General features: G+C 43.2%; 1 protein-coding gene across 1 annotated transcript; it reads right to left on the reverse strand.

The window, feature by feature from the left end:
- Positions 1-2,055: 2,055 nt before the first annotated feature.
- LOC142208777 (uncharacterized) lies at positions 2,056-45,489 on the reverse strand. Its single transcript, XM_075277478.1, has 15 exons — positions 45,372-45,489; positions 42,605-42,746; positions 35,153-35,260; positions 28,210-28,329; positions 24,612-24,684; positions 23,287-23,347; positions 21,923-22,011; positions 19,576-19,716; positions 18,043-18,090; positions 17,067-17,219; positions 16,383-16,447; positions 13,231-13,291; positions 5,229-5,292; positions 3,684-3,760; positions 2,056-2,290 (listed from the first exon to the last, which is right to left on the reverse strand). The coding sequence occupies exons 1-10, from the start codon at positions 45,463-45,465 to the stop codon at positions 17,097-17,099; spliced, it is 999 nt and encodes a 332-aa protein (XP_075133579.1). The 5' UTR covers positions 45,466-45,489; the 3' UTR covers positions 2,056-2,290; positions 3,684-3,760; positions 5,229-5,292; positions 13,231-13,291; positions 16,383-16,447; positions 17,067-17,096.
- Positions 45,490-72,089: the final 26,600 nt, after the last annotated feature.

Raw genomic sequence — 72,089 nt, forward strand, 5'->3', positions numbered from 1 at the left:
CTCTGTCCTTACATGATGGAGCTCTGTCCTTACATGATGGAGCTATGTCCTTACATGATGGAGCTATGTATATACATGATGGAGCTATATCCTTACATGATGGAGCTATGTATATACATGATGGAGCTATGTCCTTACATGATGGAGCTATGGCCTTACATGATGGAGCTATGTATATACATGATGGAGCTATGTCCTTACATGATAGAGCTACGTCCTTACATGATGGAGCTATGTCCTTACATGATGGAGCTATGTCCTTACATGATGGAGCTATATCCTTACATGATGGAGCTATATCCTTACATGATGGAGCTATGTCCTTACATGATAGAGCTATATCCTTACATGATGGAGCTATGTCCTTACATGATGGAGCTATGTATATACATGATGGAGCTATATCCTTACATGATGGAGCTATGTCCTTACATGATGGAGCTATGTCCTTACATGATGGAGCTATGTCCTTACATGATGGAGCTATATCCTTACAGCGTGGAGCTATATCCTTACATGATGGAAATATATCCTTACATGATGGAGCTAAATCCTTACATGATGGAGCTATGTATATACATGATGGAGCTATGTATATACATGATGGAGCTATGTCCTTACATGATGGAGCTATGGCCTTACATGATGGAGCTGCGTCCTTACATGAAGGAGCTATGTATATACATGATGGAGCTATGTCCTTACATGATGGAGCTATATCCTTACATGATGGAGCTATGTCCTTACATGATGTCCTTACATGATGGAGCTATGTCCTTACATGATGGAGCTATGTCCTTACATGATGGAGCTATATCCTTACATGATGGAGCTATGTCCTTACATGATGGAGCTATGTCCTTACATGATGGAGCTATGTCCTTACATGATGGAGCTATATCCTTACAGCGTGGAGCTATATCCTTACATGTTGGAGCTATGTATATACATGATGGAGCTATATCCTTACATGATGGAGCTATGTCCTTACATGATGGAACTCTGTCCTTACATGATGGAGCTCTGTCCTTACATGTTGGAGTTATGTCTTTACATGATTGAGCTATGTATATACATGATGGAGCTATGTCCTTACATGATAGCGCTATGTCCTTACATGATGGAACTACGTCCTTACATGATGGAGCTACGTCCTTACATGATGGAGTTATGTCTTTACATGATGGAGCTATATACTTACATGATGGCGCTATGTCCTTACATGATGGAGCTATATCCTTACATGATGGAGCTATGTCCTTACATGATGGAGCTATGTATATACATGATGGCGCTATGTCCTTACATGATGGCGCTATGTCCTTACATGATGGAGCTATGTCCTTACATGATGGAGCTATGTCCTTACATGATGGCGCTATGTCCTTACATGATGGAGCTATATCCTTACAGCGTGGAGCTATATCCTTACATGATGGAAATATATCCTTACATGATGGAGCTATGTATATACGTGATGGAGCTATATCCTTACATGATGGAGCTATGTCCTTACATGATGGAGCTATGTATATACATGATGGAGCTATGTCCTTACATGATGGCGCTATGTCCTTACATGATGGCGCTATGTCCTTACATGATGGAGCTATGTCCTTACATGATGGAGCTATGTCCTTACATGATGGAGCTATATCCTTACATGATGGAGCTATGTATATACATGATGGAGCTATGTCCTTACATGATGGAGCTATATCCTTACATGATGGAGCTATGTCCTTACATGATGGAGCTATGTATATACATGATGGAGCTATATCCTTACATGATGGAGCTATGTCCTTACATGATGGAGCTATGTATATACATGATGGAGCTATGTCCTTACATGATGGAGCTATATATATACACATGATGGAGTTATATCTTCATTTAACCTTAATAAACTATTCGGTAATTGGCGTCCTACCAGAAGTATTTTGGCTTTTTTACCAGAGCTCTTCTCAGATATTTTTGGCTTTGTTTCTGAGGTCTATTGTAATCCCCCTTTTATAAGAGAACAGAACAGGCATTGGACACCATGGCTTGCTTTGCAGTGATTTATTGTAGATTTTGCAGATTGTGGAGGAGGAGCGTGTACAAGCCTTATGGTGATTAGTTACTCAGAAATTTCTGTGCGAGCAAGAAAGAGGAAAGATAATTTTGAAGATTGCGGAAGAGACATTTGTCAGGTGAGCTGGGTCGTCCTTGTCTACTAGTCCTGGTAGTTTAGTAGACCTTAAGCAATGGATGAAGGAGGGTTAAACCGACAATGGCAGTCGCCGTTCTATAAGAAAAGGAAAAAATAAAGTTACAAGATAACCTCGTGGTTACAGGTAAAACATGTGCAGATCCTTCATATGATCTCCTATTATCTTCTCTGCGTATACAGTTTTCATTGAAGTGAAACTATTGTCTATACTGACAGGTTATAAGATTGCTGATCAGTCTAAATGTATCAAAGTCCAAACGGTAAAAATAATGTGAATGTAAAATGTAAGAGGAAGATGTACATGTATTGGTGATACAACAGATGGAAAGCATTGTAGTAATAACTCATTTTACAACTGTCTGATCCTGAGGGCTCTGAGCCTACACTTGTTGCTGATGATCATACATTAGAGGCCGGAAACCTTATACTAATGCTTTCCACACACGTCAGGTAAGTCGGCCATGCTGATCTGTGTGTGTGGATGAGTTCACCAACAGCAGATATCGGGAGAAAGAGGGATCAGTTATGTTGAAATTCACCATGGCCAAAGGACATTTCCCCAGCAGTGGTTTATTCCCATCCCCCACTAAATTGGCACAACATGCATGTCTATGGTGGACTCAGAGAGAATAGCTGTCAGATATGTGACTGACAAGTATCTGGTATACAGCCCGCTGAAAGTGGTTTTCCAGGCCTTTTCTTTATTGAGGACATTGGGATAGGCCATGATTTGAAGATCCAGGGGGGTCTGACACCCGGGTTCCCCATGGATCAGCTGATTGAGTGTCACTTCCACTTCACAGCCCATCTGACATCACATGACCTGGTCACAGCTCAGTCCCATGTCAGTGAACAGGTGGAGCTGAGATACCAAGTACAACTGTTATACCAATGTACAGAACTGTGATTGGTAAGTACTGAAGAGACTGCAGTGTTCACGTGAACCCCAAACAGCTGATTGGCCAGGGCCTGGGGGACAGATCTCTGCTGATCGCTAGTTGATGAACTATCCTAAGGACAAGTAATCAGGTAATAGTTCCCAGAAAACCCCTCTAAAGGAGAAATCCAGCTACGTTTTTAGTATAAAATAACCAACATTTACATTGGGTTCACAAATTAGAAATATGTAATAATAAAATTGCAGAAGTTCCTTGTGAAATATTTGCAGGACAATGGTGAAGGTTTGGTTTCTGGTGCTGCACCGCTCTATTACTAGATGTGATTTTGCTCATTCCCATGTATTATGGAACTGCTGAGGATACAATTGTGTAATCTTATTATTTAGTGTCATCCAGAGAGATTTTATTACTTTATTTATAAGCAGGGATTTGACTGTGCATATTGTGCATATAGTTGAGAAGCAGCCTTGTACTGATCCGCTATTCTGTGGATACCTCATCAATATATGACATGAACCTAGGGCAAGAAAACTCCTTTAAGTTACTGCTGTAAATGTTTATTATCTTACCTGATTAGGGAAACAGTGTACATTCTGGGAATGGTCTCCTACTGGTGTATTCATTGGACAGATATGGGGCATGTTACCTGCAGAAAATAACATTTAATATATAAGTCACAGCAGTGTTCTTAGTCGTTCATTAGAATTGTAAAACATAGAATAAGACATAATATTATCCCAGGCTAGGTGGTGTGATCCTGTATCCTAAGGCCATGTCCAGATATGGAAGATTTGTAAAACCACAGATGGCTAAAAGAAAAAGACGGACCATTCTTCACAGCCATTTTGTGTTTGTTGGCTTCACAGACACTTTATAGACCTGAGTCTGAGGGATCCACGAAAAACAGACAGAAATAGGATCTATTATATTGTTTGGTGGTCCGTCAAACAAGAACGGCCTTGAGAATGTTCGCTTGTAATCAATGTGGTTGAAAAAACAGCCGTGACTTGGTGGTTTTTAACATTAGTGTGAATAAGGCCTGAGTGTTGAAGTATCCTGGTAAGGCAATGAAGCAGGGCCAAGTACACAAGATTACACGATATGGCGAGAGAAAGGGGTTTGAGTCTAGGTGTCTGTTTTTCATACAGGATTGAATAATAGAAAGCAATATAGCTGACAATGTCTGCAGCTTCCTCTCCCCATATACAGAATGAAGAACCTCGCCATGGCCTAAACTGATGCGCTAAAATGTGAAATATTGGAATAAAGAGTAACTTAGGCCAGGTTCATATATGCACCAGAGACTCTGCCACAGAAACTGCAGAAAATCGGAGGAGAGAAAAACCCTGACTATAGTCTATGGGGTCCATGGGTGTCCGAGGGTAACTACTGTTTTAGTATTCGCCAAACCCGTACTTCAGGGTAGATTCACGGAGCGTTTGCCCCACGTGTTACATCTGATACACATAATATATGTCCTTATCTCTGATCTCTACCCTCACAGTTGATATGTAATGGTGTTTAGTGTGTCTCGGTTTATCTATATGATTTTATCTTATCTAAAATAACAATTAAGTTTTATATTATTTTTGCAGTATCTCACCCCTCTATCCTATTTCCTTACACTTTATGTTCATGGATCGGGGCCTGATATGCCTACAGATTGCCAACAGTGCTCTGAATGTCGTCTAACTTTGCTGAATAATGTCACCCCTTTAGCCGTTAATGATATTTTTGCCCTTGTCTCACATGTCTGTAAACAAATTTAGCAAATCAAAAGCTATTATTGGTGTGAGAGACATTTTGGGCTTGACAGACTCCCTTTATTGGTGGTATTTCTATAACCTGGCCATGTACAAATGTACAGAAACACAGAGGCGCAGCACTTGCTGGGGTCACAGCACCCCAACCCCCACCGATCAATACTATCACGTCAGGAGTTTATAGACACAATAGGAATCCATGTAATATTGTAACCGACTGTAGAGCAGAGAAATCCAGTTCTCATTGTCATCACTTGTAGTAAATACTTTATGTACTGACTGGTCACAAATAGGTAAAAATGCTTCAATCTGTTCCATTATTCTACCTGTTTGTAAGACAATTATACTCACAGTTCAGGAATGCCATATAGTCAGAGATATGTGCGTGGACACATAGTGACAAAAATTTTTCAACCTAGAAATGAATACAGTAGTAGTGAGTAGGAAAGTCTGGAGCGAGATGTCATCAGTTTACTCTATTGTTATATACTACTATGTAACTATAGTAATGGCTTCATGTTTTTTTACTTAGTTTTTAAGTGAAACTGTATACCTTATCCAAAAGCCGGCCATACACAGATGAATGACCGCTGTCTGACTGATAGATGCCGCTAAATGGTTGTTCGTCACTGCCAGACTCCGACTTTTTTTAAACTCATTTTATTGAAGAAGGCATAACAAGTGAAACAATACAATCAGGAGAATACACATACAGAGCAAAAATAAGGGAACAAGAAAAAGGTACCAAACAAATAAACAGAGATCCGCCAAAGCGCAATCCCAACCCATGCCCGACCATATCACACAAAAGAGGCAAGATAGGAGCAAAAACACCTTGGCGTCAGTGTTCCCACAGAGACCCAACACAATGGGGGTACAGCACCACTCAACAAATCTCCCACTCAGGACTCAAAGGCGCCCAGAGCTGAGCGCATCAAAGGGGCGGAGTACTGAGTAAGAGGAGAATCACACTCCCCAAACTTTGATGAATTTCTGGGGGCAGCCCCTACCTTTGTATATGATCTGAGTATAACTATGTCAAAAAAGACAGAAGCATCTCAATATATATAAAAATATAACAATTTTTATTAAATAGTACTCAAATGCTAAACATTAAATACAAATACAAAAAACGGGATAGTTGCTTCAAAGATACACCGGATGGTAGTGGTAATAAATGACATAAGTCCAGGGTCAGTATGCTGTATGTGTTGTGGGGAAATCACATAGGTCTGCAATGCTGTTTGTAATACAAAGAGTGTGTACCAAAGCAGGTCTCACACAAAGCAATAGTAATCAGCAAGGAGACATAATAAAGAAAACACCCTATAGAGATTTACACAACAGACCCTGGGACCATAATAATAATGTAGATACCTACCACCCATGTACACGCCCCGATGCGCGTTTCGTCAAGCAGCTTCGTCAGGGGGATTCTAAAATATCCTGGAACGTCTCATCCGTCAGCTCAGGAATATTGGTGCGGCAACATGTCAGGGCCGGGGCCTCAGGTGTGGACACTTTTGCATGGATGAGATGATCATAGAGGAGCCAAAATGAGGCCCCCTGGACCCTGAGAGTGCAGCACACCAATCAGCGGATATTCAGAGATAGCACTCAGCTCGGTGGGGAATAAAGAGAAGAGGGCATGACGTATCTGGAGGAACCAAAAGAATTGGTGGCGGGGGATCTCACGGGATGCTTTTAGAGAATCAAATGTGACAAAGATTCCCTGCACGTATAAGTCCGACAGGGAGGACACATCATAGCGGGACCAAGATCGAGCATCAGGCAACTCATACAGGTCAAGCAGACTAGGATTATCCCATAGGGGGGTCTCCGCAGGGGTGTCAGAAAAGGAAGATACCGCCTGGGCTTGTTGCCAGACCTGTGCTGCCAGAGTGTGGAGGGGTAAAAACTTGCCTCTAAACAATTGAGGGCGGGCTAACACCAGCCATAGGATACGTAAGTCCAGATGGTGAGCCAGATGCACCTCAGGACCCCGGAGAGACTCCAAAGAGAGCCAAGGCTTAATAAATCGAAGCTGGCCGGCTAAATAGTAAAGGAACAAGTCAGGGAGGGAGGCACCCCAAGCTGTTTCGGTCTCTGGAGGGCAGACAATCTTAGTTTGGGTCTGGAGTGGCCCCACACAAAGGAAGTCATCAGAGAATCCAGCTGTTTAAAAAACCGGAGAGGCACGGGCACGGTTGAGTGACTCAAGACATAAACATTTGGGCAAGACAATCATCTTGATCAAATTGATCCGACCTGCTACAGTCAGGGGCAGTGCAGTCCAGGTATCAAACTTAGCTCTAAAGTACGAAAGGAGTGGGAATATATTCAGGTCCAGGAACCTCTCATGGTCGCTAGAGAGCATTATACCCAGATACTTGCAGGAAGATACTACCGGCAAGCTACATAACACTCCTCCCCCCACCGCTGCTGAAGCACGGCCAATATGCATATAAGAAGACCTGGCCCAATTAGTTCGTAAACCGGAGTAATCGCCAAATTCATCTATGAGCGCCATGGAGCGGGGCAAGGATACATAAGGGTTAGACATAAAGAGGAGGAGATCGTCAGCATAAAGTGCGACTCTCTCCTCCCGAGGGCCAATGAGTATTCCCCGGTAAACAGGGTCTCGTCTAAGGAGAATGGCTAGAGGTTCTACAGCTAAAGCAAACAGCAGCGGTGAGAGTGGATAGCCCTGCCGTGTGCCCCTACCTAAGGAGAAGTATGGAGACAGCGAACCATTGATAGATAACGCTGCTCTAGGGGAATGATACAGAAGGGACACAAAAGTCGTGAAGCCATCCCCAAACCTATATTTACGTAAGGACTGCAAAAGAAAAGGCCATTCGACCGAGTCAAAGGCTTTGGTCGCATCAAGGGAAGCTACTGCCCAATCCTCAGAAGAGACAGATCTAATCTGGGTCACCACCTGGACTCATCGCAGATTGTCAGAAGTAGATTTACCTGGCATAAAACCTTCCTGGTCCGGACGGACCAAATCTAGGATTACCGAGTTAAGTCGGTTAGCTAACGTTTTGGCCAGTAGTTTATAGTCAACATTCAACAAACTTATAGGTCTATACGAACCACAGTCCAGCAGGTCCTTGTCAGGTTTAAGAATTAATATAATAGTAGCATCATAGAAGGACGCCGGAAGACCATGGTCCGCAAAGGCGGATTTATAACACTCCAGCAGCACGGGGAGAAGCATATCCTTATATTTGGCATACACCTCCACCGGAATTCCATCTGGACCTGGAGATTTCCCCGTTGCCATACCTGACAGCGCCTCCGTCAACTCATCCAAAGTAAAGGGGGAGTCCAAAAAAGCGTGCTGCTCAACAGACAAGGTGGGAAAAGAAATGGAATCGAGATAGGCAGACATACCCTGATCGCTAACCCTGAGTTTGGAACAATACAGCTCACTGTAATACTAGTGAAAACTATCACGGATATCTTGGCTATGGGATACAGTGTCGCCCATGGCCGAGTTCACACGAAGGATAGCAGGGGAGGCCGTATTCTGGTGCACCAGGTGGGCTAATAAACTACTTGATTGCCCAGTTCATAAAATCTCTGCTTATTAAAAAACAGGGACCTACGAGCTTTATCATGTAGAGAGTGAAGATACGGTCTACCCGCATGCAGCCATTGGGACCTGGTCTCGTCAGTCGGGTTGGCAACATAGGCCGCCTCTAGGTTGGTACATTGGGTAGCCAGAGTAGTCTCCAGGTGTGAAGATTCCCTTTTAATAAAAGAAATGGAAGACTTAATACAGCCTCTAAGGTAAGCCTTAGTAGTCTCCCACAGAAGGGATGGGGGAGTGGCCGGGGAGTTAATCTCCAGAAACACTTGTAGTTGGTCGGTAATCCTATCATTAGGTAAGAACAATTTGAGCCAGAATGGGTGTATGCGACTGCTTCGGTGTGTCCTAACAGTATCACCATGATTCAGCATAACTAACAAAGGAGAATGGTCCGAGACCGCCCTGGGCAAGTAGATTGTCGAGTGTAAGATAGAACATGCTTTCACATTCACAAAGGCATAATCTATACGGGACAGAGCGTGTCTATGGGCGGAATGACAGGAGAAGACTTTAGAGTCGGGAGACAGTATCCCCCACAGGTCCTGCCAACCCAGCTCCTGGGCCAACCGGCCAATGGGAGTGGGGCGAGAGGAGGGCGGAGGATCCGAACCAGCATGAAACCGGTCCAGAGCATTATTCATTACTTTATTAAAGTCTCCTAGGCAAAGCACTACCGCGCCAGGAAATTTAGACACAAATTGGGCCGCCGTTTGAAGCACAGAAAGGTCAGACGCAGGGGGCAAATAGACACCTAGAATCACATACAAAGTCGAGTCAATCCATGCCTGAACATACACATACCGGCCCTCAGGATCTTTCTAACCATACCCAGCTCCCACTTAAGGCTACGATGCACCAAAATAGACACTCCCCTAGAAAAAATAGTATGCATGGAGTGAGCAGCCCATTGAACCAAAGATTTCTGTAGCCATTTAGCGTTGTCAGACACTAAATGGGTCTCCTGGAGACACACAATATGAGGATTAATTCGTCTAAGCTGGGAGAAAATAGTGGAACGTTTGCGCAGACTACCCATACCCCTTACATTCCAGGACAGGACATTAAGTGACGCCATGACAGTCTATAATGCAATAAGTACAGGCGGAGACATCAGGGCATAGGGACAAGATAGCGCGCAGGCGGATCAGACACCAGATAAAAATAGAAACATAACGTAACAATACACCCTTAAGAGGTGCAGAAAATTGTGCAAACAGTCTCAGAATACTGGACATACCAGTATTGTGGCTACAACAACAGGGTAGAAACGCACCCAATACTGATGGAGTCCTGGGCACTCTCTCAAGAAAAATAGACCAATGAAGCTAAATGCAAACACGAAGCAGAGCCAAAAGTACAAAACCATAACAATTTAAGCACATAAGGCACCTGGGCCGATCAAAACAGCGAAACGTCCACCTGGTAAATAAAATCCAAAGAGTACATAACACACACGGTAATAAGTTTGTTTCAAAATAACTCCAATAACACACAAGGCCATGTGCACGGTCCGGCAGGACCTCTCACCACCAGAAAACAGGGTCAGTGCCGCGGAGATCCAGGCAGGAAGGATATCCAGTCCTCAGCATCCTTAGGAGAAGTAAAAAACATGGAACAGTCACCGTGAATGACATGAAGCCTGGCTGGGTACACCATGGAATATTGTATATCCTTCTCACGTAGCCGCCTCTTAACTGTCATAAAAGATGACCGGGTTTTCTGTAGGGCGGCTGAAAAATCTGGGAAGATCGCCACTGTGGCTCCATTGAACTTGATGTCACCAGCCTGGCGTGCAGCCCGCAGATTAGTATCTCGGTCAGTACTGTTAATCAAGCGAGCCAGCAGAGGGCGCGGAGGTGCCCCTGTAGGAGGAGGTTTGGCAGGGACTGTGTGGGCCCTCTCGACAGCAAATAATGGTGAGAAATGCGCATCCGGGAGGGTATCTCGTAGCAACTTTTCAATAAAAGAGTGGGGGTCAGCGCCCTCCATACGAAGGTTGTTGCGGCGTAGTCAGTCTTTTCTCCAAATCGTCTGCCCTCTGTTTCCAGAGGCTGGCCGCCCGCTCCAGTTCCTGAATTTTAGCAGGGAGAGGCTGAATGGAATCCTTGGCCCGGGAAACACGGTCCTCCACCTGACTGACCCTACCCCGTAAAGTTTGAAAGTCTTGGCGAAGGAGACCAAGATCAATTTTAACCTCCTCAATTTTGCCAGTCAGAGAAGTAGTGCTGGCCTGGATCGCCTCCAGAAGCTGAGCAGTCACTTGTGCCAGGGTGGGTTCAACGTCCGCCATGGAGGGGCCAGGAGGGGAGGCCGCTGGTGAAGCAGGGGCTGGGGGGGTGACGGATCTAGCAAACCCCCGTAAGCATTCAGAAGCAGAGGTAGACTGCGGGCGATTCATCTGGGATGGCTTGCTGCCGCCCTTCTTGCGTGTTGCGGAGGTAGGTATGTTGGCAGACACACAGGACCAATCCATGAGGGACGAGTCCTGCCAAGCTCAGTAATATAAACAAATAGCACAGGATGAAGCTCGTAGCAGGTGTGTGTGTGTGTGTATATATCTATATATATATATACAACGCAAAATGGCCAGACAGTCAATATGGAAAGAAACTGAGGTCCGCTGTATATCGCCCGGAGCCAGGAGGAGCAGCACGGGTACAGGTCAAGCCCACAGGGAGAGAGGGGTCACTAGGCAGGGGGGAGAGTGGATGGGACAGCACTGTAAAGCAGGTAGGAACACAGAAAATCAGCAGGCAGCACAGACGGGCACAGGCAACAGGTTCCAACAAGATGACTAGAGGAGCTGATGGAGGATCTCAAAGCAGGCAGGCCGAGGATACCGGGAGACACTGGGCACGCTGCTATAGGGGGACAGCAGGTCTTGGAGAGGCAGGAGGAGCGGAATAAATGGCCCCCAGCCGGGGCTACTCACATTGCGACCCGAGGACCACTGGAGCGTCAGGTCTTGTCCCAGAAGAGCTGGAGCCGCAGAACCAGGGAATCGGAAGTTTCGGGAAGCGGCTATGAGGCCTCACCGCGCCACCACACTGGAAATGAAGACAATGGCCGACGGCCTGGCGAGGAAGGAGTAGGCCGCAGTCTCCACAGGCGTACCCATGGTGAAATCGGCGCTCTGGAGGTCCCCAGGTGGACGGAGCAGTGCAGAGGGTAAGGGTAGGAGGTCCAGGATACCGTAGGTGCAGGATAAAATCAGGATTAGTAGTCGGCTCAGGACAGAGCTCTAAGTATATGCGGCCATCCAGCTCCGTGCGTGAGCCATGCCCTCCCGCTAGACCCCTACTTTAGCCAAAAATAAATCAGTCATGTTGGAAAGTTTCGGTTTTGTTTTGATGAAAATTCCAGTGCTTGACATGACCGCCTGCATTGTTGTTAGTGTTTATGGTGGGATCATTCATACAAACAATTCCATCACCAATCGGACATCATGACAATGGGAGCAATGACCGTACTCACCTTTAGGTAACTATAAAGGTTTGGCTTTTTTTTTTTTTTTTCAATGCAGGCAGTGTTACTACAGGTTTATATGGGACACTAAACCCCCAGTCCATAAGGACCTGCGGGTGGGTTAGTGTCCCATATCAATGTGACAGGTGTCCTTTAAATACAAGTAATTCTAAGGATCCATAAAGAAATACTGCTGCTTACAGTATAGAATAAGTAATAATATATAATAAATTTTATTTATATAGCGCCAACATATTCCGCAGCGCTGTACAATTTGTAGGGTTCAAATACAGACAGAAAGATGCTTTACAAAGAAAGTCATTTCACACAATGGGACTGAGGGCCCTGCTCGCAAGAGCTTACAATCTATGAGGTAGAAGGGGTGACACAAGAGGTAGCAGGGGCGGCATTGCTTATGCAGAGGTCAGACACTTTTGTAATAGAGGTGACTGTCATTACACAAACATAAAACTGTATGAGCCGACAACAGTCGTGTCCTTTAACATGTGGATGGTGCTTGGACCTATAAAGTTAGCCTGAAATGGCATCATATCATGTGGAGAAATGTGGGAGCGGGGACAGAGGAGGGTTAAATTTTGGGGATTCTAATTATAGTACAGAAGGGTTGAAATTGTGGTAGGCCTGTCTAAAAAGATCTGTCTTTAGTTTGCGTTTGAAACTGTAAGTAGAATAATATTACACTCTGGCTCGGGAGAAAGGCACATGATGTAAGTATTAGCACAGGTAATCCTCTTAGTAGTGACTGTATTTGTGAGTTATCTCCTCTTTTCTGGTCCTCAGCTGTGTCACGTGACCAACAATCAGACTCTCCCCCTGACACAGCTTCTCATGTGGGGACATTTAGTCCGTTTCTCCATTCAATCCTATGAGACTTGGCTGTCTCCATCACTCCCATTGAAAAGAACGGAGCGGTGTGCACAAGGCCCGACCACCGCACCACTGAAAGAAGTCACCATTCTGATTAGTGAGGGTCTGAGTGGTCGGACCCCCACAGATCTGCAAGTTATTCCCTATCTGATAGATAAGGGATAACTTACCTTTATAGTGTATCTTTAGTGTCAGACAGGAAAAGAATAAAGGAGAAGCCTGATAAGAGCAGAAGGAGGGATTTCTCTCAGGGATATTACACAGTGTCTTAGAATCGTCTTTGCAGAGTTTATTGATACAATGGAGTCTATGTAACCAGGTTGGAGTTGAGTTATTGGTATCTGCAACTAAAACTTTACTGTAAACAATAAACCATAGGGCATTAGTGGCCTGTATACTTACTTCAGGACATCCACACCTTCCATCAATATCTTGAATTGTTACAGCTACTTCAGCTTCGACTCTAGAATGAAGGACAAACATTGAATTCTCCTTAGTAATATAGCATATACTGTGTGCGGTTTTCTTAGACAGCTTCAGTAGTTTCTTAGACAGCTTAGTTTCCGCTTTCCATACTGACTGCCAGTTATCGCTTTATATTAATGTTATTGTAGTTTCATCAATAAAATTCAAGTCCATAGAAGAGAATAATGGGGTGGGGGATGGGGGGTTACTAAGCCTAACACACCAGTATGTTGGTTCAATTTGTGTCAAAAAGTAGCATAAAGGTCATGTACCAGGTTCTTGTCCATCATTAGCTAAGGGGACTAGGGAACTTGGCTTACAATGTTCCATATGGTTTGGAATTTTGTCTCAAAGCCAAGGGTGAGAAAAAGTCAGACAAACAAACCTAGAAAGATGTGTCACATAAAATACATGGTGTGAGCCATTCTAGTGAATTTGGTGCATTTATTCTATTTCTCAGCTGCCTACATTATAGATGGTGTTAATAAACTAAAGGGAACCAATGTGCTTTACCTGGACAACCTGTGTTTGAGACCTCAATGATTCACATGAAAACCTGCGTGGTCTTAGGCTGTATTCACACAGAGTAACGCCAGGCGTTTTTTGTGTGTTTTTTGCACATAGCGCCGCGTTTACGCTGCGTAGCGCCGCGTATACGCCGCGTTAACGCCGGGCAACGCCAACGCTAAATAGCGCGGCATTAACGCGGCGTATACGCGGCGTTAACGCGGCGCTACGCGGTGTAAACGCGGCGCTATGTGCAAAAAACACACAAAAAACGCCTGGCGTTACTCTGTGTGAATACAGCCTTAGGCTGCGTTCACACAGAGTCCTATGGTGAGGAGTTTTTAGGAGGAGGAATTTGAGTAAGTTTCCTGACCAAATTTCTGACTAAAAAACTCCGTGTGAACGCAGCCTTAGACCTCATAGCAGTCTACTAACCTGCAGTTGCATTGTGTATATGCACCCTTAGGGTAAGTTCACACTGGGTTTTTTGGTCAGGGTTTTGAGGCCATAATCGCCTCAAAATCCTGACCAAAAAGACGGCTCCCATTAAAATCAATGGGAGCCGCTCAGGTCTTTTTTCCAGGAGCCGTTTCTTCCGGCTCATTCTTCAGGCTGAGTTGCCTCGCGATTCGGCCTGAAGACACTCCCTCCTCCCAACTAGGCCTATTCATTGGGCCTAATCCGGAGCGGAGTGTGTGGCTGGATGCCGCTGCAGTTACGATCCAAAAAAACCCATGTGAACTTACCCTAAGGGTATGGAGGAATTTGGCAATGATTTTGAGGTGTTTTTGCCCCACAATCAGCTCTAAATTCAGTCTGAAGTCAGCCTCCATTTATTTCAATAAGTCGGATTTCACATGACCGTGTGCTAACCGCCGGCTGTGAATGAACGGCACAGATGGCTAACAGGCAACATGCTGATATATTCAGTGAATAGGATCCTACGGAAGTAAGGCTGAAAAATTGGACAGGAATAGGACATGTTCCATATTTTGAGACCCAGACTATCGGTCCAACAACTAGCTGAATAATTCAGTTTCAGGAATTTGAAATGGAAGTTTTACACTTGGCCAAATTCTGCACCTGCCAGGCTGTAATTTTCTGCCTCTTATTCACTTCAATGGGAGTTATTAGGTGGTATTAATCTGAAGATCGAGCATGACACTTTTTTTTCTGCTAAATCAGCATTTGCCTCCTGTTAAAATTAATGGAGACCGGTTTCAGGGAAAATTTGAAGCTGCATTTGAGCAGAATCTTCTTCAAATTCAGCACCAAATTCAGCCATGTGAACATAATCTTAAAAAAAAAAAAAAAAAAAAAAGAAAAGAAAGATCAGGCAATTGATCTGAGCTAGTGGTCAGTGTGTAAACTGGGGATAGTGAAAAACATATCAAAAATATGTGGAGGAGGCCAGCTTGTGCCTGTTTTCCATCTTATATTTCTTTCTCAGGCGCTGCCCAGACCTCATCCCCCTTCTTTGCAGAAAACTGTAATGGGATGAAACTTCTTCTTTGCACTTTATCCAATAGTTATGTGACAAAGCTTATGTTACAACTTCATAGCCAATCATGTTATGTTAATTATACTAATTACACCATCTCTTTGCCTATACAATGTATAACCAGACCTACAATGTATGAAAACCTAAACATCCACCATTAGGCGCAGTTTTGGAAATTGCATTATGCCAATTATACCTATAGAAATGCCAGCAGTTTCCCCATAGGTATAATTGTAACAGAAAGTCCTCAAAGGAAAACTCCGCAAACTTTCTGTTTAAAGCGCTGCTGGAAGAACCGTGATGCATTGCCACTGAGGTTTATCCTGCAGCGCTTATTTGATGCGGAATGTCCCGTGGGGCCTTAGCCATAAAGATTTTTTTCTAGACATGCTGTGTACAGGGAGGGGAGTGGATAAGCTGTGACATCATCTATTGTCAGTAGTGGATGCAATGATGGGTGTTATGTGATGTTATCTTCTATTGTGATACTGTCTCTCTAATCTGTAATGTGACTGCTGCAATTACATCCCTATAGAATTGGCAAATGTCAGCCTATTAATTTTAGATTAGTGGTCAGAGTGAAAATTGCAAGACATAGAACTTTTTTTTTTTAAATATAGATGGTGACATGGAAAATTCAAAATAATATAAAATGATCAAAAAGCATGTTTAGCATAAAAACCTGGTATAAAAAAATAGACCATTTTTGATGACACGGTCCCTGAAATATTTTCTGATCATACTGAACATACACTTTAGGAAAGGAAAAAAGAAGTGGATGAAGGAGGTGATACAGGGGTTGTGACAGTGATGTTGTGCTTGCTTATACTTAAGGCTCGGTTCACACTTGTGCTCAGATTCCCATTCTTTGGCTCCGCTTGGGCACCCAATCCGCTTAAAAAGCAGTTACCCACGGAAACCCACAGACCATATAGACAATGGGGTCCGCCTGTGGAAATGTGGAGAGAAAAGTCCTGTTTGTATTTTTCAAGTGGAACGGTCAGTGAGCACAGAGGTGACCCAGCCTTATTCTATAGCCATTTTAGTTTTATATCACTGCTAAAAAAAGTCATGATCTTACCTTGCAGATAAACTTGCACAAAGCCAATTGTCTTTGATGCTAACATCTACGTTCACTGATGCCATCTGTGTAAAAACAAAGAATTAGAAGAGTTATTTGGACTCCATGTTACTATTGCTGTAGAAACATCAGGCAGTTACATTTCTATAAACCATTCAGCAGTGACCACATTCAGGGGTGTAACTAGCAAAGACTGGGCCCACAGCAAACTTTTGATTTGGGATAGCGGCCCCTTCACTGGCTCCCACACAATATAATGCCCCATTTACACACTGTATAATGTTCAACAGCGGTCCCTTCACCAAGTATAAAGTGCCACAGTGGCCCTTCCACACAGTGTAATATCCCATAGTGGCCCCTCCTATAATCAAAGGCCCTGTAACTGATGCTATGGTGGTAGTTCTGTCAACTGAAATGGACAACTGTAGTGGTGAAAGCACAAGAGGGTCTGCTATGTGACACTACTACTAAGTGACTAGCTGGGATGTGTAATCCTGGAGACTTTTTCCAATCAATATTTGGGGCAGAGTGTTTTTAGCAATGAGATTCCAGCCCCAAATCTTCCTTAAAATTTTTCCTGTGGCCAGGCCTGTTCTGATGCTTAAACCTTTGTACAACTCTCAGCTGATTCAGTTCATTCATGCTAAAACATATATTTGACAGTTTGCAGGATTTTGTACTTACAACTTTTGCAGACACTAGAGAATGTTTGTTTCATTCAGGATCTATCAAATAGACTGAAACTACAATCTCCAGGTTCGTGGTGTAGCCTTCATTATTAGTTGTAAAATCATGGCACCCATTAGCATGATATGCTATGTAGATTTGTTCACCAAACTGTAAAAAAATAAAATCACATCATGTTAAGTTCATTTAATGTTTAAGAACCATAAAAATGTAAAATACATAATGTAGGATCTGTGATTATGGGATATGTTAAAAAATGGCAAAATTTTTCTGAGCCCGGGTCACACATTGCTGTGAAGGGAATAGGACCAGTATATATAATGTACGTCCACATGAGACTGATGTGCTGCAGGGTCACTGTTGTGGGATTATGGGGGAGGGGGAAACTGCAGCATTTACAGCAGCAACAAAGTGGATGAGATTGTAACAGATTGTGGAAAAGATCAGCGAGGAAACCCTTAAGAGACGACACAGTGAGGATTTTATATTTGCAGTAAATCAATTTATGCTGCAAAATGTTACCCCTTTCATTGAGTAAAATGAAATCTGCAGTGAATTTGCAGCAAAATGCACAATATATGTTTTTCTACTTCTTTACTTCCTGTGTGAACAGCCACCTATTAATGGATTTTAGGTTTTGACTACTTTGCTTTACCAGTCTGCTGTTCCCATCCCATGCACGCTTTACTACCTGACATATGCAACAGATATTAACATAATCATGGAGCACTCCTGGGAGAGCAATACATTGTTTTCCAATACACATTCATTTAGAAATTCTTTGGAATATTGTTAAAAAAATATATTTTCCAGTTTTTTTTTAGAAATTAGGCAATCATAAGGAGAAGAGCTGAATCTGTTTTGGGTCCTATAGACTCCTGTACTTGGCAGGGCTATAGTTCTACAATAAGATAGTTTATTTCAGGTCATGTTTAAGACACCTGTAAATAAATAAAAAAACAAACAAACTTACTTGATTGGACCATGGATATTGTTGATACATATTTAATGATAGTTGTCTCTGTAAAACAATGTGCCACATTTATTTTAGTGTTATGTTATTGCAGGTTATAATCTCCAGTCCTGACACAGACATACATTATTGATACCTGTATCGGTCGCTGAATAACCACTTGCTGAGTAGGAATCTATACAGATGTTTCCTTCCTGACCTTTTCACTTGGCCGGACATGTCAGATATGCAGAAATATCACTATTTGACCATCTTTTCCAGACATGATTTCATAATATTGTGTATGACGTGATATCCTGTATGTGTGTCCACCCTGTGGTTGTGTTGTGAATTACAGCCTGTCCACCAGGGTCATAGCTTAAAACTCCTGGGCTCTAATACAAAATCTGTAATAGGGCCCCACTTTCCATGTGCCATGTATAATACTGGCAATGATCATTTGGGCCCCTCAGACTCCAGGGCCTTGTAGGCTATCTCTGTACCCCCTATATCTATGCCCGTGCTGGCCACAGTGTTGCTGCCACGCTGTGATGTTTTATTAAATTAAGCCAAGGTAATGGTGGACACATCTGTCATTTGTTATGGTAACATTGTAGCTATAGATAAATCATAGATAAATAACTGCAGGTCATTTCATATGTCTGCTGTAGAATTTGTGAACATAAAATAATAAAGTGCAATATATATAGACAGTCCATTGGTTACAATGAGCACTATGTAATATAGTCCTTCTATATCCCTATACAAGGCTTTACAAGAGACATAAATTCCTCCTTCACAGCCTCAATGAGACGGCTGTAATGTGACCATATAGGGTTTGATGTGGGTCAAATGGCCAGAACTTACAGCATAGAAAGCTATGGAGCTGTATGTTTAGGTCACGAGATCTGTAGTCAGGTCATATTTTGTGGACATAATATGTTCCAGATGATACAGACACATTGCAGCAGTCTGTAGGAGGAGAACACCTTAGGCTCCGTTCCCATGGAGTAACGCGTCGCTCATTCTGACACGTGTTACGTGTCAGAGTGAGAGGCACTTCAAAATAGATCCCATTCATTTCATTGACCCCAGTGATATGCGTGTATCACATTGAAAGCAATAGGTAAAAAAGCCTCCCATTGCCTTCAATGGGTAGTGCACGTAAGCCGGCACCCATTGAAATCAATGGGATCTGTTTTGAAGCGCCTCTCACTCTGACACGTAACACCTGTCAGAATGAGCAGCGCGTTACTCCATGGGAACGGAGCCTTATAGTTTAGGGTAGTGTGTGGTAAGGAGCACAAAAGGAAAATCTGCAATAGTGTTTGTAGTAAGGATGGCGGCAGGTGCGCAAAACAAGCGAGGAAACAAGATCAGTCACCGGCGGATTCAGTAATATCTTCTCGTCACTCAAAGTTACCTGTGTGAGTTACAGCCCAACCCAAACAGCAGAGATTAGCACCACTGTTCTCTTTTATTTACATATTGATTGATGTTTTTGTACGATATCAATGCATAGTGTTCAAGTCCTAAAACATCTAAACATATTACCGTGTATTCGGAGGTGGACTTAAGTGACCACTTCTGCAATATATATTCAATGAACTTTAGTGGGACAATCCAACCCAAGTTATTGCCGTCATCATCGTCATTATTGACAGGAACTGAAAATTTCTCATTGTTACAAATAGTCTACGAAAAAAAAGACAAAACCATTTTTCTTTAAACACCAAACTTTATACATTTGTCCACAGAAACCAGCGTGTGATGGTAATAAAACATTCATTTCTTCACATAAGAGAGATTTCATTTGAATATTTATTTGGATGCTACTGCGGAAAAAAGACGGACTTGATAACTGGAGAATGGGTAAGTGGCCCCATGAAGGCATCTCCTCCATAATACAGGGGGTGGGAGTGCTTGTCATCAATGCAGACCCCAGCATTTCTGTGTAGTACAGTAGGTGGCCATGGCATAGAGGTCGCTCCCTGCATGGACTAATCCTTACATGTAAAGGACTCCATAATGAGTCATTTAAAAAACTATTTTTTTTCCATTTAAAGAGAACCTTTCACGTCCTTATCAATGTGCGGTATTCTGTACCGCTAGACAGCCAATGGGGCACTGAACTCAGCACACTGTCGGCTTTCCCAGTATGTCCCAGTGTGGGAGATATCGGTGCTGTTAACACTATCAGAAGTGCGGGCCTTACAGCTCAGCGCCATCTCTGTGCTTGGAGAAACATCCCCCTGTTAGTATACTTCCATATACTTGTACTATCAGAGGGGGGCGCTCCTTACTGTCCGGTGATGACATGGAACTGTAAGTTCTCTTCTAACAGTGGGGAAATCTTGGTGCCGAAATTACCAGCACCGATATCTCCAGCACCGTGGTGCATACTGGGAATACTGACAGTGCGCTTAATACAGTGCTCTGTCTGCTTTCTAGCAATATACAGTATAATACCGCACATTGATATGGACATGAAAGGTCCCCATTAATAATAATTACTGAGATATCAATTATCAGTCTTATTGTAATGCAGGCAGACATTGGATCATGGACCCACAGGCTTTGCTGCAGAGTCCACCAAGCTCTTGGGGTGTCCCAGTTTGGTAGCAGCTGCCCAGGAGGTCAGTACTGAGGTGCAGAGCACCACAGCGAGAGGATAAGACAGATAGTGACCACAAACTAAAAACAGGACGGGCAGGTGTACAGACTAAAAATATAGCTGGATAAACAAGAAGAATACAGGACAGGTAGCAGAGATATATTGCGGTAGGCACAAGGCCACAGGTAGCAGAGTTATATTCAGTGTCAGACTGGGATGTCTAGGGCCCACCCTACTGCTACTGCCCTACAAAATTATCGCCTCTTTCCTGCTCCTTCAGATTTACCAGTTTCTGACATAAATGATGCCAGTATTGTACACCAGCGAGGAGGGGCGCACTTCATTATAAATTACAACCTACGGCAGGTGGGAAACAATTGTTCTTCACAAGCCAGCCCTTATATTTTCTATATGACTTAGGGTGGTTTCACACAGAGTTTACGCTCCGCTCATTCAGACACGTAAACACGTGTCAAAGTGACCACTGTTAAAACAGAATCCCATAGACTTCAATGGGTGCCGTCTTATGCGCGCTACACATTGAAATCAATGGGTTTAAAAGCCTCCCATTGATTTCCGTTTGAAACCTCCCTTAGAGGTCTTGCATTCTATATTAACTGCACCTAAGAATAACACTACAACTCCCAGTAGGGTCTGTGGATCTGGGGCTGCTGGGAATTGTAGTTCTCAGAGGATCAGGGAAGAATAAGAGCCAATTCAGATGGTGAAAAATGAATAAGAATTGAGGCAGACTTCTGTGGGACTGTGAGTAAGATTCACCTGATGATCAGCCCTCTACTGTCCCCCCTACAGTATAACTCACTCTACACTGGCCCCACACAATATAATACACCCACTCCTGGCTCCCACATGGTATAACATCTAGTCACTGGCCTCACATGGTATAAAGTCCCCTTTACTAGTGTCTACATGGTATAAAGCCTGGCTCCACATTCCACATGGTATAAAGCCCTTTATTGGCCCCCTATGTGGTATAACACCAATTTCCTGGCTCTCAACAGTATAACACTTGATTTTTATAGAAAATAGGAGAGCTTTCTAGTCAAAGTTCTGAATATAGAGGAAGAGGATAGCGATAAAATATTAGAGGAATTTCTGTATAACCCCATGAGAGATGAGATTATTTAGATGGCTCTAATGGTTCGGTGTTCTGGTCGGGCCGGGGAAAAGGAAGAGGATTTATTATAATATTTTATAGATTTACATACTTTTGCAAGATCATTTTGGAAAATAAGATTTTTTAAAAAGAACTTAAAATAAACTTACTTTGCTACTAATATAAATCCCATACTGATTTGTATGACAATGTTCTATGTAATGAAAAATTTGTAATCCATTGCTCAGATAATGAATCCCTGCAAAAGAGTAATAAAGGGTTAACCTGTGCTGCGTATGGAGTGTGGCAGTCACCTGTGAAGATAAACCAGAGGCAGAGACTAAACTTAGGCTGAGGCTCCACGTTACAGAAACGAAGCTTTTTTTTATTGCAGATTTTGTTGCTGTATTTTGAGCTAAAGCCAAGAATGTCTGATAAAGGATTGGGAAATATATGGCAAGTTCTTATACTTCTCCTTTCTTCTCAATCCACTCCTGGCTTTGGCTCAAAAAACACAATAAAAAAAGCTGCGTTTCCACAACGTGGGGCCTTAGCTTAAGGCTTAGTTCACACTTCTGTTTTAGTATCCATTGTTCTCATATGTCATGGGATCAGAGCAACAGACTGCGAAACAAATAGAATAATGGATGTAGATGGAGCACATCACCACTCACTGTAATGTTATCAACAAGATGGAAGCTTAAAGAACGGTGCAGATAATCAGACATGTGAATATTCCCACTGAGGTCCATGTGTCAGGGTCCAGTCCATGTGCTGTCCGTTATACACTTGTTCTATATGGATGTCACCATCATCTACATACAGATTCTTGATATAACTAAAGCCTCAGACTGCATTGTAGATATAACCAGACTGTTCTTTCTGTAAAGTACTAAGGTAATATTTTATCCAATAGTTAGGGAAAACCTGTCACAGTGTGAATACAGTCCTAGTCTGCTCAGCAATTCCTGCAGGATATGGGGCACCATCTGCTGGGACTTTGTGGGAAAAGATTCAGTATAACTTGTTATATATTCATATGAGGAGGACCTAAGTTATATTACAGGAGGGGGTTGGTACACATAAGGGGTATCTTGGTTTTTAATGTTTTATTTGTTTGTCTATAGAACTTTAATATACAACTTTCTAATCTACATTAGAGATGCATTTCACGAAGACTCCAGAGTATGATAAGTGGAAGAGAAAGTCTAGACACACAATAAACTCTGATACTTTCCCTCCAGCACCCTTTCTTTTACATATATATATATATATATATATATATATATATATATATATATATATTATTTTTTTTTTTTAAGCTATAATTATTAGTCCCCCTAGTGGATGTGATCGGTAACGCAGCTCATTACCATGCTAATACATTACATACGATTTCATGACATTTCATTACATAAGATTTCTCTTCCATTTCCGTTGGTAAACTTCCCCTATAACTTATAACATAATACTGATAACAGAAGTATACATAATGGCTGTCATGTAACAGTTCACACTACAAAGTATCACTTACCTGTGAAACCATAGCCAAGAAAATTGAATGCAGTATCGATCAAACTTAGTATAGTCAACACCTGAAGTATTAGGAAACATATGTTATTTATACAGTAAACAGGCAGACACTATTCTGCTGGTCATATTATGGGATGTGGAGCTTTGTAACTTTTGCATCTTTAGTAACTAAAAACCTACAGAATAGTGAAGGCAGCTTTAGGTGTGAGTGGAGTAGAAATCACAGTAATGTGAAATGTATGAAAGCAGCGGCAAAAAAATAAGTGTCTGGTATCTCTCCGAGGCCGACAGAGATAAGTTCAGCTTGAGAAGTCGTATTATTTGCCGCAGAATTGCTGTATTATAGAGAATATATTATATACCTATTAGGTTTCTTTCACGCTACATTTTTCCTATTTTGTTTTTTTTTTGTTTTTTTTTTATACAAAAAAACAAAACGCCTTCAAATTAAAAAAAGATGCCATATTAATAAATGCTATGTCTTTAAGGTTATCCACAATTTCTTATTGAATAACTACTAAAGTCTGACTGCAAGCAGTTTTACCAGCGATTACCGTATATACTCGAGTATAAACTGAGTTTTTTTCAGCACAGTTTTTTGTGCTGAAAGATCCCCCCTTGGCTTATACTCGAGTCAAGCAACTCGACTTTTTTGGTGGGGGAGGAAGGTCTTTGATGCCTGCGATGTCTGATCTAAGAGTTACAGCAGAGACCCGGTTGCTATGGCGACCGCTCTGCAGCAGAGCGGCGCCATTATATTTACAGACCCGGCATCCACTCTTTTAGCGGATGCCGGGGAGGGTTTTAGCCGTAGGCACAGGTGCCGGGGCTCACAGCATCGCCACGATCCTGCCGCTGCAGAGAACCAGCGGCCGCAGGAGCTTTGTGATGCTACTTGAAAAATCACAGGTCCACAGGTGTCTTGCTGACACACGAGTATATACGGTATACTGTAGGAATACAGTCCATGTACATGAACATTTGCTTTGTCAGTGTGCTAGCAGTGAGTTTCCCTCAAATTTGTTATGCCAGAAACCTTCCAAAACTTTTATACTGCAGTACCCCTACAGAAACCCCTGAAGGACGTCTGCACCTATCAGCCTTTGCAACTGCCAGAGCCCTTCACCAAGCAAATGTGCCATCAATAAGCAGAAACATAGTTGGAACTTCACCCCCACCATCCCGAGCTTCAAGATTGTTTTTTGTGCTGGTTTCTGTGTAACCTCAATTTTCGTTTTTTTTTTGTTTTTTTTTATTGCCTGTTATTTCACTTCTTGTTCTGACTCTACCTTGTTTTCTAATTCATTCTGAAGATGATGTACTTACAAGAGACTTCAAAGCCAATGCCATTGTACCGATTACATAATTAACCAGAGTCAGTGCGATCCCTAGTACGTCACTGTAAAAATAATCAATAATGAAATTATCATTAGCGGCCATGACAGAACAAAGAAATATTACTCGGCATGTAAAGTAAATGTCAGGCATATGTTTGGTTACAATATCACTGGACATGAGGGAAGTCTAGAATATTCATGTACATTGTCATTGATTTTCTCAGCTATTTGCAGAATATCAAACTTTTATTTCAAGTCAATACATTTACTGCAGAATTTAGCTGGAAATAGACGGGTGCAAACCAAATAATACTGCTTTAGTATGACCCATCATGTAGGAGGATGTATCACCATATGACACCATGCTATTATAGGGAGTTTGTCTCCTGAACCAAGCAATATGGTCAATATGCAAATGAACTGTTTGAAGCAATGAGGGTGTTGTCATTGCTCCATAGAGGAAAGTGGCAATCATCTCTTTGCTCCTTAAAGTTAATTTGCATATTGCAAAAAAATGTGATATCTCTGCAATGGAAGCCGCGATTCACAATAGGAAGCCACTGCTTACAGTGACTCTAACCTATCTATCAGCGGGGCGGGGGTTGGTATGCTTGGTACAGGGGACAGACTTTTTTTTTTTTTTTTTTAATGTAGATTGTGAGCCCCACATAGGGAAAAAAAATGTACATTGTGAGCCCTATCAGTATGTCTTTTTGGAATATTGCATGGAAAGCCATGCAAACACAGGGAGAACATACAAACTCCTTGCAGATGGTTTTTTGCCCTTGGCGGGATTTGAACACCAGGACTCCAGCGCTGCAAGGCTGCAGTGCTAACCACTGAGCCACTGTGTGGCCCCCCTGGGGACAGGCTCTTTTAAAGGTTAAGGCCCCACATAGCCGGCAGCAGCAAAAAAAAAAAAAAAAATAGCTGTGGGAAAAATTGAGGTGGCAACATATTGCAGTTTTTCCCACAGCGCTTTTCAAAGAAAGTCTGCAACAGTTTCCTCTGCGACTTTCTTCTTCCGTTATACCTATAGAGAAACCGCCAGCATTTCCATAATTGACATGTGACGATTTACAAACAAGTTTGTTTATTAAATCAGTGCATTTCCGCTGGAGATTTTTTTCTGTAATGTGTGGATCAGATTCACTTGAGTCTTATCCACTATGCAGGAATTGTAAAACACCCACATGGGCCCCGGCCTAAGAGAATACAGTAATGCAGTACATTGAGGGGATTCATCAGACTGGAGATCTTGATCCCCCTGCGGCAGCGCTGCGAGTGGACAACAGTCTCATCATGAATTAGGCCCTTCCCCCACCACACTTGCACCTAGGCACTATAGATTCTGCTATTATTTATGGGGCAGATAGCGTCCTACCCTACTGATGAAAAGTGACGAGATTGCAAGTGGCATTTTGTAATCACACGTGGTATTACATTGTCACAAATCTCCAGCTAAGCTGTAGCAAAATCACATAAAAAGGCTTAAAGAGATCGTTCACTTTCAGACCAATATTGACAAACAAATGTACAATAAAAAGATATACAATTTTCCAATATACTTTCTGTATCAATTCCTCACGGTTTTCTAGATTTCGGCTTGCTGTCATTCATTCTGTTACTTCTAGTGGATAAACCTCTGACCACGGTCATGTGATTTACGGTCCATGGTCATGTGATGAGTACATGAATGACAGCAAGCCGAAATCTAGAAAACCGTGAGGAATTGATACAGAAAGTATATTGGAAAATTGTACAACTTTTTATTATATAAACCATAACATCTGTCTCTCAATATTGGTCTGAAAGTGGCCAACCCCTTTAAGTCCATGGCCCACCACATGCTGCAGCAATAATGCTGTGTTTTACATTACCTGCAAAGTGGATAAGATTCTGGCTAATCCCATCCACACGCTACAGAAAAAAATACTGCAGCGGAAATGCTGGGAATTAAAAATGAGGGTTTTGTAAATTGCAGAAAGTCAGTGATATCTACAGAAACGCTGGCGACTTCCGTAATAGGTATCATAGAAGCAGAAAGTCTGCGGAGGAAAACTCTGGACTTTCTGTGAAAAACGCTGCACAAATAAAAAGTGATGAGTTTCTGCTGTGGTCTTTTCCACAACATTGTTTGGCTGCAGCTCTCTATAAGGGGCCTCAGCCTAATGGGGCATTCACACTACGTATACGCCAGCTCATTCTGAACATAAAACACATTCAGAATCAGCGGCGTATAAAGCAGTTCCCATTCATTTCTATGGGAGCCAGCATACGAGCGGTCCCCATAGAAATGAATGGGAACTGCTTTATACGCCGCTGATTCTAAACGTGTTTTATGTTCAGAATGAGCTGGCGTATACGTAGTGTGAATGCCCCCTAAAAATGTTTTTCCCCTTCAGGGAAAGTTATGTCCTGTCCACAGGAGAGGGAATATTTTGCAGATTGGTGAGGGTCAGACCACCCAAATCTCCACCGACCTGGTGAATGGCGAAGTTTTGTCCCCTATTCTGAATGGATCAGTGGTCAGGCGGCACGTGCACTGCTCCATTCATTTCTATGGGAGTAGCAGAGACAGCCAAACTACATCACTCAGCTTTCTCCATCACACCCAGTGACATGAGTGCAGCGGTGCCCACTTTGCCTGACTACTGCCCTTTTCAGAACGAGGGACAAAAATCCTCCATTCTCCTATATTGCAAATCACTGGACCCCCAAGTTATGTCCTACCCTGTGGCGTAAGCTCCGATAGGAAAACTCCTCTAAGGCTAAGGCCCTACAATGTAGAAAAGCCTTTTCACTGATGTGGAAACATAAGTGTCAACAATGTGGCATATTAGAGTCCCAGCAAGTCAATGAGTGAATTTCATGTAATCTCATCCACATACTGCAGACAATGTACTGATGTTATTTTTTGCTACTAAAATGCTTTGTTTTTTTCCCGATAGACTTATATGGGGTGATGAAAAAAGTGCAGCATAAAACATGGCTGAATTTGCACAATGAAAAATTGGAAAATGTAATAAAAAATGTACAAGGAGCGATTATTTCATTTGCCGTTGCGTTCTTGGTGTCTTTTATTCTGCAGCAGTAAACCTCTGACTCCACAATGTGAGGCCTTAGCTTAAAGGGGTTGTTCCAGTAATGACATTAATCTCCTATTAATAGAAATGTCTGCTAAGGGTCTCATCTCTGTGATGCCAATGATCACAAGAACAGCTGCCTTATGTATTACAGTGATCACATTGAGATAGCCCAGCACGCTATGTAAGTGGTCACTTGTGGCCCCATTCATGTGATCTATAGGCTTCTCAGCAGAAATATCATCAGTAACCAGACACATCCCCTATACTGAGGATAGGAAATGTGTATAGTGGGAAAACCTTTAAACCTTTATAATTCATGTAAGATAGACGAGATCCAATTCATAGAACGGATACTTTCTATCACGGCGACATTTTCAGCATAGCCAGAGATCTGATCTGACTAATGTCTGCCATTATTCAGAGGCAGATTACCAATATAAGCATTAAGTATCAGATTCATAGGCCAAATTATATAGAAACATTTCTCTGCAGACTTACCTACTAGCATGGATATCCAGGCCCAGTAAGTCACGATTCCATACAAAATTTACACAACCATCGTCTACCATAGGGAAAATTGTAATGTTAATTTTGAAATTGATGCCAAAGTTTTCCAAGCTTAAAAACAAGCAAAATAAATAATAGATTTAATACATTTCCCAATTAACATGATATAATGTTATATAATAATAGCACAACAATGTATAGATGAAATGCTCTGTATTACAATAAATATGTAACTCCTGCTGACCCTGCACACACAGTGACTGACAGCTCTGCCTGTATCAGTGTGTACACAGAAGGCTCTCCGTCACTGTATGTGGCAGGGTCAGCGGGACTCTCACTGTCTCCTAAGAGTCCTGACAAAATTTTATCTTCTCTCTACTATTCCTGCTCTAAATCATACAATCCTATATATCACAGAGCTCAGCTTCTCTCATCTATCATATAACCCTATATATCACAGAGCTCAGCTTCTCTCATCTATCATATAACCCTATATATCACAGAGCTCAGCTTCTCTCATCTATCATATAACCCTAAATATCACACAGCTCAGCTTCTCTCTTCTATCATATAACCCTAAATATCACAGAGCTCAGCTTCTCTCTTCTATCATATAAGCCTATATATCACAGAGCTCAGCTTCTCTCATCTATCATATAACCCTAAATATCACAGAGCTCAGCTTCTCTCTTCTATCATATAAGCCTATATATCACAGAGGTCAGCTTCTCTCCCTCTATCATATAACCCTATATATCACAGAGCTCAGCTTCTCTCCTCTATCATATAACCCTATATATCACAGAGCTCAGCTTCTCTCCTCTATCAAATAACCCTATATATCACACAGCTCAGCTTCTCTCCTCTATCATATAACCCTATATATCACAGAGCTCAGCTTCTCTCCTCTATCATATAACCCTATATATCACAGTGCTCAGCTTCTCTCCTCTATCATATAACCCTATATATCACAGAGCTCAGCTTCTCTCTCTATCATATAACCCTATATATCACAGAGCTCAGCTTCTCTCCTCTATCATATAACCCTATATATCACAAAGCTCAGCTTCTCTCCTCTATCATATAACCCTATATATCACAGAGCTCAGCTTCTCTCCCTCTATCATATAATCCTATATATCACAGAGCTCAGCTTCTCTCCTCTATCATATAACCCTATATATCACACAGCTCAGCTTCTCCCCTCTATCATATAACCCTATATATCACAGAGCTCAGCTTCTCTCCTCTATCATATAACCTATATATCACAGAGCTCAGCTTCTCTCCTCTATCATATAAGCCCATATATCACAGAGCTCAGCTTCTCTCCTCTATCATATAACCTTATATATCACAGAGCTCAGCTTCTCTCCCTCTATCATATAACCCTATATATCACACAGCTCAGCTTCTCTCCTCTATCATATAACCCTATATATCACACAGCTCAGTTCTCTCCTCTATCATATAACCCTATATATCACAGAGCTCAGCTTCTCTCCTCTATCATATAACCCTATATATCACAGAGCTCAGCTTCTCTCCTCTATCATATAACCCTATATATCACAGAGCTCAGCTTCTCTCCCCTATCATATAACCCTACATATCACAAAGCTCAGCTTCTCTCCTCTATCATATAACCCTATATATCACAGAGCTCAGCTTCTCTTCTCTATCATATAACCTTATATATCACAGAGCTCAGCTTCTCTCCTCTATCATATAACCTATATATCACAGAGCTCAGCTTCTCTCCTCTATCATATAACCCTATATATCACAGAGTTCAGCTTCTCTTCTCTATCATATAACCCTATATATCACAGAGCTCAGCTTCTCTCCTCTATCATATAACCCTATATATCACAGAGCTCAGCTTCTCTCCTCTATCATATAACCTATATATCACAGAGCTCAGCTTCTCTCCTCTATCATATAACCCTATATATCACAGAGCTCAGCTTCTCTCCTCTATCATATAACCCTATATATCACAGAGCTCAGCTTCTCTCCTCTATCATATAACCCTATATATCACAGAGCTCAGCTTCTCTCCTCTACCATATAACCCTATATATCACAGAGCTCAGCTTTTCCTCTCTATCATATAACCCTATATATCACAGAGCTCAGCTTCTCTCCCTCTATCATATAACCCTATATATCACAGAGCTCAGCTTCTCTCCTCTATCATATAACCCTATATATCACAGAGCTCAGCTTCTCTCCTCTATCATATAATCCTATATATCACAGAGCTCAGCTTCTCTCCTCTATCATATAACCCTATATATCACAGAGCTCAGCTTCTCTCCCTCTATCATATAACCCTATATATCACAGAGCTCAGCTTCTCTCCTCTATCATAAAACCCTATATATCACAGAACTCAGCTTCTCTCCTCTATCATAAAACCCTATATATCACAGAGCTCAGCTTCTCTCCTCTACCATATAACCCTATATATCACAGAGCTCAGCTTCTCTCCTCTATCATATAACCCTATATATCACAGAGCTCAGCTTCTCTCCTCTATCATATAACCCTATATATCACAGATCTCAGCTTCTCTCCTCTATCATATAACCCTATATATCACAGAGCTCAGCTTCTCTCCTCTATCATATAATCCTATATATCACAGAACGCAGCTTCTCTTCTCTATCATATAACCCTATATATCACAGAGCTCAGCTTCTCTCCTCTATCATATAACCCTATATATCACAGAGCTCAGCTTCGCTCCTCTATCATATAACCCTATATATCACAGAGCTCAGCTTCTCTCCTCTATCATATAACCCTATATATCACAGAGCTCAGCTTCTCTCCTCTACCATATAACCCTATATATCACAGAGCTCAGCTTCTCCTTTCTATCATATAACCCTATATATCACAGAGCTCAGATTCTCTCCCTCTATCATATAACCCTATATATCACAGAGCTCAGCTTCTCTCCCTCTATCATATAACCCTATATATCACAGAGCTCAGCTTCTCTCCTCTATCATAAAACCCTATATATCACAGAGCTCAGCTTCTGTCCACTATCATATAACCCTACATATCACACAGCTCAGCTTCTCTCCTCTATCATATAACCCTATATATCACAGAGCTCAGCTTCTCTCCTCTATCAAATAACCCATAATATCTACAATTATACATATACATATATATGCAAATATATATATATATATATATATATATATATATATATATATATATATATATCGCACAGGGAAATTATGAAACTATGGGATTTGATCAAATCCTGGAAGATGTTAAAATAACAACTCTGTTGAGTCATTTCCCTAAAGAAAGTCAGTGATATTTTTTTAGTACCTACCTCCATAACATTGTAATTTTTACCATAATAGTCCTGTGTATGTGTCTGTTGTAGTGTAGGTAGTGGTACTAATTTTAATTTGTTCAATGACTGTGAATCTTTTTCTATCCTTTCGTGAGTCCACAAAGGGTTTATCATGCCGCTTGTTCAAAATACGTCCTGATAGTTTCATTAAAGGGGCTCTATCATTGGGAAAAGTCATTATTAACTAATCATATCCTTGCATAGCCTTTAGAAAGTCTATTCCACATGTACCTTTTGTATGTAAATTGCCTCAGTAGTTTTTGAATGAGTCTGTTTTTATTCATATGCTAATTAGTCTCCATCCAGCAGAAGTTCCCAGCAGCCCTCATCTCTGCTATTCTCTCCGATCTGTGTGTGCAAACAGGAAGCTGAGTCATCAGCAGCAGCAGCCTGTGCTGTACACATACTTAGGAAAGAATAGCAGAGAAGTGCACGATGAGACTTCCAGGGTGCACCAAGAGGCTAATTAGCATATGAATAAAAATGGCTCATTCAAGAACTACGGAAGTGATTTACAAAAGATAGGTGTGGAATAGCCTTTCTAAAGGCTATGCAAGGATGTGCTTAGTTAAAATTAACTTTTTGCAATGATAGAGCCCCTTTAAACTGTTCTTCAGATACAAATTTAGTCAGAGTTTGATTTTTTTCTATATCTCAACCCATTTTTCATGTGCGTCACATCAGAAGCGCAGCACGTTGGCTGGCACCGACGCCAAAGGGGAGTGGTGAGAAAAAGGGGGAGTGGTAACAAGCAAAACATAGAACTTGTGTTATTTCCGGTGAGTTTCTTTTAGATCTGAACCCATTTTTCGTGTGCATCATGTCAGAAGAGCAGCACGGAGCGGTGAGGTAAGCCTGGTTTCACACAGGGTTTTTTGGACAGGATTTTGATGCAGAATCCGCCTCAGAATCCAGCTCACAAAACCACCTCCCATTGACTTCAATGGGATCCGTTCACTTCCTTTTTCCGCAAGCAGTTTCTTCCCACTCGCAGGAAAAAGAAGTGAACTGCCCTTTTTTGCCGCAGATTCCGTGGCGCGACACTCCCTCCCAACAAGGCACATTCATTTGGGCCTAATCCAGTGCAGAACACCGCAGCGGATGGAATGCCATGACAGTCGCGACTAGCCGTGGGAGGGGTTTTTTGGTCCGGATTCTAAGACGGCTTCCCATGTAAAAATCCTGTCCAAAGAACCTTGTGTGAACCTAGCCTCAAGGGGGAGTGATAACAAGACAAACATAGAGCTGTGCGAGTCCTGACTTCTGTTATTTCGTCATTTCATTAAAACAGTTCAGGGATTTGATCAAATCACTGACTTTCTTTAGGGAAATGACCCAACAGAGTTGTTATTTTAACATCTTCCAGGATTTTATCAAATCCCTAGTTTCATCATTTCCCTGCGACATATATATAAATAATAAATGTTATTTATATAGCGCCAACATATTCTGCAACACTGTAGAATTTGTAGGGTTCAAATACAGACAGAAAGATACATTACAAGTCATTTCACACAATGGGACTGAGGGCCCTGCTCACAAGAGCTTACAATCTATGAGGTAGAAGGGGTGACACAAGAGGTAGCAGGGGCGGCATTGCTTATGCAGAGGTCAGACACTTCTGTAATAGAGGTGACTGTCATTACACAAACATAAAACTGTATGAGCCGTCACCAGTCATGTCCTTTAACATGTGGATGGAGCTTGGACATATAAAGTTAGCCTGAAATGACATCATATCCTGTGGGGTAATGCGGGGGCATGATGAGAGGAGGGTTCATTTTAAGGATTCTAATTATGGTACGGAAGGGTTTACATTAGGAATTGTGATAGGTCTGTCTGAAAAGATGCGTCTTTAGTTTGCGTTTGAAGCTGTAGAAATTGGGAGTTAGGGCTCGTTCACACATGAGCAAAGGGGAGGTTTTTGACAGCGGATTTCGCTTCAAAAACCTCCCCTTTACAATGGTGGTCTATGCAGACCTCCAGGCTTCTTTTTTCCGCTAGTGGCGGGCTGCTGCTAGTGGAGAAAAGAAGCGACATGTCCTTTCTTCAGGCGGAAGCCGCGGTGCGCTGAGCCGCGGCTTCCGCCTAGCGTCAGCTCTCTCCTATGTCGGCTCATTCATTTGAGCCGACAGTGGAGGGGAAAGCCGCGACCGCGATGGTCATGGCAGACGGGTTTTGGTTTCGCTGCGTCTCTCTCTGTGTCAAAACCCGTCCCACGTGTGAACTAGCCCTTAATCTGACTGTCCGGGGTAGAGCATTCCAGAGAAGTGGTGCAACTCGGGAGAAGTCTTGTATACGAGCGTGGGAGGTTCTGATAATAGAGGATGTAAGTGTTAGGTCATTGAGTGAGCAGAGAGCACGGGTTGGGCGGTAGACAGAGATGAGGGAGGCAATGTATGGGGGTGCAGCATTATGGAGAGCCTTGTGGATGAGGGAGATAACTTTATATTTTATTCTATATTGAATAGGCAGCCAATGTAGCGACTGGCACAGACCAGAGGCATCGCTGTAGCGTCTAGCCTGATAGATGAGCCTGGCCGCTGCATTCAGAATAGATTGTAGAGGGGAGAGTTTAGTGAGGGGAAGACCGATTAGTAAGGAGTTACAGTAGTCAAGGCGAGAATGAATCAGAGAGACAATAAGTGTCTTTAGTGTATCTCTGGTAAGGAAAGGGCGTATTCTGGAGATGTTTTTGAGGTGGAGGTGACATGAGTGCGTGAGTGATTCAATATGAATCTATCTATCTATCTATCTATCTATCTATCTATCTATCTATCTGCAGTCTCAAGGCCTGAGACTGCAGATAGATAGATAGATAGATAGATAGATAGATAGATAGATAGATAGATAGATAGATAGATAATCTCTTATACAGATATCCTCACAGTGGCATAGATAGATCATTGAGACTCGGAGTGGAAGGAGTCTAGATGCTGAATCTGATTCTAGCGAACCCCATCCACACCTTGCAGAAAAATACATGCAGCAGACACTCTGACATTTCCAAAACTTCTGCGGTTTTGGAAATCGCTGAATGTCAATTATAGCTACAAAAATGCAAGCAGTTTCCCTATAGGTATAATGGAAGCAGAAAGTCTGTCTGTGAAAAGCGCTGCAGGAAAAGCCACAATACGTTGCTGCCATGGTTTTTCCTTCAGAGCTTTTTTAGGGTCCATTCACACGGTGTAACGCGGCGCTCATTTTGTGTTTATTTTTATGCCGATCGCCGCGTTACGGGAGCGTGTATGCCGCGTTTGCGCTGTGGGTTTTACAGTTCACGTTTACGGTCGCGTTTATGTGGCGTTAATGCCGCGTAAACACGACCGCTAACAAGAACCGTAAAACCCGCGGCGCAAACGCGGCGTAAACGCTCCCGTAACGTGGCGCTCGGCGTAAAAAATAAGCACAAAATGAGCGCCGCGTTACACCATGTGAATGGACCCTTACTGTGACCCAATATGTGGGGCCTTAGGCTTATGTACACATTCACATCTCTCACCAAACATTTTCTATACAAAATACATAATAATAGTGAATTGTACTTACTGACTATGAGTACATGAAAATATACCTTGCAGGATACATTGAACATTTAGCCCATCAATAGAACTTGTAATATCTGTTACTTCTGAAATTATTTTAGCTAATATGATTCTGTGAGAAATAAAAGAATAAAGAAAATTAGACAACATTTATTATCAGTTACAATTAGGAGTATGGCTGCTAATGTCACACACTTATTAAAGGGGTTGTCTCATCTCAAGGATCCTATCTATACTGGTAGCTTATGAAAATTGAATATTTTTCCTAAATATATTGCTTTAGAAATTCTGCTTTCTTTGCCTGCTATGTGATGTTATTCCTCCCATTGTTTACACAGCGTTGCTATGACCATGGAGCTTGGAGATTGGACAAGTGATGTCACTTGCCAGCAGGACAATCTGTTTAGCTAATTGCTTTAGCTGATAAATCCTAGTCTGTTATCTCTCTATGTAAACACACAGATAATAGAGTCCATTCTGTACAGGCATGTGTATATTATCTGATCTGCAGAAGAATTTTGTGGCCTGTTCAGAAGGGGGGGGGGGGAGAGAAATAACAGGAAGTGAGAAGCTGACACTGCAGGCAGCCTGGCTGAAACACTGAGATGGGAAAACCCCTTTAAAGGGATCCTATCATTGGATACGCTTTTTATCTGACTACACGTAGGAATAGGCTATTCTTTTCCTATCTTTAGCTGTCTTCTCCACGCCGCACAGGGAGAGGGCGTTCCAGAAGAAGATAGAGGCGTCGCTGGAGAGTTCTCTTGCAGCATTGGGACCACCCCCAGTGCTACGAGATAACTCATTTGCATACCAAAGAAAACCCGGATTTCTACCGAACGACGGCACAGAGAAGACATCTAAAGGTAGGAGAAGAATAGCCTTTCTTAAGGCTATTCCTACATATGTGTGAAGGAGGTAGAATCTGCAACTCTTGCTCGTAATAAAAGTATATTTTATTCCATTATTTTAAAAAATTGGCGAAAGACACCATAACAAAAAAGTGAAAAAAGAGAGGAAAAAAATAGGGCATCCATCAGGCTATGATTAAGAAACCTTTGCGGTTTCGAAATGCGTTAGCCAAGCCAGATATGTAACATTTAGTGTTTTTATTTTTCAGTTTTTGTATTTTCCTATCTTTTTTCACTTTTTTGTTAAGGTGTCTTTCGCCAATTTTTTAAAATAATGGAATAAAATATACTTTTATTACAAGCAAGAGTGTAGATCCTACCTCCTTCACACATATATGAATTCCTTCTTCTCCGAGTCCAGAAGAATTAGGTCGTCCACCTTGCGTCGGGTGGTGAGTTTCTATATCATAACTGTTTTTCCTTTTTTGCTATTCCTACATGTTAGTCAGAAAAAGTGTATCTAATGATAGGATCCCTTTAAGCTCTGTTCACACTCTGCGTACAGCACTACTATCCCACAACAAAACTGAAAGCAGTATTTTTTTTTACTTTTACATTGGACTAGTTCTATAAAGGCTTGTTTTTTGTTTTATTTTTTTGTGGGATTAGGTGTAGTCACAACCATTTTGGGATACATACATCTTAAAGGGGATGTCCAGTTTCAGTAAATACATGTTATTATTTGCATACTGTAAAGTTACACAATTTTTCAATATACTTTTTGTATCAGATCTAGGCTTACTCTTGTTCTTTGTTTAGTTACAATGGATAAAAATCAGTCTATGGTCATGTGATGGACACACAGGTGCACGGCTCGTCACATGACAGATGTCTGATAGCTGTGTACATGTGTGGCCATCCCATAACCATGGATTGTATATCACATAGCCATGGATTGTATATCACATAATCATTGCCTGTATATCACATGACCATGGATTGTATATAACATGACAATGGACACACAGATGCACAGCTCGTCACAAGACAGATGTCTGATGACTGTGTACCTATGTGACCATCCCATAACCATCAGCTGTATATCCCATAACCATGGATTGTACATCACATGACCGTGGACTGATTTTTGTCCACTAGAAGTAAACACAATGTATAACTTTTACTTATACAAACAACATTTATTTACTGAAAATGGACAATCCCTTTAACTTGGCCACCTTCTCCCAATAAAAGAGTCACCACTGTCCATGGGTTGTATCTAGTGTTGCAGCTGAGTTCCATTGAGGTAAGGCTAGGTTTACACCTGCACCTGATCCCCCGCTTGAAGATTGTGTTCCCCATTCCGCTTTTTTCTGCATTTTTCGGGCGGAAATCGGGCTGAAACCTGGTGGACCTCATTATAGTCTATGTGAACCTAGCATCAGGGACAGTATTATAATTATTATTGTTTATTTATATGGCACCATTAATTCCATGGTGCTTTACATTTGGGGGTTACATACAGTACACAAAATATATATAGGTAGATATAATACTAACAATGACCGACTGGCACAGTGGGGTAGAGGTCCCTGCCCGCGAGGGCTTACAATCTATGAGGGAAGGGGGTAGAGACAGAAGGAGAGGGGGAGACTGTACAGATGGCAGTGCGGTGATAGTGTTATTGGAGGTTGTAGGCCTTCCTGAACAGGTGAGTCTTCAGGGCCTTCTTGAAGCCTGTGATTGTGGGGGTCAGTCTTATGTGTCGTGGTAAGGAGTTCCAGAGTATGGGGGATGCACAGGAGAAATCTTGGAGACGGTTGTGTGAGGAGCGGATGTGGGCAGAGCGGAGTAGGAGGTCATTGGAGGATCTGAGGTTATGTGTGGGCAGGTAGCTGGAGATGAGGTCAGAGATATATGGAGGGGACAGGTTGTGGATGGCTTTGTATGTTAGCGTTAGTAGCTTGAACTCAATTCGCTGGGCTATAGGTAGCCAGTGGAGGGACTGGCAGAGGGGAGCAGCCGATGAGGATCGGGCAGTGAGGTGAATTAAACGAGCAGCACAGTTTAAGGTGGACTGGAGGGGGGCGAGGGTGTTAGCTGGGAGTCCATGGAGAAGGGTGTTGCAGTAGTCTAAGTGGGAGATTATGAGGGCCTGGACGAGCATCTTGGTAGTTTCCGGGGTGAGGAAGGAGCGGATTCGGTGGATGTTCTTGAGCTGGAGGCGGCAGGAGGTGTTGAGGGTTTGAATATGTGACTTGAAGGATAGGTCAGAGTCCAGGGTTACCCCAAGGCATCGGGCCTGTGGGACAGGGGTAAGTGTGGTTCCATTAACTTTGATAGATGGGTCAGGTGGAGGGGCCATACGGGATGGGGTGAAGATGATGAACTCTGTTTTCTCCATGTTGAGTTTGAGAAAGCGGGAGGAGAGGAAGGAGGCTACGGCTGCTAAACAATCTGGAACTCTGGCCAGCAGATAAGTAATATCTGGTCCAGAGATGTATATTTGGGTGTCATCGGCATAGCAATGGTATTGAAAACCATGAGATTCTATGAGTTGGCCCAGGCCAAGGGTGTAGATGGAGAACAGGAGGGGTCCTAGGATGGATCCTTGGGGGACACCTACAGAGAGGGCGAGGTGAGGAGGTGGTGTGTGCGTAGGAGATGCTGAATGTGCGGTCGGTGAGGTATGAGGAGATCCAGGAAAGGGCCAGGTCTGAGATACCAAGGGATGAGAGAATTTCTAACAGGAGGGAGTGGTCAACTGTGTCAAAGGCAGAGGAGAGGTCAAGGAGGAGGAGGACAGAGTAATGGCGCTTGGCTTTGGCGGTTAGCAGGTCATTAGTGACTTTGGTTGGGGCAGTTTCAGTGGAGTGACAGTGTCTGAAGCCTGACTGTAGTCTGTCAAAGAGCAGGTTGGATGAGAGATAGGAGGAGAGTTCTGAGTGGACGTGCTGCTCAAGCAGTTTTGAGGCTCACAGGAGCAGTGAGATGGGACGATAGTTGGCTGGAGAGGACGGGTCGAGGGACGGTTTCTTAAGTATAGGTGTGACAGTGTCATGTTTGAAGGCGGAGTGGAAGGATCCAATGGCTAGGGATAGCCTGAAGAGATGGGTTAGGGCTGGAGTAATGACTTCACTGAGCTTGGGGATGAGATGTGACTGGATCGGGTCAAGAGCGCAGGAGGTGAGGTGGGATTTGGAGATTAGGGAGGAGAGTTTTTCATCAGTGATGGTGGAGAGGGATGAGGAGCAGCAAGTAGTTGGGTAGAGGGGTTGTCAGGGGAGTAGGGTGAGACTGTCTCTGATGGTGTCAATTTTAGTATAATACTAAACACAATCTGTGAACAAATGTGGCAGCCACAGACAACTCCTATAATTTAGAGTTTTGGGGAACGCAGCAAATCTGCCAGCATTTTGTTTGTTTGTTTATTTTCTGCTTGTAATTTCCTGACAAGTGCTTGTCCCCTTGGGAGTGTACCCTGCCGAATTCCTGCCCCTAGCTTCTGTCTGACGGCTTCATGGCTCTATGACATTAGTGGAAATGGCCACTGCAAGGTGAACAGGATTCTAGCGAATCTCATCCACACCTTGCGGAAAAATATGTGCAAGGATACACTGCTGCGACTTACGAAACAGTTGCAGTTTTGGAAATGCAGCATGTTAATTCTGCCAATGGAAACGCCAGCAGTTTCCCTATAGGGCACTCACCGAGGTACTTCATTAAAAATCATAGTCCTTTATTTAATCCTTCTTAAAACAGATTGCACAGGAAGAGAGGAAAAGCAACACTTCTAAGCTTCTGTGTGTTTCGTGCACACAGCACTTTGTCAGGCTTGTTAGCAGCTCACAGGATTCTGGAGCTATAAAGTCGTGCTGACCAATCAGCACTTTGCTGTTACTTCAACACAGATGGAAACAATCATGACACTTACAAATTCCTCTATCCTGTTTGCAAAGAAACGAATACTGCATATTTTTTCATATAAAATCGACATACAAAAAAGTATTTAAAAACAATCTTTCATATAATGTACGAGAAGCGAGTCACCTATCAGATGCTATCAATGCACTCTATAAGTTTCATTTCTTACTATTCTCTTTTACTATATATTGATGTTCAGATTGAAACACTCTGAAAAGATCCCATAATCAAATTTTGGTATTAAAAACTAATACTCACTAGCGCGGTCCAGGATCGGTCACATTAACCTTCCATGGACTGTATTTACTCTAGTATTAAGCAAACTAACCAATCAGAACCCTGTAGTGACTTTTTTTGCCATCCATTTGCACACAATTTATAACGGGTGGTGTAGGCTGTAATTCAGACGTGGTGCCGCTCATGAGTTTTTTTCTTCTTATGGACAGTTTCCCTATAGGTATAATGGAGGCAGAAAGTCCACAGAGGAGACCTCTGCGGGCTTTTTGTGAAAAGTGCTGCGGGAAAAACCGTGATGTGCTGCTGCTGTGCTTTTTTTCCCGTAGCACTTTTTTGCTGCAGTCCTGCTACATGGGGCCTTAGCCTACTGGGGATTTACTCATGAGAGCATTTACCAGACCTCATTTGCATACTAGATTACATTTATAGATCGAATAGTAGGTTTGCACACATCTTTAAAGAGTAAATGTTACCAGAAAGTTACCTATTTTTTTAAACATATTTTTAAAGACTTTTTAAAATATTTTTGCAATGTTCCATGTCACTGTCTATATTTAAAAAAAAACTTTTGCAATTTTCCATGCCAATTGCAGTGGTTTACTTTGCAGCGGAGAAAAGAGTATATTTAGTAAACTCCCAATGTGTCAGCTCCAATCTATTGAGGCCTTGAGACTGCTGTAAAGCAAATCACTAAACTGCTGTTAATAAATGAGAGGAGATGCTGAAGCAAGATGGCCGCCTCCATAATCATGTACAGAGAAGAGAAGAATAATCTGCTGTCAGACATTACATACAGCTAAGAAATAACGGGATAGATGTCACTGTCTGGTTTTAATAAATAAGAAAAATACAATGTGACATTGCTGTAAAGCCCCTTACCCACTACTGTTATTAACTTTGTAGCCATAAAGCCCCTTACCCACTACTGTTATTAGCTCTGTAGCCATAAAGCCCCTTACCCACTGCCACTGCTGTTATTAGCTTTATAGCCATAAAGCCCCTTACCCACTGCTGTTATTAGCTTTGTAGCCATAAAGCCCCTTACCCACTGCCACTGCTGTTATTAGCTTTATAGCCATAAAGCCCCTTACCCACTACTGTTATTAGCTCTGTAGCCATAAAGCCCCTTACCCACTGCCACTGCTGTTATTAGCTTTATAGCCATAAAGCCCCTTACCCACTGCTGTTATTAGCTCTATAGCCATAAAGCCCCTTACCCACTGCTGTTATTAGCTTTGTAGCCATAAAGCCCCTTACCCACTGCTGTTATTAGCTTTGTAGCCATAAAGCCCCTTACCCACTGCTGTTATTAGCTCTGTAGCCATAAAGCCCCTTACCCACTGCTGTTATTAGCTCTGTAGCCATAAAGCCCCTTACCCACTGCTGTTATTAGCTTTGTAGCCATAAAGCCCCTTACCCACTGCTGTTATTAGCTTTGTAGCCATAAAGCCCCTTACCCACTGCTGTTATTAGCTTTGTAGCCATAAAGCCCCTTACCCACTGCTGTTATTAGCTTTGTAACCATAAAGCCCCTTACCCACTGCTGTTATTAGCTCTGTAGCCATAAAGCCCCTCACCCACTGCTGTTATTAGCTTTGTAGCCATAAAGCCCCTCACCCACTGCTGTTATTAGCTCTGTAGCCATAAAGCCCCTTACCCACTGCTGTTATTAGCTCTGTAACCATAAAGCCCCTTACCCACTGCTGTTATTAGCTCTGTAGCCATAAAGCCCCTTACCCACTGCTGTTATTAGCTCTGTAGCCATAAAGCCCCTTACCCACTGCTGTTATTAGCTCTGTAGCCATAAAGCCCCTCACCCACTGCTGTTATTAGCTTTGTAGCCATAAAGCCCCTCACCCACTGCTGTTATTAGCTCTGTAGCCATAAAGCCCCTTACCCACTACTGTTATTAGCTTTGTAGCCATAAAGCCCCTCACCCACTGCTGTTATTAGCTCTGTAGCCATAAAGCCCCTTACCCACTACTGTTATTAGCTTTGTAGCCATAAAGCCCCTTACCCACTGCTGTTATTAGCTTTGTAGCCATAAAGCCCCTTACCCACTGCTGTTATTAGCTTTGTAGCCATAAAGCCCCTTACCCACTGCTGTTATTAGCTTTGTAGCCATAAAACATACTAAGTTGTTAGACAGCGACAAGGCGGACACCCAAGTGCTTCATCCAGAGAACATCTTGAGTTCTTAAGATTTGGATGTATGATGACATTTCCTGTAGAATACTTTTACAGAGCGATATGCCAGCGGAATAACAGCAGATATCCAGTGATATATCATTCCAATATCCTTGGAGACTTCCCCACCCAACATACAACTTTTAGCTGTCACATCTTTGTCCTTTCCTTCCCATGATGATATCTTTGTACACTGTGTCTTATACTGAGTTTTACCTTCATATCATCTATATATGACCCAGTAGTTAATGACTTACTCTGTGATAGTACTGTCGATTGTTTGTCTTTTTCCTCCAAGGAGAAGGGGTATCATGGCTAAAATATTATCGGTGAGTGCACAATTAGGAAATTGAGTTCCCTTCACTACTATACATCCGCTTTTAAGTGCTTGATTTAATCCTGCAAAAGAAAAGTAACATTTATAACTTTAATGACATCAAGATGGCTTCCTCTTTACCACTAAAGTAGATGGGATCTAAATATCATGAAGTAGCTGATAAATATCTGAATATTGTGAAGAAGTCCACACAGATTCCAGCAAATCCATTACAGCGAAGTGAAATGTCAGGAACTGCAAAAATATCAGGACTATTATTATTTATTCTAATAGATGGACGGATAAATTTGTCCTCAGACAGAAGCTTGCCATTACCATGGTCGTCCATAATGGCAAATATTGTCCGAATTTTATCTTCTGTGTGTGCCCAACTTTATTCGTAGCAGAGCAAAGACACAATACAGAGGACTAAACAAACATGATGCAGAACTTTTACAGTACAGTTAAGACCCCCCTCTAGGGGACAATTTGTTATTGGAATTTGGGGTTGTTGACTCAAAGAGTTTTCACTATATATCAGGGGGGATAGAAGTGCTTACTGGAACAGACAAGTCTGGAGATTCTCCTTATATTCCTGCAGAGTCATTTTTTATTTTACTTTACTTCAGGCCTTCTACAAGCCGTCTCTCTCTCTCTCTCATATTTTTTTGTTCACAGAGAATATTTTTTGTTGGTCAAATTGTCTTTAGTAATTGTCTTTTTTTGTATGGTGTATTGGGTTACTGGAAAAAAATACAATATGGAGTGAATATAATATAACTAATATCACTCCACACTGAAGTATATGATATAATATAGAGAAAAACTGCATTTGTGTCATTTTCTCATAGTTTCATTTTTACAGCGTTCCCTATGAAGTTCCTTATATTCTCCTGGGTTAAGGGGATATCATCACTCCTTAGGGAGAGACCACCATGTAGGTGTGTGGAGTCTTATTAAGCCATTTGCGCTCCACTGTGAGGGATCATGGGAAGAATATGCAAATCAGTCTTCCATGATGTAAATAGGAAGACAGTGCCTCAGTCATGCTGCCCACTAGGGGGAGCTCCCTTTAACATCATTCTCCTGGTCAGTATGATCACAGCAATGCCAAATACCATATACAATATATATATATATATATATATATATATATATATATAATCTCTAGCTTGTTATGTTTTAACACCTTTACAAAAATCCAAAACTTTGAAAATTGCATAAAATTATTTTAGTCGCCATATTCTACCACCCCTGACTTTTTAAAGTTTCCATGTATAGAGCGGTTTAAGGCGTCATTTTTCTCTGCACAAGATGTAGCTTTTATTTATATTATTTTTGGAAATGTCCGATGTTTTGATGAGTTATTATTCAAATTTTTCGGTGTGACGAAACAGCAAAAAAAAAAGGTGTTGGAGTTTTGTTTTGTTTTTGTGAAAAATATTCGTTTTTGACATTTTCAGACACAGAGATACCTAAGTGTTACGTTTAATATGGTTTATGATGTAGGGAAAGGAGAGTGATTTGAGTTTTTATATTTTTTAGCCCGATAGGGTGTTTGAACCCACAATTATCAGGCTGCTTGTACCATAAACTGCAATACAGTCTATTGAAAAATGCCTATGTAACTATTGAGGCTTTTCCCAGTGCAGACCCCCATACAGTACAGGCCCCAATTATAGGCCCCCGCACAATATAGTGTCCTCTCATACGTTCCCCCACTGAGGTACATCAGACTGATACCTACTAGATTACTCCTGCAGGTAACAGGCAGTTCTCACTTACCTATCACTGGTCCTATCCATGCCCGCCTCTGCATAGGCCTCTAGGGGGCACCGCATATTACATTCTGACACTGAAGAGCGCCACACAATGTCCAGGACATAATATAAGCGTCCTCTGGATGTCTAAGCAGAGGCGGCAGAATCAGATCTATGCTGATATACTGAAAAATAAGAGGACTATTACAGAGACTAAGATTTCACCTCCATCTTTATGGGTCTGTGTGACTGATTTGTTTCACTACCTATACTGCATTATGTGTCTGTTACCACATCATTATATGGCTGGATACGGCTGCTTCAGCTTATTTATACACCTGCACTCTATTCTATTATTTATGTGTTAGCACTTGTTACTCTTTATGTATATACTGCAGACATCTTCATTGATGCTTATATTAGTATTGGCTGTATAGTCTACAGTATTTCTATCTATTAGGATTGTATGAATGCTATTTATGGCAGGTTACATATTTGGCTTTACATTACAGATATTATGTTACTACATTAACTGGTCTCTGTCCGTTTTCTGACATCATTTTGTATAGTTTTTGTGTCAATTGTCAATTTTTATTATGTCCAATAACATTCTGTATTTATTGGATACATTTGGAGTGCCATTCTCCTTTTCGGCCTCCTATATCTATGTCTGTCTTGGTGTTAGGGAACGCTATTTATATCAGAGTCTTCGTATTTAGGAGACAACACTTGTTGTACTTAGGATTAGTGTAATCCGCTCTCCACTTACGCCATGTTTTTGTTGTTTATAGATAATATAAACTTCTAGTAGACAGTCTAAAGATGCATCAAATTCATTTTCCATCATTAGCTAACAAACAATATTGTCTTGCAAAGTTGGTTATCTTGTGTCACAATATCTGGATATGTCCAGCCAAGAGGAAAGCTGGTGATGACTGCTAAGCTTACCTGACTGCAAAGAGTTTGCTGGTAAATTACAGTTAGATGAATAGACTGAACCTGTGGCCAAAGCCAACAAGAGGAAGGTCCACAGGAAACTCATTCTATGTGTTTGGTAGGAGTCAGCAGCACTAGAAAACAGTAAAACACATTGTCTTTGCATTACATACAGTGACTTAAGTGTTAACATTGTCTACTACATACTAAATACTATAGAGGCGTTGGAGGGAATTTGCTATCAAGTCACAAAACTTGTATAGATGAGAATAGTTTTAGCACATTCCCCCTTTTTTTTACCTTTATCTTCTTTCTCTGCTTCACTTGACACTTTGCATGAAAATGGGAAGAATATGGCAGAGACTAAGATGGGCCAGAGATGCCTCGGCTCAACAAATTCATTATCACACAAGACTAAACTGGTGAGTTATATAGGAAATCTACATCAGGTCCAGGCTGGCATAGATTACTATTCTGGCACATGGGTGAGACCTTTATTGAGTCTTGCCAGTCTTAATAAATTCCCAGTTCCTGACTGGTGTAGATTTCAATTCTTTCACACTGGAGTGCCCTGAAATATTAATATCCTGGAAAGTCTTAATAATTCAGGTGCACATTGCACCGGCTGAGGACTTGGTTAGGACTGGTGTACAGAGCAAATTCCCTCCCCTGTGTTATACTTAGTGCAGGGCCTGAGGTGACGGCATAAGACCGGGATTCTCCAGCCTCAGGTCCTGAACTAGGTATCACAGTATTTCAGATTGAGAAGCCGCGGATATAGACTTACTGACTGCATGTCTCAATGAAGCGTGGACTTCTCAAGGAAGTCAGGGGAACTTCACATAATAGCTCTCAGCCAAAAGGAAAAATCCTCTTATAGGCCGAGGCCCCACGTTGTGGAAACGCAGCATTCTTTATTTTGCAGATTTTGCTGCATTTTTTTGAGCCAAAGTCAGGAGTAGATTAAGCAGAAGGTAGAAGCATAAGCACTTCCTATAGAGTTCCCATTCCTTTTGAAGCCATCATTGACTTTGTCTCAAACAACCACAGCAAAATCTACAAGAAATAAAGCTGCATTTCCTTAAAGTTGGGCTTCAGCCATAAGGTGATATTCACATGGCTGTTAGGTAAGTCAGTGTCACAGTGTTCCCTTCTTCTGGAGAAGAGCTATTGTCCCATATATATAATATTACTATAACACATGTTCGTTGTGAGCTGCAGCTGTCACTTACTTGGCTCCTCTAATAATAATACTGAGATGTCTCTGCTGATTCTCTCCCACCCTATGCAAAGCTAAGAAATGAGCTACAAATACAGCAAGTGTCTGCCTACGTATCTGCTCCAGGGGAGAAGGGGAAAACTATCATCTGTTTCAGGATATTTTACTATAGAAAGTCACACTAAAGAAGAAGGAATATAGAGAGTCACAACATCACAGCCATGTTCACACTGAGAAGTTCAAATTTATTTCATAAGCCAACGAGTAGTTCTGTGCACCAAGGCCATGGTGACACCTCCAGGGGGCGCTGTATATACGACCCTGCCCTGCTGCACACAACAGCTCATTGGCATATGGAATAAGAGTAGAATTTCTCAGCAGTAAAATTACAAGGAGTGTGCACTATGTGCGGCCCCTACAGCTGCAGGGGATTTACAAGAGGGTTTGCTGGTAGTAAATTTCCTCTAAATAATAAGTCATTTGCTACCTCTTGTGTCCCCTTCTATCTCATAGATTGTAAGCTCTTGTGAGCAGGGCCCTCAGTACCACTGTGTGAATTGATTTGGTAATGTATCTTCTTGTCTGTACTTGTACCCTACAATTTGTACAGCGCTGCAGGCTATGGTGGCGCTATATGAATAAAATGTATTATTGTTAGAATATTCTCTACTTATTCCCCTTAAGGCGACTTTCACGGTCCTGTTATAAAAGTCAGTTTCTCTAATCTGTCTTAGGAAGTGTGAAATAGACGGAGACAGAGCCCCCCCATCTATGTGTCTGTTACCATTGACTCTAATGTAAATAACATCTAAGCTTTCTTCCATCCTGCTTATTTACTCTTAGAAGGGAAGAAAGAAAGCCTTGCATGCCGGACTTTATTCTTCACCCATAAAAGTAAAAAACCTGTTAGAAGAAAGTAGATGGACACCAGAGGGAGGGAGGGAGGGGGCTCCATCTGAATCCCACCATTGATGTCCATTGTCTTCATCCTATGACGGATAAAAGCAACAGACTTTAATAATGGTATTGTGAACCTCCCCTAATATGGGACAAATTAGTTGTAATTTTGGCTAAAACTGTAAATTATTCACTGAAATTCTGCTTCCTGCAATTCTGACACGTTTCAGCACCACCTAGGGCTCTATTCACATCTGTGCTGAAGGCTGAAATGTCAGAGCTCAGATGTCACCTCAGCCTTAGGATGGATGTGCCGCATAATATATAGTAATGCTAAAGAAGACATAAGGAGAGGTTATATTCTGGCAGAGTATAATGCAGCAATAATAATTCAGTGGAATAGCATCTAATATGACCTAGCCTACATAGAAAATAAACCAATAGTTGGTAAAATGATATTACCTGAATTGGTCCAATGCAGCTGGTAGCTTGGTGCCCGCTGTTCCCCCTTTTTATACCCATCCAAGAGCCTCAGTCACGGAAGTGCCCTAGATTTTTTTCACTGGTGACATCCTTTTTTGTACAATGTCCAAGTTAAATAACTGTTGGCAAATTCTGAAAAGTTCTTACGAGCCAAGTTCTTCGAAAAAAGTTTGATACATTATAAACACCATCTGGGGTAGATTCAGCCTGGCCATGTATAGATGGGTCCGTCCTTGCCATTCTTCTTGGCTGGACATGTCCTAATATGTCACCCCCGGATAACTAGCTTTTCAGTACAATATTGGATTGTGGTATAGTGTCACCAATGCCATCCTATGTGTGACTATGTGTGGCTACCCCGTGGTAGTGTTGTGAAGGGTTTTGCTAGTATGTTGTGATATTACATTGAATCGGTTTCACTTGAGACTGAAGTCTTTAAGGGGGTTTTCCTCCCCCTCCCCCCCCCCCCTGCATTGTCTTTTTGGGTGTTGCTGGAGCCTCTCCCCTGCCCCTGCTATAACTTTTATTTACAACAAAGCAGATACAATGAATTCACAATCACTTCTGCTTTCTAAATGGACAAATTAATATCTCTGAAGGTTAAGTGACTTCTGGTTATATAATGCTTTGTTCAACGTTATTCAGATACAGAATGGGAAAGTTTATCCTGCCCCCCTGTGTGACCTGTGGGGAGAAGGTCCCAGTCACAGCTATGAGCGTCCAGGACGTGTAACCCAGCTGGTCATGTGATCACAGACTGACCTACCAATTTACTCTTTCTATGTAAGTCTTTGAGAGCCTGGACGTTAAACTCTCATAAACTAAGATAGAAACAAGGAACTTCCATCTGATCAGTCTGAGATCACATAACCAACTAGGGGACCCATTCTGGACACTGATATAACTATAGGGGTTGCAGTGGCCGCAGCTGGGACCCCACAACATACTAGGCCTGGATAAACCTCCATGGCATTCTGATCCCAGAGAGAGAAAAAAGTGAAATATAAACCCTGTTATAATGTACAGATGGGACGTGGCTGCAGGTTGTGCAGGGGAGCCCAACTTAAGTTTTTGCTCCAGGGCCTGTGAATCTTAAGTTACTCCCCTGGTTCTGAAGCTGAGTAAAGTGAATGATGTACCTGGTGAGCGCCGGCATCATTCACTTCACATTAGCATGGCCTATACTTTAGGACAAGAGAATAATTCGCTGATGTTGGGCCGTCACATGTGTATGCGACATGATTTTTCCAATCAAAATGACAAAACTCAAAGGACCCTATAATAAGTCAGAGGGGCCCATCAGGGGCTTCTGGTGGTTTTGGTGTAAAGGATTTTACCCTCCAGCATGTGATTTGTAGTATAGACAGGTAAAGCTAAGGCCATGGCCATAATGAAATAGTATAACATCTCATTGTACAGAGTAGTGCTGGAGACCAGGACCATGGACAGCAGCGCCACAGATTAGAATAGATGGGTTACAGATACAATTGAAAGGGGAGATATGTCTGCTCCATATGTGATTGTACATGGTGTCAGGATCCCTTTAAATTTTAGGGCCCTTTTTTTTTTGTACTTGCATTTCGGAGAAGTCACATAAACGTAACATGTGACATTTGATATTTACTGTGCACACGGAATATTTGTCCAGACATCATAACTGATTTTGGCTTCTTCAGGAGCACCCATTGTCTATTCAGATAGATTTTATTACCCATTGAAGAAGGAACATATTTGTTTAACTTGGACAGCATTGTCACCAGGATGTTACACAACTAAGCACGCCATATTTCCTGCTGTCTTTGCAAATGAATTCATAACTTTATATTTTCTGAGATTTTACGTGCACGCGATTTCAACCTGCAAAATTCACCAGAAATAAAGATATCAACTATTTAAGCACATTGGGCCAGTTTTCTGGCTTACAAGGTATAAAAAGTCAAGTTTTGTGCCGTCCTCACCACTTTCACAAAAAGGGGGCATAATGAGGGGGTGCAGGAGGCGGTGACATCAGCCCCACCAGGTTTAGTAGTATTTGATCTGTTAAGGACCCTATAATAAGTCAGTGGGGCCCATCAGGGGCTTCTGGTGTATTTGGTGTAAAGGATTTTACACTCCGGCATGTGATGTGTAGTATAGACAGGTAAAACTAAGGCCATGGCCAGAGGAGAGTGCGCCTCATTTATGAGGAGATGGGCACTTCATCACATTCAATGGGAATGGGTTATGAAGACCGGTGTGGATAATGTCAGTTGTCATAAATCTCCCCCATTATCTTGTTCCTCAGTTAGGGGCCTGTTATGTACATGCAGATGTCCCAGCAGGACCACGGGTGTGGCCATGACATATAATGTGGGCAAACCCGCTCACTAATGCTAGGTCAGTTGGAATGGAAAAAATATCTTGTAACTTCTTTCAATCTGGAAATACTCCATATATAAGGTGAAACAAGATGAAAATAACATGGTGGATCTGCTTTGATGTAATTCTGGGTATATTTGCTTGTGTCTGAATATTACATACAGAATGTGTATAATAACAATGTATATCTGACAAGCAGATACTTTTACATAAGAAAATGATATGAGAGTTTTTCAAAAAGTTTGTATTCTCAGGTATCACTTCTAGACCTTTGTCCATCATTTACTCTGCTCCGGTCCTGTCCCCCGACCTGTTCTCTGGTCCTCCATCCACAGCTGATGTCACTTCAGAATCAGATACAAGTCTTTTGCCACACGGGAATTGTTCTATTTTCTAAAATAAAAAAGTCACCTGGGGAAGGTCTAGTAACCCTATCCATATCCCAAAAATGTTTCCTGCAAAACCATTACCACAGAACGTTTTATGGGGGAATGTATAACAGAAGCCCGGTTGGATGAGTCTGACCTTGTGATCCCTGAAATCTGTGCTGCCTATTATAACCTGCTACATGCTGGCACATAACAGTTGTCATTTCCTGAGCTTTCCTCTGCATTCTTGCACTCTTGCGTCCAGGTTCCAGTTCTGCCTGTGTCCTGGATACCCCGAGCCTGCTGTGTACCCCAGAACCTTAGCCTGCATAATGAAAACTCCGAAACTCTGTAGTGAACCTCAAAACCTGAGCCTATGTCCTACCTGTATCTTGTGCAACCTAAAACCTGAGCCAGGCATCCTGTGAACCCTGAAACCTGAGTCTGATCCTGGTCCTGAAACCTGTATTTCATGCTATGGCCTACTACATGTCTGTCTGTCACAGTTACTGCTCCCGGATGTTGCTCTGTGCACCTTCTGGAGAGGTTCATAAGGGGAGAACACCATTTCATTCAGATAACCCCAATAAATCTATCTGGAGGGATGGGTTCTGGTGTCCGACTCCCTTTGATCTCTGGAGATTCCACCATTGAAACATCTACTCATCTGAATGGAGCAATGGTTGCACATGTGCTGCAGCTCCATTCACCTCTATGGGAGTATCAGGGATAGCCTATCCAATCTGCTATCTCTATCAGTCAGTGTCACTCCATTTATACAGGGGACATAGTCTTGTGATCAGTGGAGGACCCAGAGGTCGGACCCCCATCAATCAGGCACTTTCTTGTATTAAACAGCAAGGTATGAACTATCTCCTGGACGCTTTCTAACACTGGACAACATAAGAAATAAAAAGAAAAAAAGTAAAATATCTTAAAAGTCATGAAAATGTCCTGTATTATAAAAGGGCAAAATCTAGATTTGTTGGCCATGTAGCCAAAGCTAAAGTTAGTAACGTCACATGGCAAGTCTAGACTGAGAGGTAAATATGACATTTACTTTTTATTGCCTTTTGTCTCGAGGCGTCCAATGACTATACAGGAGAATTATATGAGCAGTGAAAAAAATACCAGACTTATTTAACTTGGATCCCAACAGGAGACAAAGTGCGCAACTCATAAATATATTATTAATTCTACAGGTGTCTCTTAGACAATGGCAACTCTTTAACCCATTGCTCACCACCCATTGAGTATATGCGTTTGGACAAGGATGTACTGGTATGTTCAGAACTGCAGATGACAGCCGGGCTCTAATAGCAGAAGGCAAGGATAGTTCATTACCGACCCAGCATTACCAATGTGTATAGAGCTATGGAAGCCACCATGCTGCACCTTCATACCAGCCTGGTGCTCATGTGATTGGCAGATATTGGGGAACTACAAGAACTGCGGCTTGGTGGAGAACCCAGATCGGCTGTACAGTGACTGCTAAGAGCCCGGCTGTCATCCTCAGTTACAGGGAGATCAGTCCAGTCATGAACGAGGGAGAATGGTCTGGTCATGGGATATCTACAAAGGTGGTGAAGATTAAGAAACGTCCAAAATGTTTCTCCTGTCTGCACAATATCTCCCCTGTATGTGGAGTTATAGGAACCACAAGATTGGTATTTTCTTGGTGGTCCAGGAGATAATAGCATTAGTCACCTTTGGAGAGCAGGGTTCTTCTTATTACCCTGTATATGGAAATACAGAAACATGAAACATCACAGTAATCCCTAACAAATATGGGAGAAAATCACAGAAAGTCCATAAAGATGTACAAGGGGTCAATTTCCAGTTCTGTAATGGATTCCTATGTCTGTGTCCTGTATGTGGTGTTTTCTGAAGGCACAGGAGGAATATATTGTGAGGGAAGGCTATTTCATGGTCACTCACTGTCTGGAGTAAGAACATAGCAATAATCTATGAAACTCACATCGGACTAATATGTTTACTTTAATCTGATGCTCATTTCAGCATTATAGTTGGGGCACCCCAACCCCCGTTGGAAACCAAAAAACTGACATGATAACTTTCAGAATAATAAAATATCATCAGCTACTTACCACGACTCCATGTGGTAGGTACATATAATATGCACTTTCAATTTTAATAGGATCTTTTGGAGCTTATGTTCACATCTATTACATTGTTTGGCTGACTTGTAGCACTTTTGTATGCACCATTCTAGAATGCAGGTTGAGTTTTTGTAGCCATCCATATGCATTTCCTGACTTGTTGCACCTTGCTCTGTAGTCCCACAGAAAGTTTTGGTCATTTATAACATTCTTGTTAAAAAAACAAACAAAAAAAAAACGTATGTTCTTCACAAGCTTCTATACCTTTATTCTTTATTCTTATGGTAGAGTTGGAAGGGACCTCAAGGGCCATCGGGTCCAACCCCCTGTTTTTTTTTTTTGTTTTTTTTTTTCTTTTCATGTTATGTTTTTATAACTTTAATAAAATTTGATATTTTTATGGTGATTCTGTCTTTTGACATTGTTTTCATATGTTTATGGTGAATCTGCCATTTGTAGTGCCTTGTGTTGGTATTTGTTTGCAGAATCCGGCATAGCAACCCAGCCCTGCGAATAGATAGGTTAGGGGCACCTGAATAAAACAGCGCTTTCCCCTTTTGAATTACTGCTGAGATATTGCTGCTCTTGCAAATATGCAATTGAGCTCTTTAGGCAACAAGAATGGTGCCATTGTTCCAAAGGGACAAGGGGCAAAGCCCTCACTGTCCCAAACAGGCAAGGGACAACACCCTCATGGCTCCAAAGAGCTCATATGCATATTGGTAAAATGGCAATATCTTCACAAAGGAGAAAACACCCTAACTTATCTATCTGCAGGCCTGAGTTGATATACTGGGTTACAATGACATTGTCTCTTTAAGTGAATATTACAATCTTTGAGAAAGCAATAAACTGTATAACTTCTCAGACCAACATGGGAGTCCAAGCCACAATTTTGCTATCCATATAGCGAAGCCGCAATGACACACATTATATAAGATTCAAGGATATGAGGATAGTCACTATCACTGAAAAGCCCAGGCGGAGGCGCATACACCAGGGCACAAGGTTGTATATTGCAGCACCTTCCATCCTGCAGGTAATATACAGTAGTGACAGCTCTCAGATATGTAGCAGGAGGAATAGAGGTATATAAAGATTACAGATACACAGTTTATTTGACCATGATAATACCTTCTCCATGTCAGAAATGAAAGATTTTAGTTGGTAGCTCGCCTGCAGTTTTATATCTTGGATCAATATTCTGGACAATTTTATCTGTATGGCCATCTACATCTGAGATAATGATACGTACTGGTAATGGTTGTCTATAGAGTTTTTGAAGGAACTGGGCAGGGAGGTTGTTCCCGCCATCTTTGAGAACTAAGCACAGATCTTCTGTGGATGCAAGATAAGATAAGATAATCCTTTAATAGACCCATCATGGGGAAATTTCAGTGTGTTACAGCAGCATGAGATAATATGGATACAGGATAATAACAGTAATATATTACAGAAGGAGACACACATAAGCTCAGAATAGCAGATAGGAGAAAAATACTAGGAATCATAGCAGCTGAAGAAAAGAAGACTTTAGGATCATTTCTCTCTCTCTCTTCGCTTGGTCTGATGTAGATTATGTAGCCTGACCTCCAATAGCTCCTTCTCACACTTGGGGTGAAGCAGGCGGTCACTGACAGTGCTGCCAAGTGCCATGAAGGTCTCATACATGGGGTGGGATTTATTCTCCAGCATGGAGCTCACCACGGACAGTGTCCTTCTGTCGTCACCCACCACCTGTACTGGGTCCAGTGGGCCCCCCAGGACAGAGCTGGCCCTTCTGATCAGCCTGTCGCTGATGTAGGCTTCCTCCAATCCTTCTGTCTTTTCATGTTATCCCATACAGACTGGATGAAGTTCAGATCAGGGCTCTATGGGGCACAGCCCTATATTCTACCAAAGGTTCACAAGAATGGACAGTTGCCTCTAGGGTATCTCTGATGTATCTATTGAAGTAAATAGGAGTGAGGGCATATATGCATTCACAAAGGGTTTGGCTGCCTTCATCTCAGCTGCATTCACAATACCTCACGTTCTCAGTATCTGTGGGGGTCTCAGCAGTCAGACCCCCACCAATCACCAATTTAACCTCTATCCTATGGATAAAGGATAAATATTGGCCATGACATAACCCCTTGAAAAGCAAAACTGCAAATGGCTTTATATAAAAATGACTTTTTGCTCCCCTCTGTAGATTCCTATAGAGCTTGTTGTAGGTTTCTGAAGACTCAGTCCCGAGCAGAGCAAAGTGATAGAACTGGTTATGTAGCTGATTCTTTACTTCTCTGCTTGTTCTTGTCTTCTTGTGATGTTACTGTCATACTTCCAAGACGGATGCTGGGGGTGGAAGATTATACAATAGCTGCTCTTTCTCTACCCGTCCCCAGGTGGTTAGTTATATGCTATGGATATGGGACTATGCTATATCACACTGTACGTGTATCTCATGTTCTCTCAATAACACTTCTGTGAAAACAATAGACCAAAGTCTAAATCCATCGATTACTACATGATAATCTTATGCGTCCACCAGTGTGAGAAGTTGTATATTATAAAGAATGAAGGGACATAAGGCATCTATAAATCATATAAAGGGTTAAATATTAAATGTCTTTTATATCAGAGTCAAAGTAATTTAAAGAAGATTTGTCACCAGATCTGAAAAGCCCAATGACATGTTTTATTATTTTGATGCACATTAGGGTCTATGGACAAGTGGGCTATAACACTGCGGATTATCTGGGGGCGGGGTATGTCATATAGTGTTACCGCCCACTTAGCTTGTATACCCTAATTTGCATAAACACTACAAGGCTTATATCTTGGCTGGGTTTCTTACAAGTAGCAGACCATAGAAAGTTTCTTCTCTGCATTCATGGTTGTATCCATTGACAGCCGATCAAGACATAAGACTGTACCACTAAGATGGTTATAGAGAAAATCTTCAAAAAATAGAATTATTTTTATTTGCAAAAATGTTTTACTATTAATTGGGACCAGTTAGAAGAATGATTTCACTTTATGATAAGATGAGCAACCAATTTCTTTACAGCAGTGTTGTAAATATATGGATACCAGGTGAATGGCCGGCTGCAAAAAGAGACTTGTTTTTGAGTATCAGAGCTGAGGAAGACAACGTTACATAATGGAAGACGGCACATTTGTGGTGTGGAATACCTAGTAAAGGAGATTTTTATTGTTTTATAGATTCATTATTTGGTATTATGGCGATTACATCTTATTATATGTCTGCGTAGCTAATCCTTTTTTCAAACAGACAATCGGCCTCTAAGGAGCAAAGCTTTATTTCTATAACTGGTAATGTAATATTACACTGACTATTGCTTCGTCTCCGCTGTGGACAATTGGAGGATAGTCTGAGGTTTGCTGGGAGCCCCAGAGGTGGACTGTCATGGCTGCCTGGAGATCTGTGATAGAGCTCTGTGCCGTCATTTATAGATGGCGAACTACACTAAAAATGGTTTACATTAGTCTGTTTTATAGGAGATGGAAGCAGAGGCTGCAATAAGTTGATGAAACTTTTTCCTGGCATTTTCAGAGTGGAGTGACCCCTAAACATATCCCGGCAGGTCTACTAGTCAGTGTAGTAGCCGTATTATTTTATGCTGCTCATATTGCTACCATTGTTCTGCTCTGGACATGCAGCACTCCACTGATAGATACTAATGTCATCCAGTACATCCCACTGAGTTACTGGTGTCTGCCTGGCCCCTCTGTGGATATCGCAGCTCTTATTCCTCCTGTCAAATCTGACAAGAATGCCACTGATGGCTTCTAAAGGATTGCTATAGAGCCTTACAGGTGGGCGACAACATGATTCTCTCCTATAAGTGTGTACCCAGGGTTCAGTGCTGTGTTCTCTGTTATAAATGGTGTACCCCAGGGTTCAGTGCTGGGCTCTCTCCTCTGTTATAAGTTGTGTACCCCAGGGTTCAGTGCTGGGCTCTCTCCTCTGTTATAAATGGTGTACCCCAGGGTTCAGTGCTGGGCTCTCTCCTCTGTTATAAGTGGTGTACCCCAGGGTTCAGTGCTGGGCTCTCTCCTCTGTTATAAGTTGTGTACCCCAGGGTTCAGTGCTGGGCTCTCTCCTCTGTTATAAGTTGTGTACCCCAGGGTTCAGTGCTGGGCTCTCTCCTCTGTTATAAATGGTGTACCCCAGGGTTCAGTGCTGGGCTCTCTCCTCTGTTATAAGTGGTGTACCCCAGGGTTCAGTGCTGGGCTCTCTCCTCTGTTATAAGTTGTGTACCCCAGGGTTCAGTGCTGGGCTCTCTCCTCTGTTATAAATGGTGTACCCCAGGGTTCAGTGCTGGGCTCTCTCCTCTGTTATAAGTGGTGTACCCAGGGTTCAGTGCTGGGCTCTCTCCTCTGTTATAAATGGTGTACCCCAGGGTTCAGTGCTGGGCACGCGGCGTAAACGCGGCGCTATGTGCAAAAAACACACAAAAAACGCCTGGCGTTACTCTGTGTGAATACAGCCTAAGTGTTTGGACATCCACATGGCAAATAAGGGGTTAAAATTTACAAATATAAAATTATGCATCTGGGAAAAATAATCTGCATGCAACATATGTCCTAGGAGGAATAAAGGTGAGAGAGTCACTGGTGGAGAAGGACCTGGGTGTCCAAACTAACCTGTGATGTTAAAGGGTTAAGGGGAGATATGATAAACCAGTACAACTACATATGTTCCATATAAATTCCTGTGAATAGACAAGGGGCGCTCCCTATGTCAGGAGAATAGCCAGCCTCAGGCAACAGTCTCAGCAGTCAGAGATGACAGTTTCAGAAAGGGTTTAGATGCCTTGTTACAGAAAAAGAATACTCCTATGTAGAGGTATAGAAGTTTTGTTGTTGAAGTTGATCCAATCTGATCAAAGCTTTGGATCAGGAGAAATGGTGTAAAACCTTTTTAGAACAGATGGCTCCCCTTCCCTCCACTCTTTTTGCGACCTTTCTAACTACTTAAAGGGAGTGAGTCTACCACCTCCCCCAAGAATATTCACCTGTCACCCCTGTGTTACAGCACATTACAGTATTAGGGGCCATTCACACGGAGTAACGCGGTGCGCATTATGTGCTTATTTTGGCACGTAGCGCCGCGTTACGGTAGCGTATACACCGCGTTTGCGCCGCGCTATTTAGCGTCGCATTTACCGTGTGAATGGCCGTGTGAATGGCCCCTAACACAACATTATACCACTGTAATGGAGGTCATTTTTGTAGATTTTAAGATAAACAACTTTGAAGTCTTGTGCAAATGAGGCAGTAGGTGCACTGGGGGCGGGCTTTCATCTCCCTGGAGCAGTGCTCTTGCTATTCAGGCCCCTACTACATACCTCCCAACCGTCCCCAGATTCAGCGGGACAGTCTCGGATTCAGGGTCGTGTTCCACAGTCCCGGTCGGTGGGACGTAAGCCCTGGATTCAACTCATCTTTGTCCAGAGAGGACACAGATGAGCTTAATACAGTGGTGAAGCAGGAGCGGACAGCCCCTATCTCACCACTGTGCCCCCTTTGTGCTCCCGCTAAAGGAGCTGTAGGCGCGCTGTGATGATGTCACTCAGATCGCGCCTGCAGCTGCCTGAACATTGCGGGACAAGAGACTGCAGAGTGCGCAGCAGGGGAGTGAGGAGAGGGGAGTATCAGTGGTTTTTTATGTTAAACTTTGGCAGATGAATAGGGACATTAAACTGGGGGGCAGATGCAAAAGGACATTAAAATGGGAAAGATAGAGGGAGTATTAAACCGAGGGCAACTGAAGGAGGGTATTAAACTTGGAGCAGCTGGAGGGGAACATTAATCTGGGGCAGCTGGAGGGGGACTTTAAATTAAAGCAGCTTGAGGGGGATATTAAACTGTGGGTGCAAGTTAAATATCTTGTATTTCCGGTGAAAACTTCTGACCACGTGTTATAGGCCTTATCACGATAGGAAGAGTCAGCTTGTTATGAATCAGTGTAGAGGTTTATTAATATCTTGAAGGAAAACACAGGAACAGGAAAAATGTCCAAAATAACAGAGATATATCAGTCAATGTCAATAGCTTACATCTTCAGAGAAGTTAGGTTTCTTCATCTGGATATAATGTAGTTACAGCTGGTTCATGCTTGTCATCTGGTTGGTGGATGGGGGACTTGGGTTGGACACGGCGTCCATGGATTACCATGTGCCTGGACCACCCACCCTGGTCTTCCCAAAGACAGACCCAGACATGTGTATTTCTTACTAATTTATATTCATGAGAGGGGGTGTTACCTTCCATCTTATTGCTATGTAAGCAGGTTTCTAAAATGGTGTACTCTAACCGCACTCATGTTCCCAGAATATAGAAGTGTATGATGTCAGTAGAGTTTAACCCCATGTCTGCTAGAGAATATTGTAAACATAATATTTAACAGTTCACCAGAAGAGAGATTTTATTCTGTGGGGTCAATTTGAGAAGAACATTATAATGTGGGGGCATATAATATTATGGTGGCTGTAGGAGCATTGTACTGTATGGGAAGCAAACGGAGAAATGGATGGGAATGGGTGGAGTCAATTTAGAATAGGGTGGTGGAGCTAATCTTGCGACAGCATGCTTAATGCGTCACACATTCTGTCTCTCTTGCTGTCCTTTGAATGTTGGGGGGTATGCTACTACCTCCTGCTTGTGCTACCCAATGCAGCCAGAGTTTATGATCCCACTGTTATGACTTACATTGCTTGAGTGACAAGAGCAGTGCTCCAGGGCTCCAGTGCACTTATTTGCTTAAGATTAATCCCCCCCCACCCACCCCAAAAAAAAAAAAAGAAAAAAAAAAAAAAAAAGTATGATCAGAGGTAAATCTTGAATCAGGAGGACCAAAGGTCTCTTCACAACATAAGAAGGCACCAGTATTATAGATCGCACATTGGGAAGGAGGATCCCATTACATATTTTGCACTGGAGACACCACTTGCATTGTACTATGGAGTTGTGGAGAGGCCTTTGGGTCCCCCGTGGTTCCAGGGCCTGGTAGCAATTGCTACTTCTGCACCTCCTATAGCTACTGCTCTGGGAATGATATTTGTCACTGTGGTGGTGACTGAATATTATTGGGGGAGGTGATGGAGTCACTTTAACTATTAGCAGCACAAACTGATGTCACTGCACAGGGGAAAGACCCATTGAGAAGATATAGGACACCGTGAACAAAAAGGTCATGTTATGTCACAGCATAAGATGTCACAGCACAAGAAAAGTGAACACAAATATTTTTGGTGTACTTATTATTCCCTCATCTGTCCCTGAGATTCAGACTGTTGGTCAGAGGCAAAAATGAAGGCAGCAAGCCAGGCGAAAGAAAGACTTTCATTGTGTACAGGAGGCTATCGGAATCTGTGCAAATACAAATGTCCAATATGTGCACAAAGTAATTGGTGCCTATTTACTAAAGTGTGGCAATAAAACTTACATAATATTACAGTATAGCATGTCAGCTGCTGACATTTCCACTGGCTTACCTGATCCTGCCTTAAAGGAGAACCTTTCTCAGGTATATATTTTATTTTTATATGTTCACATAGGAGGAATCAGTTAAAGGGGTCGACAGGCCCCAAATGAAATTTCATATTGATGACCTATCCACAGACCTATCTGTCTGTGTCCGACACCTGGACCTTGCACATATCATCTGTTCTGGTGCTGTAAGCTGCGGGTGGACATGTGTCATGTGCAGAATCGCTTCTGTCACGGGATGGTTAGAGTCTATACTATAGGCCATGTGTAATATATATTTCATGTGGAATGTATTCTCTAACCTGTTATATACATCAATGTGTAGTTGGCTGATTGGGGTCTAGTGTGTTAGCACATTGTATGCAAATACCTCTAACTAGTGAGGACAATGGGTGGAGATAATCTGATCAGTGTCTCCAAGAAGATGTTGGATGGTGCATTGTCCATAGTAGACAGGGAGTCTGCTCTCCTTGGTATAGGTGAGGGGGGAAGGATCTGTGACTCAGCCCTTCCCACCCACAGATAGAGGAAGTAACAGTCTTAGTATATAGTTGTAGCTGGAGTTAGTATGTGTTAGCCGGCCTGTGCACAGCTCTGCAGAGAGCCAGGATTTAGTTACAGGACCAAGGAGCCAAAGCTATCATTGGATTGTGACTTCTGTGGACTTATTGTTGTTACGGTTGATGTGACCGCCGCCGGCTACTAACTTTGTGGATTACAATAAATTGCTGTTGTCTCCCGACCTCTTGCGTCCGTGTTGATTCAAAAGACCTTCCGGAGGAAGACGTATACCTTTGCTCCGTGACAACTGGTGGGCAGCGGTGGGATCAACAGCGGACAGCGAGATGGACTACAACAGCCCAGCGATTAATGGAGCCACAACCTCAGAATACAGGAACTGGACTATTGCAAGTCTACAAGTAAGGGCCCGGGAACTAAACCTGAGTTACCAGGGAAGAACGAAAGATCAACTGATCGAGGCACTGGAGGAGATGACCCTGCGAAGCGACCATGAGGAGGGCTGCCCCCAGGAGACTGGAGAGATACGGGAGTGGCAGGTACAGACCCAAAAGAGCAGATGGGTTGTTTTGTATGAGGAGGAATTGGCAGTGCTGGGGCTAGAAGCAACTGCAGAGCAAAGGAGTAGAGCATTACAGAGGGCTCAGGAAACGGAGAAGGAGGAACAGAGAATGGCGCATGAAAAGGAAAGAATGGCGCATGAAATGCGAATGGCTGAGATAACTACGCGGAATTATAATCAAACGTCGACCCCCAGCCCAACAGTGAGAGAACCACCATATGTCTCCCATAAACACTTCAAGACCTTTGATGAAGCGGCTGGGGATGTTGATGGATATTTTCAGGACTTCGAACACCAGTGCCGCCTGATGGAAGTCCCAGAGAAGGATTGGGTCCGGTATCTGGTGGGGCACCTACGAGATGGGGCTGCGGAAGCTCTCAGAGCCATGGACCCTAGTGATCAGCGGGACTATGAGGCCATTAAAAGAGCGGTGCAGAAGTATTATGCAGTCACTCCAGAGACCTACCGAGTTCAGTTCCGCTCTTTGTCTTACAATGGGGGAAGCTCCTTCCACATGTTCGCCCACAAGTTGAAGCAAGCATGCAAGCGCTGGCTAGAAGGAGAGGAGGCTGTCACAGTCGATAAGATCCTCCAAGTCATACTTAAGGAACAGTTCTTTTCCCAGTGCCCCGCTGAGATCCGTGAGTGGGTGCTGGAACGGAACCCAGCCACAGTTGAGCAAGCTGCTTCCCTTGCAGATGAGGGCCTGACCATCAAGCCGCAGTGGAAGAGGTTGTTTGCAGAGGAGCGGAAAACTACCACAGTCCGCCAGACACCCTTCAGCCAGCCACCCACCTTTCGTGCCCGGCCTCAGGATTACAATTCCCCCTCTACCCCTGCCCCAGCCCATCGGCCTCCAGCTATGAACAACCCTGTCCCTAGACAACGACCTACTGGAAGAATGCTAGAGCGCAGATGTTTTGGGTGCGGGCGGCCTGGACATTTGCAAGCTAGTTGCCCTGTTAACATGGGGGCACGGGCCACCGTGGCATCCCGGCCTATTCACTACCTGGGAACCACCCCTAGGACAGAAAGTTTGGCCCCATTTCCAGGTGACTCCATGAATGACCCATCTGTTCCACCTCCAGGGGTCTATGGGATTCAGCCTTCCGCCACACATCCTGCAAACCTTCAGTGGAAGCACTTGCAGGAGGTCCTACTGGATGGCCGAACAGTTGTTGGATTCCGGGACTCGGGAGCTTTCCTAACGGTAGCGGACCCCCGAGTGGTTCGACCCGAGGCCCTAGAGGAGGGCCCTGGCCTTTCTATCGAGTTGGCAGGAGGTACTCGGAAACGTATTCCTAAAGCTACCGTGGAACTCGACTATGGTTATGGACCAAAACGATGCACAATTGGTGTGATGAGCGGGCTGCCGGCCGATGTTCTGTTAGGCAACGATGTTGGAAATCTACAGTGCCACTTTGTGGGAGCAGTGACCCGAAGCCAAGCTTAGAGAGACGCCAACATGGATCCACCGGATTTTCTGCCAGATGCCAGCCCTTCAACCCTACAACTTTACCATTCAGTACCGCCGAGGGAACCAACACCAGAACACAGATGGGTTATCCCGGCAGGAGGACATATGAGCTATAGAGACTGATGTGCATTCCCCAATTTACCTGTGTAGGCCAATTGTGTCATGCACATGTTTTGAGAGGGGGAGGGGTTGTCACGGGATGGTTAGAGTCTATACTATAGGCCATGTGTAATATATATTTCATGTGGAATGTATTCTCTAACCTGTTATATACATCAATGTGTAGTTGGCTGATTGGGGTCTAGTGTGTTAGCACATTGTATGCAAATACCTCTAACTAGTGAGGACAATGGGTGGAGATAATCTGATCAGTGTCTCCAAGAAGATGTTGGATGGTGCATTGTCCATAGTAGACAGGGAGTCTGCTCTCCTTGGTATAGGTGAGGGGGGAAGGATCTGTGACTCAGCCCTTCCCACCCACAGATAGAGGAAGTAACAGTCTTAGTATATAGTTGTAGCTAGCAGTTAGTATGTGTTAGCCGGCCTGTGCACAGCTCTGCAGAGAGCCAGGACTTAGTTACAGGACCAAGGAACCAAAGTTATCATTGGATTGTGACTTCTGTGGACTTATTGTTATTACGGTTGATGTGACCGCCGCCGGCTACTAACTTTGTGGATTACAATAAATTGCTGTTGTCTCCCGACCTCTTGCGTCCGTGTTGATTCAAAAGACCATCCGGAGGAAGACGTATACCTTTGCTCCGTTACAGCTTCTATACAATTAGGCTGAGTTCACACAGAGTAAACTGGCACGCAATCTGGCACGTATACGCGTTTCAGAGTTTGCGCGCTCAAAAAAGATCCCATTGATTTCAATGGGAGTTACGATCGTATAACGCGCGTAATTTTGCGCCCGTAATTTTGCAAAATTACGCGCCGTATACGATCGTAACTCCCATTGAAATCAATGGGGATCTTTTTTGAGCGCGCAAACTTTGACACGCGTATACGTGCCAGATTGCGCGCCAGTTTACTCCGTGTGAACTCAGCCTTAGGGTCCATTCACATGGTAATGCGGCGCTCATTTTGTGCTTATTTTTACGCCGCGGGTTTTACGGTTCGCGTTTGCGTTTACGCGGCGTTAATGCGCCCGTAAACGCAAACTGTAAATAGCGCGGCGCAAAAGCGGCGTACACGCTCCCATAATATTATATTTACGTACACGCAAATATTATTGGATCTAGTGCTTGGGTAACATTATAGATACAGATTCACACGGTGTAACGCGGCGCTCGGCGTAAAAATAAGCACCAAATGAGCGCCGCGTTATACAACAAAGACAGACAACAGTTCACCTTTTAGTGGGCGGTACTTCGGCCACAGCTTTATTAGGTCTTACATCATAAAACAAACTTAACTTTGCATAAATAATTTGCATAACACCAAATATTTTGAACTGGAGGAGTGAGCCCCGCCCTGGACATCCGGAGGGCCCGTCTGGCTTCCGGTCCGCCTCTCGTCTTTTACGAACCACCGCACGCCAGCTGTGACTTGCCATAATTAAACGCGGATTCACTGAAAAAGAAATTGACAGTGAAAAACCAGGACCGAGAAACACCACAAGAAAAACCGTACGTAGAAGCAAAACCAAGACTATTACTCATTGAAAACCCGGAGTAATCATCACCATTTCGCTCACCTCTTTTTTTTTTTTTTTTGTCTATCATTTTTATTATTATTATTTATTTATTTTTATTAAGAACCATAGAAACAAACAACGAAAAAAGGGGTAGGAGAGTGGGAACCGTTCTGTTAGATGGCAGCCGAAGAGGAAGATGACTGCCAGGACCAGGCATATAAGGCTTTGGGCTGTACCACTAATGGATCCGCCCCTATCAACATGGGGGGGGGGGGGCTGTTGGCAAGATGGAGCGAACCACCTTGCATAAAATAACTTTATCGATAACAGTACTCTGCCGCTTTGGTCTCGGCCTACATGCATGTACCTGGTTATCTATTCAATTGCCACCGGTTGCATACTGCGCAATAAGTAAGCAGGGGGAGGAGAGAAAGGACGTACCTAGAGAATGACTTTACAGACAAACACCAACAGGAGGGGGGGGTTACAGAATTATATATATAGATATATATATATATATATATATATATATATATATATATATATTTAATGTAGCTTCTGAGCTCCATATAGGGATCACAATGTAATTTTTTTTTCCCTATTAGTAAGTCTTTTGTAGTATGGGAGGAAATCCACGCAAACACAGGGAGAACATACAAACTCCTTGCAGATGTAGTTCCTGACGGGATTCCGGCCCAGGACTCCAGCATTGCAGTGCTAACCACTGAGCCACTGTGTTGCCCCTAAGAAGAATTCTTAACTATAGGGAAACCATCTCAAGCCATTCCATTGGATCCTCCCTAATCAGTCCGGTGCCTAGCAAAGAAGCAGTCGTTCAGTGTTTATGCTTTGCCCGGGAAATAATTGTGAGAATAAGACCCCCCCCCCCCCCCCCCCCGGAGCCATCAGCAAAGGGGGACATGACTTTGGGATGAAGGAACCAGTAACTCCTGCAACTTCTCCTTTGTGCAGTAGTTGTGTAGATTTATACAGACTGGTTCAGCTTTAAGGCAGAGTTCACACGGAGTAAACGCGCCGCGCATTGTGGCGCGTTTACGGCGCGTGTACGCCGCGTTTTTTAACGATGCGCGATTACGCCGCGTTAGCGCCGCGTAAACACGGCGTTAACGCGGCGTAATCGCGCACCGTAAAAAAACGCGGCGTACACGCGCCGTAAACGCGCCACAATGCGCGGCGCGTTTACTCCGTGTGAACTCTGCCTAAGAGTATATGTGTATATATTCAGCTGTAGGAGCAGTGGTGTAACTACTGGGGTAGCAGGGGTAGTGGCTGCCACACGGCCCGGGACATTAGGGGTCCGGCGACAGCCGCTACCCCTGTAGTTTTTTTCTTTTTTTAATAGGCCGTTACCGGCTGGAGTAACGGGCCCTATTTACTTACCAATCCTGGCAGGGGCCAGGATCGGTAAGTAATGCTGCGGGCCCCTCAAGCACTATCATTATACTCGGGGGGTCTTTTCGGATCCCCGAGTATAATGATTGGAGGCCCAGGAGAGGTAACAGCATTACTTACCTCTAAACACTCCGTACAGGAATCGTGCTTAGTGGTCTGACGTCCCTGACATCACATGAGTACGTCATTAAAGAAGGCCGACACCACCGAAGACTGGAGCGGAGCGGAACATAGGTAAGTAACAGTGTTTTTTTATGTTTCTATCCTCCCCGGGTCTCCGATTATTATACTCTGGGGTCTGAAAAGACCCCAGAGTATTATAATTGTTCATGGGTGTCCACAGTGGGGCATAATAGTATGTGTAGAGGTCACTATGGGGCATAATACTGTGTGCAGGAGTCACTATGGGGCATAATACAGTGTGCAGGAGCCATTATAGGGCATAATACTGTGTACAGGGGCCACTATGGGGATAATACTGTGTATAGGAGCCACTATGGGGCATAATACTGTGTGCAGGGGCCACTATGGAGCATAATACTGTGTGCAGGGGCCACTATGGGGCATAATACTGTGTGCAGGGGCCACTATGGGGATAATACTGTGTGCAGGGGCCACTATGGAGCATAATACTGTGTATAGGAGCCACTATGGGGCATAATACTGTGTGCAGGAGTCACTATGGGGCATAATACAGTGTGCAGGAGCCACTATGGGGCATAATACTGTGTGCAGGGGCCACTATGGAGCATAATACTGTGTATAGGAGCCACTATGGGGCATAATACTGTGTGCAGGGGCCACTATGGGGATAATACTGTGTGCAGGGGTCACTATGGAGCATAATACTGTGTACAGGGGCCACTATGAGGGACATAATACTGTGTGCAGGGGCCACTATGGGGTATTATACTGTGTGCAGGGGACACTATGGGGCATAATACTGTGTGCAGAGGCCACTATGGGGGAAAATACTGTGTACAGGGACCACTATGGGACATAATACTCTATGCAGGGGCCACTATTGGGCATAATACTGTGTGCAAGGGCCACAATGGGGCATAATACTGTGTACAGGGGCCACTATGGGGGTTAATACTGTGTGCAGGGGTCACTATGGGGCATAATACTGTGTACAGGGGCCACTATGGGGAATAATACTGTGTGCAGGGGTCACTATGGGGATAATACTGTGTACAGGGACCACTATGGGGCATAATACTGTGTGCAAGGGTCACTATGGGGATAATACTGTGTGCAGGGGCCATTATGGGGGATAATACTGTGTGGAGGGGCCACTATGGGGCATAATACTGTGTGCAGGGGTCACTATGGGGATAATACTGTGTGGAGGGACCACTATGGGGATAATACTGTGTGGAGGGACCACTATGGGGGATAATACTGTGTACAGGGACCACTATGGGACATAATACTCTATGCAGGGGCCACTATCAGGCATAATACTGTGTGCAAGGGCCACTATGGGGCATAATAGAGCACGCAGGAATGCGGCGGGGGGGTTGGTCGGTCGAGGTCTTCGGTGTCGGTCAGGAAAGTGGGGGGCATGTCAAAAGTTTGCCACGGGGCCCCACCATTCCTAGTTACGCCATTGTGTAGGAGTATATATGTATATATTCAGCTGTAAGAGTATATATATGTGTATATTCAGCTGTAGGAGTATATATGTGTATATTCAGCTGTAGCAGTATATAGTGCTTTGTGTGTTACTGTAGGGAGGGAGGAGTTTAGGAATAGATGTCACTTCCTGTCTCCTCCATCTTCTCCTCTCTCACCACCAGGACTGGAGGAAACATGTCTGCTGTATCAGGGAGTATAAGACTGGGGTCTATCACCTCACACAGCACTGCTGTGACCACATTCACATTACACAGCTCTACTAGTGTAGTATTACCAACTGTACTGTATATACTGCAGTACTACCTCAGGATATATACAGTCACAGAGTCCTGTGAAGTGAACCTAGGGTCCATTCACACGGAGTAATGCGGCTCTCAATTGGTGCTTATTTTTACGCCGAGCACCGTGTTACGGGAGCGTTTACGCCGCGGGTTTTATGGTTTGCGTTTACGATCGCATTTAAACGTGCACCGTAAATAGCGCGCCTCAAATGCGGTGTAAACGCTCCTGTAACGCGGCGCTTGGCGTAAAAATAAGCACCAAATGAGCGCCGTGTTACGCCGTGTGAATGGCCCCTTCAGGACCATTCACACGGCGTAACGCGGTGCTCATTTTGTGCTTATTTTGGCACGGAGCTCCACGTTACGCTAGCGTATACGCTGCGTTTGCGACCGTAAACGCCGCATGGTAAATAGCGCAGCACAAACGCAGCGTATACGCTAGCGTAACGTGGAGCTCCGTGCCAAAATAATCGCAAAATGAACGCCGCTCACTGCAGACATGGCTGATATATCGTATATACTGCTGTATAATGCAGATTGTACATGAGTCCTAGAGACTGAGGGGCTCTCTATGGTGGAGCTGGGAGGTGACATGTAATGGAGACCCTGTAGTGAGAGAGGGACAGCCTGATATCAGATATACAGTGAGGTGATGTTACTGGAGACTGCACTGATACTCCCTGTATATGTCTCCATCTCTGTGCTAATACTGATCATGCTGGGGATAGGATAAAGCTAATAATTTCTATGTAATTTCTTAGAGCTGTATACTGGTCATACTGTATATACTGGCCATACCGTCTACAGGTTATTTTTAAGTGGTGGGGTGGGGGGTCCATGGAGTTGGTTTAAATTTTTGGGGTGGGGAAGCATGGTGGTTAGTTTCCTTTAGGTTCAACTCCTGTTTTAGTCTTGCTGGTCTTTGGGCTCCTGCTGGGGGTGTCCGGGGGGTGGGTTATTATGTGGTGAGCTGCCATTCTGGGTGTTATGGTGCCCCTGAGCCTGTGCTTGTGGCCGGGGGGTAATTTGGTGTGGTGGAACAGATTGGCGGCCAGACCTTTGTAGCTCCCAGGATCTCCCCCTCATGAGGAAGGGGTTTGTATCCGGAAAAGTTAAGTGCTGGTGTTATTATTTCCCCTTCCTATATATGACCTCTAATGATCTCTATGTGACCTCCATACCAGGGCTGTATACTGAGTTCTATGAGGATATATGGCAGCCTTCAGTCACCTTATACATACTGTCCTGCTGCCTATAAAATGTCCGCCCTTACCTCATGTAGCTATTTCATCTTCCATCTATTACCTAAAATGGTGGATGGTATAAGACTGTGTAGATTACATTGGGCCTTATCGAGATGTTTTTCACAGTCCTCTAGAAGAATCTGTTATATCTAGATCATATTTATCGCTCTGAAAGGTGTTCATGGAGGGCTCAGCACATGGAGGGGATGTGGGTGACCCAGGTGCCCCTTGTTCTAAAGCAGACCTGGGCAATGTCCGGCCCGCAGGCCACATCCGGCCCTCTGACTGCTTCTATTCAACCCGCATAGCTAGTGGAAGTTTTTTCATGGACATAGGATGATGTCATCACAGATTATCACCAGGATAGGCTATGACTCATTAGTGGGCGGAGCCACACGGGACTGTGCTTGCTGCAAGCTGCCCGCAATGGAGGCTGCTGGATGATAAAGAGAGAGGAGACAGCATGTGTGAGCAAGAGGGGGGACCAGGGGCAGATGTAGGGGGGCAGTTACACTGAATTCACATGGAGGGGGGACATAAAACTACTAGGGGGCAAATGAAGGGTGACATTAAACTGGGGCAGATGGAGGAGGATATTAAAATATGGGGGGGGGGGGGGTAGCTGGAGGAAGACATGTCTGCCTCTAGTTGCCCCCAGTTTAATGTCCCCCTCCAACTATCCCCACTGTTTAATGTCCCCCTCCAGCTGTCCCAGTTTAATGTCCCCTCTAGTTTCTGCTAGTTTATACTGGGGCACCAGAAGAGGAACATAATACTGTGGGGCATTTGGAGGGAAACGTTATAATGTGGGGGGGTATAATGTTAGGGTGACTGTAGGAGGATTATACTTTGTGGGGGCACATGAAAAATGATTGACAATGGGCAGAGTCAGCGAAGAAGTGGGTGGAGCTAAATTTGCAAGACCCTCTAGAGCCGTTACAATTTCTCATGTGGACCCATGGGAAAATGAATTGCCCACCCCTGCTCTAAAGGATACACAGACCCTGCACCTTATACATGTGACTGCAACTAGTGACAGACCCTGCACCTAACATATGTGACTGTAACCAGTGACAAACCCTAAAAGCAACTAGTGACAGAATCTACACCTGACATATGTGACTGCAACTAGTGACAGACCCTGCACCTGACATATGTGACTCCAACTAGGGACATACCCTTGCACCTAACATATGTGACTGTAACCAGTGACAAACCATAAAAGCAACTAGTGACAGAATCTACACCTGACATATGTAATTGCAACTAGTGAAAGACTCTTGCACCTAACATATGTGACTGCAACTAGTGACAGACCCTGCACCTGACATATGTGACTCCAACTAGTGACAGACCCTGCACGTGACATATGTGACTGCAACTAGTGACAGACCCTTGCACCTAACATATGTGACTGCAACTAGGGACACACCCTTGCATCTGACATATGTGACTGCAACTAGTGACAGACCCCGCACCTGACATATGTGACTGAAACTAGTGACAGTCCCTTGCACCTAACATATGTGACTGCAACTAGGGACACACCCTTGCATCTGACATATGTGACTGCAACTAGTGACAGACCCTGCACCTGACATATGTGACTCCAACTAGTGACAGACCCTGCACCTGACATATGTGACTGCAACTAGTGACAGACCCTGCAACTGACATATGTGACTGCAACTAGTGACAGACACTTGCACCTAACATATGTGACTGCAACTAGGGACACACCCTTGCATCTGACATATGTGACTGCAACTAGTGACAGACCCTTGCATCTGACATATGTGACTCCAACTAGTGACAGACCCTGCACCTAACATATGTGACTGCAGCTAGTGACAAACCCTGTACCTGACATATGTGACTGCAACTAGTAACAGACCCTGCACCTAACATATGTGACTGCAACTAGTGACAGACCCTGCACGTGACATATGTGACTGCAACTAGTGACAGACCCTTGCACCTAACATATGTGACTGCAACTAGGGACACACCCTTGCATCTGACATATGTGACTGCAACTAGTGACAGACCCTGCACCTGACATATGTGACTGCAACTAGTGACAGACCCTTGCACCTAACATATGTGACTGTAACCAGTGACAAACCATAAAAGCAACTAGTGACAGAATCTACACCTGACATATGTAATTGCAACTAGTGAAAGACTCTTGCACCTAACATATGTGACTGCAACTAGTGACAGACCCTGCACCTGACATATGTGACTCCAACTAGTGACAGACCCTGCACGTGACATATGTGACTGCAACTAGTGACAGACCCTTGCACCTAACATATGTGACTGCAACTAGGGACACACCCTTGCATCTGACATATGTGACTGCAACTAGTGACAGACCCTGCACCTGACATATGTGACTGAAACTAGTGACAGACCCTTGCACCTAACATATGTGACTGCAACTAGTGACAGACCCTTGCATCTGACATATGTGACTCCAACTAGTGACAGACCCTGCACCTGACATATGTGACTGCAACTAGTGACAGACCCTGCACGTGACATATGTGACTGCAACTAGTGACAGACCCTTGCACCTAACATATGTGACTGCAACTAGGGACACACCCTTGCATCTGACATATGTGACTGCAACTAGTGACAGACCCTGCAACTGACATATGTGACTGCAACTAGTAACAGACCCTTGCACCTAACATATGTGACTGCAACTAGGGACACACCCTTGCATCTGACATATGTGACTGCAACTAGTGACAGACCCTTGCACCTAACATATGTGACTGCAACTAGGGACACACCCTTGCATCTGACATATGTGACTGCAACTAGTGACAGACCCTGCACCTGACATATGTGACTCCAACTAGTGACAGACCCTACACCTGACATATGTGACTTCAACTAGTGACAGACCCTTGCACCTGACATATGTGACTCCAACTAGTGACAGACCCTGCAACTGACATATGTGACTTCAACTAGGGACACACCCTTGCATCTGAC

Source organism: Leptodactylus fuscus, chromosome 6 (assembly GCF_031893055.1).
Source record: "Leptodactylus fuscus isolate aLepFus1 chromosome 6, aLepFus1.hap2, whole genome shotgun sequence".
Lineage (NCBI taxonomy): Eukaryota > Metazoa > Chordata > Amphibia > Anura > Leptodactylidae > Leptodactylus > Leptodactylus fuscus.

Excerpts from the sequence above, each read along its gene's own strand:
- LOC142208777 (XM_075277478.1), bottom strand. The coding sequence starts at position 45,465 with ATGAGTTTCCTGTGGACCTTCCTCTTGTTGGCTTTGGCCACAGGTTCA. Across the intron at positions 22,012-23,286 it reads TCTTGGCTATGGTTTCACAG|GGATTCATTATCTGAGCAAT; the intron begins GTAAGTGATACT and ends ACTCTTTTGCAG. Across the intron at positions 17,220-18,042 it reads AATATCCATGGTCCAATCAA|TTTGGTGAACAAATCTACAT; the intron begins GTAAGTTTGTTT and ends ATTTTTTTACAG.